We start from the raw sequence: 58,890 nt of genomic DNA on the forward strand, positions 1-58,890 counted from the left end.
CCCCAGCTGGGGAGGTGTTGCCAGGAGAGAGTTGGCCAGGTAAGGGGAGGGATCGCCCGGCTCACACAATAGTGGGCGGAACTTACCTGGGAGTTCTCAGTTGACTTCAGAGCTTCTTCCACCCTGCCCTCCCTCAGTTAAGCCTTCTTTTGCAGGTTAACCTCTTCTTCACAGGTACACGGGCGCTGCTACCTTATGGTTGCTGTTGAAGGGCCGGAAATGATTTTTCCTGCATTGGCAGGTTTTGCCTTCCCCGTAGCAAAACGTCACAATTTAGGCAGTTTCAGGCCTTGGGCGGAATCCTTTAGTCTATGTTCCCTAAATGGGGGGGGGAGGCCTGAAGTGGTGACCCATCCCCCCCCTGCAGCGGTGATCCCAGGGTTCCCCATTAAAGGGGTTGTTTTGAGGGGAGGCATTGGCCATACGCCATTAGGTTGTCATTGGCAAAACGTGGGGCGGGCTCTCTGCTTGAACAGACGTTCTCCAGAGCCAGCCCAATCTCCACACATTCTGGATAACCCTGATGTTCGCCAGATCCCTGGCCGGGAACTGGGAGGGAGAAACGCCCAATGCCTAAGCCAAGGTCTCCCTACATCTGAAGTTTTAATAAAGTTGTAGCCAGATTTTAATCCCATAACACGTTGTCTTGAGTCATTATTCCACTCTGAAATATACTCGGAGTCGAGAGTGGATTTCATGCTCTTTATTCAGCTCATAGTGGTGAGAAGGAATGAATGTTCCCCCAAAATATCTGCTTTATATACATTATTTACACAATGGGCTTCACGTGATTGGCTAATTACAGAATTCTGTAGGCCAGTCAGGTTGTGGATTCACTTCCACCTGCAGCTGGATTGGGTGGCTCCTGCGGACCAATCATACTGCTGCATTGTTCTAGGACCAATCAGACTGCTGCATTCTGAATCCTATTGTTCTAGGACCAATCAGACTGCTGCATTTTGGACCCTATTCAACTCCATACATAACACCCCTCCCCTCTAAGTTCCAGTCCTGCCCAGGAGGTCGCATTCATAGTCCTCAAGGTACGCCAGCCGCCTATGTGTGCGTTGCGGCCTGGGGTGTTCACTGGTCTGGGGTCCCGATTCTGGCTCGTGTTCCGAGGATGCTGGCTGTGATGGGGCCGTTTGGTCTGGCTCAACCAGCTCACTCAGTCGTGGCTCTGGTTCTGGTGTCCTTTCAGCCTTGCAGGTCATCTCTGTACTTACTGATTCTGCCTCCCCTGCTGGCCCCGCCTGCTCTATGGGCCTCACTGCCCCACTGTTCCCTTGGGACTCCTCTGACCTGTCCTCCTCCTGGTTTCCCCCCAGGAATCATCGGCGTATCTGGTCGCAGTGGCAGCGCCAGCATTGCCCCCCATCCGTTAGCACCGTGTACGACATGGGGCCAGGGACCCTGCTAACTGTGGCGGGTACCTATGCCAGGCCTGCCCCAAAATTCTTTGCGTACACTGGGTCCTGGGCTACAAAAGTCCAGGGGTTCCTACCTCTCCCCCCCCCACTACCTCATCCTGAGCTCTGTTGGGGTGAAGGCGGTCCAATCTGATTGCGAGGCGCCGGCCCATTAGTAGGTTGGAGGATGGATGGCGGCTAACAGATTGAGGTTGAATCCTGACAAGACAGAAGTACTGTTTTGGGGGAACAGGAGGCGGGCAGGTGTGGAGGATTCCCTGGTCCTGAATGGGGTAACTGTGTCCCTGAAGGACCAGGTGCACAGCCTGGGAGTCATTTTGGACTCACAGCTGTCCATGGAGGCACAGATCAAATCTGTGTCCAGGGCAGCTGTTTACCAGCTCCATCTGGTACGTAGGCTGAGACCCTATGTGCCTGCAGACTGCCTCGCCAGAGTGGTGCATGCTCTGGTTATCTCCCGCTTGGACTACTGCAATGCGCTCTACGTGGGGCTACCTTTGAAGGTGACCTGGAAACTACAAGTAATCCAGAATGCGGCAGCTAGACTGGTGACTGGCAGCGGCCGCCGAGACCATATAACACCGGTCTTGAAGGACCTACATTGGCTCCCAGTACGTTTCCGAGCACAATTCAAAGTGTTGGTGCTGACCTTTAAAGCCCTAAATGGCCTCGGTCCAGTATATCTGAAGGAGCGTCTCCACCCCCATCATTCTACCCGGACACTGAGGTCCAGCACCGAGGGCCTTCTGGCGGTTCCCTCACTGCAAGAAGCCAAGTTACAGGGAACCAGGCAGAGGGCCTTCTCAGTAGTGGCACCCTCCCTGTGGAACGCCCTCCCACCAGATGTCAAAGAGAACAATAACTACCAGACTTTTAGTAGACATCTGAAGGCAGCCCTGTTTAGGGAAGCTTTTAATGTTTGATGTATTACAGTATTTTAAAAAATTTTTGGAAGCCGTCCAGAGTGGCTGGGGAGGCCCGGCCAGATGGGCGGGGTATAAATAATAATAATAATAATAATAGTTCAGCGGGGCTCCAGCCAGTCGTTGAGCTGGGGGTGCTGTGCTAGAAGGATTGTGATCCCCTTGCGTCATGCGGCAGAGGGTGTCCTTGGTGGTCCGCTCCATGCGCTCTGCTTGGCCATGTCATGGAATGGCACCGAGCAGATGTGGTGGATGGCGTCTGTGCTGTGAAGGTCTGGAATTCTCCTGACGTAAATGCGGTTCCGTTGTCTGAGACGAGAGTGTCAGAGAGCCCATGGGTTGCAAACAGTCTGCATAGTACCCGGATGGCTGCGGATGTGGAAGTGGACAGTACCAGTGTGACTTCCAGCCATTTGGTGTAGGAATCCACCACTATGAAGAATGTTTTCCCCGGAAAGGAGCCAGTGAAGTCCACGTGCAGGCGTGACCATGGTGCTTGGGCGGACTCCCAGGACTGGACTGGAGCCCTTGGGGGATCTGGACAGGATTCTTGGCAGGCCTGGCAGTGTTTGACCCAGGCCTCTATCTCTCCGCAGATCCCCAGCCACCACACATAACTCCTGGCAAGGGCCTTCATTCTCACTACCCCTGGGTGTGTCTCGTGTAGGGCTGTGAGGACCCTTTTGCGGAGGGGCTGGGGAACAACGACCCTGCTTCCCCATAACAGGCACCCCTTGTGGGCCGACAGTTCATGTTTGCGGGTTGTGTAGCACGTGAATTCTGGCCCAGGGCTGCTGCTGGGCCTACCCCTCCACACCCAGTCCAGGACCCAGGAGATGACCCTATCTTTCTTGGAATGGTCCGCAACTTCTTGTGCCTGAATGGGGCGGTCAGGAAGCAGCTCCAGGCTCATAACCTCTTGTGCGGGCGCTGGGTCAGGGCCTGTTTCCGGTTAGTGGTAGCCTGCTGTGGGCGTCCGCGTGGCCCATCGCCTTCCCAGGGCGGTGAATCAGTGCATACTGGTAGCTGGCAAGGAAAATTGACCACCTGAGGATGCAAGGAGACAGCACTTGGGGGGTCTGCAACGGCTTGTGATCAGTCACCACGGTAAAGGGCTGCCCATACAAGAAATCATTGAATTTTTTTACTCCCCTCATGATTGCCAGACCCTCCTTGTCGATTTGCGAGCAGTTCCTCTCGGTTGCGTTGCGTGTCTGGGAAAAGTATGCCACCGGCACCTCTCTTCCATCCGGGAGTTGGTGTCCCAGGACAGCACCAATGCCATAGGGCGAGGCGTCGCATGCTGGCACCACCGGCAGTCTCTCGTCGAAGTGTGCCAAGACTGAGTTTGAGACGTCCCCATTGTGGGGACCTTACGTTTCTGGAAGTCTCAGAGGGTAAATGGGACCGGCCTGAGTTTGAGCCCCACTAGGGCACAGTTTCCTTAAGGTCCTTGCCGAGATTATGGATAGAGTTGAACCCGTGTCCAGCTCCATGCGGCACGGGGCCCCCTCTATCTGTACCTCTACATAAATTTTCTCTATGTTGGGGTGGGGCAACTGGTATACCTGGCAGTCCGTGATCTCCGTCGAGTTGCCTTGGTGCTTTGGGCCCTGGGACCTGGGGCTCTTGGATCGGTCATCTGACGCCCGGCGTTGGGTGGGCTGAGCCCGACACACCCGGGCGATGTGTCCCGATTTTCTGCACTGCCTGCACTCTGCGTTGCGGAAACGGCAGGTCCTCCTCTCGTGACTCTCCCCGCAGCTTGCGCAGTTCCCTGCTTCTCATCAAGGCAGCTGCGGTCTGTGCACTGCTTGAGTGCGCCACTGAACTCGGTGCACCTCCTCCCTGTCAGATCCTGAGTCGTTGGCGAGGTCTTCATGGTGGACCCTCGGTTGGGACGGCAGGCTCGGCCGTGCCTCTTGCGTCGACCTCTTGGCAGCTTCCATTGCCAGGGCCTCCTCCAGAGCGACCTGGAAAGTTAGGTCCTTCTTGGCATAGAGGCGTCGTTGCAGCTTCTCATCCTTCAGGACACCGATGAGACGGTCACGAAGCATGATCTCCAACTCTGAGAAGTTACAGAACCGGGCAGCTTGGTGGAGAGAGGTCACAAACCCAGTTATGGTTTCCCCAGGGGCTTACCGCTTTGCGTAGAAGGCATTTTGACGAGCCACCACAGAGGGCTGCGGCAAGAAGTGCCCCTTCAGCCGTTCCATTATTGTTTTGTAAGGAACAGTAGCGATGTCTTCAGGCGCAAGGAGAGCCTGGGCGATTTCAAATATAATAATAATGATAATAATAAATTTTATTTATATCCTGCCCTCCCCAGCCGAAGCCGGGCTCAGGGCGACTAACAACAATAAAATAGTGCAACATTCTAAAAACATTTCATTGTAAAAATTAATTAAAATCAAATTGATGGCAACCATTAGGCTAAAGTTCTGTAAAGGCTGCGCCCTGACCAAAGGCCTAGTGGAACAGCTCTGTCTTGCAGGCCCTGCGGAAAGATGTCAAGTCCTGCAGGGCCCTAGTCTCTTGTGACAGAGCGTTCCACCAGATTGGAGCCACAGCCGAAAAAGCCCTGGCTCTAGTTGAGGCCAGCTTAACCTCTCTGTGGCCTGGGACCTTCAGGATGTTTTTATTTGAAGACCGTAAGTTCCTCTGTGGGACATACCAGGAGAGGCGGTCCCATAGGTACGAGGGTCCTAAGCCGTATAGGGCTTTAAAGGTTAAAACCAGCACCTTAAACCTGATCCTGTACTCCACCGGGAGCCAGTGCAGCTGGTATAGAACCGGGTGAATGTGATCTTGCAGCGAAGACCCCATAAGGAGTCTCACCGCAGCATTCTGCACCCACTGCAGTTTTTGGGTCAGTCTCAAGGGCAGCCCCACGTAGAGCGAGTTACAATAATCCAGTCTGGAGGTGACCGTCGCGTGGAACACAGTGGCTAGATCAGGGCAAGAGAGGTAAGGAGCCAACTGCTTAGCTTGGCGGAGATGAAAAAATGCCGCCTTTGTTATAGCTGTAATCTGCGCCTCCATGGAGAGGGAGGTATCGAAGATTACACCCAAACTCTTAACAGACGATGCTGGCACTAATTGCACCCCCGCAAGAGATGGGAGTTGCCCCCTCAATCCCATATCGTCCCGTCCCAGCTAGAGGACCTCTGTCTTCAAAGGATTTAACTTCAACCGGCTCCCACGTAACCATCCAGCCACAGCTTCCAAACATCTGATCAGTGTGTCTGGGGCCAAGTCAGGATGGCCATCCATCAAAAGATAGAGTTGGGTGTCATCAGCATACTGATGGCAGCCCAGCCCAAAACTCCGGACAAGTTGGGCGAGGGGGCGCATAAAGATGTTAAAAAGCATCAGGGAGAGTATCGCAGCCTGAGACACTCCACACACCAAGGAGTGGCGCAATGACAATTCACCCCCTCAAGCGCCACCCTCTGTCCCCAACCAGAGAGAAATGAGTGCAGCCATTGAAGGACTGTGCCCTGGATCCCCATGTCGGCAAGGCGGTGGTCCAGGAGTTCGTGATTGACCATGTCGAAGGTTGCTGACAGGTCTAGAAGAATCAGCAGCCCCGACCTGCCTCGATCCAGCTGCCTTCGGAGATCATCTGTTAGGGCGACCAGAGCCGTCTCGGTCCCATGACCAGCGCAGAAGCCAGACTGGAATGGATCCAGAGCTGATGTTTCATCCAGAAATCCACCAAGCTGTTCAGTAACCGCTCTCTCAATCACCTTACCCAGGAATGGAAGATTCGAAATCGGGCGGTAATTGGATAGATCTAAGGGATCTAATGATGTTTTCTTTAAGAGCAGGTGCACTACTGCCTTCTTCAGTCCCCCTGGGAATGTCCTGGTGCCAAGGGACAAATTGATGATATCCCCCAGGGGGGCCCGCACCTCTAATCAGCCAGGCACGGGTCGAGAGGACAGGTGGTGGGCTTTCCAGATCGGAGGAGTCTGTCCACATCAGCTGGGGATATCCGGTCAAATTGGTCCAATACTGGACCCGAGGACAGTTGAGGGGCCTCCAGTTCCTTTATTGTATCCAAATTGGCAGGGAGGTCATGGCGGAGCAACAGGACCTTCTCCGCAAAAAAGCTCGCAAATGCTGTGTGTCAAATTGTTATTTAAATTTGGCTGTCCCTCGAGGGACGTTAAAGACCTAATTATACTAAATAATTGCGAGAGCCAGCGGATGCAATGGAGGCCAAGAAGTAAGACTTCTTAGCGGCCTTCACTGCCATCTCGTAGGTTTTCATAAAAACCCTATAAGATGTTCTTGAGGCTCCGTCATGGGCACCCCGCCATACTCGCTCTAGCCGTCTGAGGTCCCGCTTCATTTTCCGAAGCTCCTCGGTAAACCAGGGAGCCCGGTTTCTGTGGGGTCGCAGAGGGTGCTTAGGTGCGATCTCATCAATGGCTGCCAGGAGCTGGATATTCCAGACCTCAACAAGCTCAGTCAATGAGTCGCTGGGGGAGCAAGGTCCCACAAGGCTTGGTGGAATCTATCAGGGTCCATCAGCCTCTGCGGGCGAGCCCAAATCGGCTTGCCACCTAAGCAGGGTGGGGGTGGAAAGTCAATCCTGGCTTTCAGAGCATAGTGACCAGACCATGGCACCTTCATCGAAGGAGACATGATCACATCTATACCGACGCCAAAGATCAAATCCAGCGTGTGGCCTGCTTGATGTGTGGGGCCCGAAACAAACTGGGAGAGCCGTAGTGTCACCATGGAAGACACCAGGACCAGAGCCTGCGAGGAGGGAGTGGCATCAGCATGGATGTTGAAGTCCCCCAATACCAATAGGTTAGGAACTCCAAGGGTGGCTGCTGGTGCACTAGGTGGCCGGTACACCAGCCAGACAGCCAAGCTCACCTCGGAGCCCCACACTAAGCCAACACATTCATTGCCGGGGATCGATGGCGATGGTAGAGCCCTGAAAGAACAATCTTCCCAGATTAATAATGCCACCCCTCCCCCCCCCCGGCCCACAGTCCGTGACTGGTGGAGGACGGAGAAACCCGGGGGCGCCATCTCTTGTAAGGTAACAGTTTCCCCTTCACGCACCCAGGTCTCCGTCACACAAGCCAGGTCGACCCCCTGCGAGGTAAAGAAATCTCGTAGGGTGGCGGTTTTGTTGCCTATAGATCTGGCATTGCACAACACCAGTGACGGAGGTGGGTAATCCTTGCTCACCCTACCCTCATCCCTCGGGATGGGGCGCAGATTGGAAGGGGTACAAGCATATCTGTATCTCAACCCCCTTCACCTATGACATCTGCCCCCACCGCCATACCTCCCTCGCCCCTCCACGGTAGCAATCCCAAGCCTCATACTAGCCTCCATTTACAAAATAGAAAAGCAAAACAAACCAAAAACAATTATACCAAAACAAAACCAATTCCCACCCCACTTAACATCCATCCCACCCCAAACCAAAATAAAACAAAATAAAATAAAAATATATGAATAAAAACCACCGTTCACAGTGGTACAACAAAGTAAAAAGTAAAAACACTTTTAAAACACTATAAAACATATAAAAACATTTTTGACATTTGCTGCAGCAGCACCAGTGTCCTTAAAGCTGTGGTGATGGTGAGTGTGGGCCCCGCCGCCTAGACCTGGTGGAATTGGCCTGCAGGAGGGAGCGGCCTTCCCCAGCACTCACGGTGGCGGCAGCAGCAGCCACTGGAATGCCTCCTCTCCGCAGACGCTGAAGAATATTGCCCTCTTCTTGGTGTCGTTGGTGACCCCTTTGGCTTCTAGGAGGAAGGTGAAATGGGAGGCGCATGCTTCCCAGTCTCCTGATGCTGGGTTGAACAGCGAGAAGCTGCTGTCGGTTGCCATTCTGAGTTCCTTGGGTCCCGGAGCTGAAGCCTGGATACACAGTGCGAGGCAGCGGTGCGGCAGGTGGCGTGGCTGCGGTGCTGTGTGTGGCGGTCAGCTCAGTGGGATCCCACCTTCGTCGCCAGTGAAATATACTCGGAGTTGAGAGTGGATTTCATGCTATTTATTCAGCTTATTGTGGTGAGGAGGAATGAATGTTCCCCCAAAATATTTGCTTTATATACATTATTTACACAATGGGCTGCACGTGATTGGCTAATTCCGGGATTCTCCTGTAGGCCAATCAGGTTGTGGACTCACTTCCGCCTGGAGCTGGATTGGGAACTGCGGACCAATCATACTGCTGCATTGCTCTAGGACCAATCAGACTGCTGCATTTTGGATCCTACTCAACTCCGTACATAACACATGCGGGTGTCGCCTAGGGTCAGGGGTCTCCGCCTGTCTGCGCAAAAGTTTTTTTTGCAGTAGGAGCTGCTAACACAGCCATCTACTTCACCCCCAGAGGCACACTCAATTGTCCCTCGAGACTGACAGATGGCAGCAACTGTAACATCTCCTGTAAAGTAAATGGGGCATTGAATCATGAAAGAACAACAGCAAAATTGAGCAACAAACACACTTTCTCAGGCTGCATTCCTGACTCCACTTTGTGCTGATAACACTTATGAGAAAACAGAAGTGTTGAATAACTCTCTCTCTCTCTCTCTCTCTCTCTCTCTCTCTCTCTCTCTCTCTCTGGCTGCAATCCTGAACTAAGTGTAAAGGTAAAGGGACCCCTGACCATTAGGTCCAGTCGCAGACGACTCTGGGGTTGCGGCACTCATCTCACTTTATTGGCCGAGGGAGCCGGCATACAGAACAGCTTCCGGGTCATGTGGCCAGCATGACTAAACCACTTCTGGCAAACCAGAGCAGTGCACAGAAACGCCGTTTACCTTCCCACCAGAGCGGTATCTATTTATCTCCTTGCACTTTGACGTGCTTTTGAACTGCTAGGTTGGCAGGAGCAGGGACTGAGCAATGGGAGCTCACCCCGTCGCGGGGATTCAAACCACCAACCTTCTGATCGGCAAGCCCTAGGCTCTGTGGTTTAATCCACAGCGCCACCTGCATCCTTACAATCCTGACCTATTCCTCACTAAGAATAGCAACACCTCTTTCCTCCTCCAAAATAAAAAAACACACTGAGGGTGGCCAAACAGGCAGGAGACACCTTAACGCCAAACCAGGCACAAGCAGGCGGGTAACAGGCAAACTGCAGCTGCCATTTGTGCTCTTGTCATGTCTCCCCTACTGTTTGTTTTTTAAAAAATAAAATAAAATCAATAAAAGGAGACAATATGGAGGATGGGACGCAAACAGCACAGACAGAGGCTAGGCCAGGCAGGAGCAGGTAACAGGTGAGTCGTGGCAGTCATTTTTGCAAACCATTTTTACCCTCCTCCAATAAATGTTTTTTTAAAAAACAAAATTGAGGGAGAATGTACCAGCCAGGCCTGGGCTTCATGGGACAGGTTAGAGGCCTGCTATCTTCACTCCTGACTGCTGTCTGAAGAATAAACAGACTTGGGGGGGGGGGTTGAACCTCCAAAGGTTGTGATGCTCCTGGAAAGAAACAAATATTTTGTAGGTTTGAGGGGGTCAGTTTGGATGAGCCCATTCCAATTCTTTGCATGTGATGAGGTTGAAATCTGACAAAAGGAAATTGCTGAACTAGTCATACTTGGAAGACAAAATATCTTAAGTGTCCTCATCAACATCCTCAAAGAATAATCAAGGTTACCAGGGTTGGCCTATTTCAAAAACTGAAATCCAGACACAACTTGGTTTTGTTTTGCCAAAGTTGTTGAGCTTTTTGCGTCATTCAAAGGAAACTGAACCCTGGGAAAGTGCCTAGTATTCCTTACCACACAGAGGCTGGGGTAGCCTGTAACAATACACACACGTCCTTGAACAGGATAATCTATGTAGGTTGTAGAATCTGGCATTTCAGGGCACATGCAAAAATCATTGTTAGCAGGGCTTTTTTCCCCGTGGGAATTTGCCAGAACTCAGTTACTCTCAGGTGGGTTCTGGAGCCTCTCAGGTGGACCCCGTCGCCATTCTAAGAAAAAGAATGGTGAGTGCCTGTAACTCTTATTCTAAAAATTAAAAAGCACTGGTTTTTTAGTATGACTATTAAATTTATCCTGCAGCTTGGCTTGCAAATCTATCCTTGCTTTGGCTCATCAAGAGGCATTTCAGCAAGCCCTGTTGCCATCAGGGTTGAAGCCAGCTGTTCCCTTAGTCACTTCCAAGGCCAGTGGTTGCCACCCTGTTGTCTCTTGCAGGCTGGAGGATGACGTGGGCAGAGCTCAAGGTCCAACAGAAGGACCTGTTTGGCAGTGGCCTTCAGTTGATGAGATCTGTGAACGGATAAAAGCGGTGTCTTTCCACCCACCTTGTAAATAACAGGTGAGCGAGGGGATTAAGACAGGAAAGAAGGGGCTTATCCCCCCTCCCATAGCCCAAATGAAAACTGAACGTACACATACACCACTTGCAAAGCAGCTTTGTGGCAAGCGGTGGGGAAAACAGAAGTCATGCTTAGCAAGCACAGGAGAGCTTTCTAAGTGTAGTGGTTACATACGCTTCAGGTTACATACGCTTCAGGTTACAGACTCCGCTAACCCAGAAATAGTACCTCAGGTTAAGAACTTTGCTTCAGGATGAGAACAGAAATCGTGCGGCTGTGGTGCGGCGGCAGCGGGAGGCCCCTTTAGCTAGAGTGGTGCTTCAGGTTAAGAACAGTGTCAGGTTAAGAACGGGCCTCCGGAACGAATTAAGTTCTTAACCCGAGGTACCACTGTAATGGCAACGCCACCCACCTGAGAAGTGGTGGAGCTGAGTTTCAGCAAGTTCCGGTTGAAACCCCCCCCCCTCCCTGCTTCCAACACCTCTTTTTAAGAAAAGAATTATAATGCCACGTATTCCCTCCAAGCATAGCTTTTGCATGGTCCAAGGCTGCATCTCTTTATACCATCAGAACTATTAAGCCAATGGATCAAGAAAAGGCGCTGTGACACTCCTTGAAGAAAATCATCTTTTGACATCATAACAGATCTGATAACAGCATTAACAGATGTGGTATTTTCCATTAAGGAGGCTGTAATTGTAGGCTTATCAACTGAAATCAAATCCAGAAAACACGGGGGTGGTTCAGAGATATGGTGTTCTTCCTGCTGTGGAGAGATATTTGACCTCGAAGCATCAGGTTTGCAGCTTCGGGTGCTTATTATTTTTATTGTTTTGAAACCAAATATGGACATGCAGGCGGAAGCTAGGATCGAAAGGTCTTTTGTCAGTTTACTTACTTACTTACTTATTCAAACCTTTATTAGGCATTATACAAATAAAACGATAAAAGAGAAAGTAACATATAAAAGCCTTATATATCTCAAGGCTTTGTCAGTTTACATTGATGTTACTAGCTGTAGCCAATCTTGATGACACCCAGACTGCATTATTTGGTAGTGTGTTAAAGTTCCTTTTAAATAAGAACTAGTTCTAATTCAACATGTCTAAAGAGAAACTAATTCCAGTTCACATTTGTCCCTTTGCAGAATAAATTAGTTCAGTTCACAGTTCAGGTTCATCCAAATGATCCTCAGCCATTCCCCCCCCCCCCCCAAGGCTGCCGTGCTGAAGTATAAAATATACTTAAGAAAGCTAAGAAAACATCAACACACACATAGCAGGATGTGAAATGCTTATATTTTTTTTTTTAAAGCTTAAAGACCCAAAGAGTCTAAGGAGTAAACAACCACAACGCACAGAGAATGAACTTGATGAGGAACTCGAGATTGTTCAAAGTTCCGTTCCCAAAATGAACTTAATCCGCCTTCAGTCATACCTCGGGTTATATATGCTTCGAGCTGAGCGCGTTCGAGTTGCGCTCCTCGGCAACCCGGAAGTAACGGAGCGCGTTACTTCCAGCTTTCGCCGCTTGCGCATGCGCAGACGCTCAAAATGACGTCACTCGCATGCGCAGAAGCGGTGAAAAGCGACGTGTGCGTGCGCAGATGTGCCGTCGCTAGTTACGCTTGCTTCTAGATGCGAATGGGGCTCTGGAACGGATCTCGTTCGTATCTAGAGGTACCACTGTACTCAGAAATTCTGTTAACAATTTTTGGGTGTAGCTCAAATAATTAATTAAACTAAGCTATTTCGCTACCTTTTGAAGAACATACCAGAACTGCTTCAGAATATGGCAGCTGCATATGTTACCTAGGACCAATATTACAGCATCTCCACTAGCACCTATTCTGCTTTCAAGAACAATCTGGAGTGCTGGTTTTCATCTATAAAGCCCTAGACAGTGTGATACAATGGTTAGAGTGTTGGACTAGGAGTAGCGAGGCCCATGTTAAAATCCCCATTCAGCCGTAAAGCTTGCTGGATGACCATTGGAACCAGTCCCTGTCTCTTAGCCTCAGCTACCTTAAGAGCAGTGGTGGAGGAAGGGGGGGAGCGGGGAGTGTGGTCTGCCCCGGGTGTCATCACTCTGTGTGTGTGTGTGTGTGTGTGTGTGTGTGACAAAATGAGTTTTTTTAGTATCGGAGAGGCTCGCCCTGCTCCCATGGGCAGATTGCCCCGCCCCCAGCTGCAGGACACGCCCCCACACCCGGCACCCGAGCGGCTAGCTACACTGCTGCTTAAGAGCTGGTGCTATCTCAGCTGACCAGTTCGGCTGTGAGTCTGGAACACCTGATTCCTAGCTTGCAAGCCTTTTCCACCTGGCCTGGGAGGGTGGGGCCCTCACAGATTCAAGCTACATAAGCTAAGGCTGCTGATCACAGACTACTGGGCTGGGGTATTGTTGTGGAGGGGTGTTGTTGCTGTTATCAGCAGCGGAGCAAGCCGATCGGGCGCCTGGGGCGGCGTGCATGCCTGCGTACAGGGGCGGGGCCAGCCAGGGCAGGATGCTCTGCGGGGCCTCTGAGGAGTCTGTCTGCCTCCTCCCACTTAGCCGCCCTACAGCTGAAGGGGAGGTGATAGAGCCAGTGTGGTGTAGTGGTTAAGAGCAGTAGACTCGTAATCTGGTGAACCGGGTTCGCTTCTCCGTTCCTCCACATGCAGCTGCTGGGTGACCTTGGGCTAGTCACACTTCTCTGAAGTCTCTCAACCCCACTCACCTCACAGAGTGTTTGTTGTGGGGGAGGAAGGGAAAGGAGAATGTTAGCCGCTTTGAGACTCCTTCAGATAGTGATAAAACGGGATATCAAATCCAAATTCTTCAGGCGGACTGTTTGGGGCAGTGCGGAGCCTGCGTGCGCCCAAGCCACTGCGTCTCTCCCAGGAGAGATGCGTGGCTTGGGCGCACTGCAGGCCACCTGGCATTTTGTCACCCCCCCTCAGTGGTGACACCTGGGACGGACTGCCCCCACCGCACCCCCTTCCTCTGACCCTGTTATTGGTATTCAAATTTTTTGCATATTTATTTTAGATGTTATGATTTATGTGGAAATTGTTTTAATTTGGTTGTGTGCTTGTTAATGTTTCATTTATTGTTGCACACCAGCCAAATCTCTGAGCTGTGTGAGACTCCAGGGGTTCATGTTTCGTTTTGGAAATGAGGCAAAGCAGAGACCGTGGTGTCTTTAGAATATACGGTGTATTTACACACATATATGCAATCTGAGCCTACAAGGGAGGGGTTCACGGTATTATCACCCCAGAGGATCTTGTATCTCCCATAGTTACAGCCTTTGATTCAAGCAGAAATCTAACATTGCACTGACTCCTTCCAGCTTGCTGCTTTACTTTGAGGTCTCAACCCGGGCTTTTTCTGCCGAGGGAGGGGCCCCCACCCATTTGCCATCTTGCACTAAGCCCCTTAAATCCCCCATCACCTCACAAGGAAGCTGGTTTGGGTATTTCACAGAATTAGAAGGCCTGATTAGCTTTTGACATTTGCTGGATCCAGGGTTTAGCAGTGACACAACACACAAACTGTGCCACCCAAACTCTTAGCACTATTGTTTATGCCTACTTATGTTTGTAATTATGTATTTTTTTCATGCTGAAAGCTGCCTTGAGCATAGTTTTAAATATGGAAAGGCAGAATACAAATAAAATTGTGAACGTGAGGCTTTTTTAAAGCAGGAATTCAGCTCCTGCACCTCTCAGGTGGGTACCTTTGCCATTACAAGAGAACAAAGGAAGCATTCAAGGTGAGTTCCAGGACCTCTTTTTCTAGGAAAAATAGCAGCAGATGTATGTATTCTCCTTCAGTCATACCCTGTTTGTGAGCTTCTTCAGAGATATCTCCTTGACCTGTGCAGGAACAGAACACTAGATTAACTGGACTGGATTAACTGGACTCTTGATCAAGCACAGCTCTTGTTGTAGAACTGTACATAATGATCTGATCAAGGACTACAGTCAAGACTACGCTGTCTCTTCGGGGCATGCAGCTGTCATGACAAAGGCTTTGGAGTACACCAAGGTACATGTAGTGATATTTTAATTCTTCCTTAAAGGTAAGTAGCTGTGTTGGTCTGCCGTAATGCCTCCTGCTAATGCTTCAAGGTTGAAAGCAGCCAAACAAGCTATGCAAGATGTCGGGGGGGGGTCTCCTGGGTTTGAAGAGGAATTGAAGTGCATCATTATCAGGGTTTTTTTTTGGGGGGGGGGTTCCTGGCTTGATGTTTTTGTGGAGCTGTAGAGGCCATGATGCTGACTCACCACAGCCATGTGCGTGTGCCGCAGCGTGTTTCGTAATCCCAGGATGAGGAGATTCCACCCTCCCAGAAGTTGCTAGACTCCATCTCCCATCGTCCTTGACCATAGGCCATGCTAGCTTGGGGCTGATGTCCAACAACTTCAGGGGCCTGGGAAAAGGTTAACCATTCTTGCTGTAATCACATCATTAGAGGCAGAACTTAGGAGCCATAGGATAGCCCTGAAGCTTATCATTGCTGCAGGGTTGTGTTTTTCTTGGTTCCTTACCAGATTTCCCTCAAGCAAGGGACCTATTCTTGGCTAAATTGGGGGCCAGCTGATGGGCCAGAAAACATGAGAGATTTGACAGAAATGTATTGAGGTCCCTCTCTTAAATTGAAATGGAACCAATAAAATTGTGTGTGTTGTTGTTGTTGTTGTTTTTAATGAAATGGAAGTGTTAGATGTCTATTGGCATCTGAAAGAGTGCATGCCTTTGACATTTTAGGGAGATTCCCCCCATTGCCTGACATTCTCCTTAGCAAGAGCATGACTCAGAAGTCCTAATGGAATTGCCTGTCTGTTTAGTAGGACTGAGAAGACTCTGGCTTAAAGGCCCATTTAGCCATGAGACTCACTGGGTGGTTTGGAGCCAGTCTCTCCCTACCCCACTAAATCTCTGCCTAACCCAGAGATTTTGAACTCAAGCTACCTTCAAACCCAGCTAGCGTAACCTGTCATGGGTGTGGGAGTTTTAGTCCAGCAACAGTGTGAGGGGTGTCCATAGGCCTAGCCTTTCCTGTCTTACAGAGTGGTTGTAATGAAGATAAAACTGGGAAAGTGGCGGGGGAGAGAAAGAAACATGTACACTGCCTTGAGCATACCCTCCAACCTTTCTCCAATTAAAATGGTGTAGTAGTTAAGAGCGATAGACTCGTAATTTGGGGAACCAGGTTCGCGTCTCCGCTCCTCCACATGCAGCTGCTGGGTGTCCTTGGGCTAGTCACACTTCTCTGAAGTCTCTCAGCCCCACGTTCGCAACCCTCAGCATTTGCAACCCACAGCAGCGCGTCTGCACACACGTGGGTTGTGATTTGGTGCTTTTGCACATGCGCAAAGCGCTATTTAGCGCTTCTGCGCATGCGTGACCGCCAAAACCTGGAAGTAACCTATTCCGGTACTTCCAGGTTTCGGCGGTCCGTAACCTGAAAAAAAACGCAACCTGAAGCGTCTGTAACCCAAGGTATGACTGTACTGGGCTGCCTTCAGATGGCTCAGGGATCAGATAACTCCACCCTCTCCAACATTTCTCCAATGAAAATAGGGACGTCCAAAGGAAAAACGGGACATTCTGGGACCAAATCAGAAACTGGAACGGCTTCTGTAAATTCGGGACTGTCCCTGGAAAATAGGGACACTTGGAGGGTCTGATCTTGAGTTCCTCATAGGAAAAGCAGGATAGAAGTGGAAAGGAAATATATTTTTGCTTTATACCGTATTTTTCGCCCTATAGGATGCACTTTTCCCCCTCCAAAAATGAAGGGGAAATCTGGGTGCGTCCTATGGGGCGAATGCAGGCTTTCGCTGAAGCTTGGAGAGCGAGAGGGGTCGGTGCGCACCGACCCCTCTCACTCTCCAGGCTTCAGGAAGACATCCGTAGCCTAGGCAGCCCTGCGGGAGTTCCCGCAGGGCTGTCTAGGCTGCGGATAGTAGCTTGTTTCCCGCAGCGCCGGGCGCGCTGAAACCAGAGCGCCCGGCGCTTCGGGAACACATCCGCAGCCTAGGCAGCCCTGTGGGAGGTCCCGCAGGGATGTCTAGGCTGCGGATAGCAGCCTGCTTTCCAGAGCGTCGGGCGCTCTGCTTTCAGGGCACCCGGCGCTTCGGGAACACTTCCGCAGCCCAGGCAGCCCTGTGGGAGGTCCCGCAGGGATGTCTAGGCTGCGGATAGCAGCCTGCTTCCCGGAGCGTCGGGCTCCCTAAAAGCAGAGCGCCCGGCGCTTCGGGAACACATCCGCAGCGTGGGGAGCCCTGCAGGAGTTCCCCGCAGGGCTCCCCACGCTACGAATAGTAGCCTGCCGCCCGGCGGGCACGGTGCCCTGAAGCAGAGCGCCCCGCGTGCCGGACAGACATCCGCAGCGTGGGGAGCCCTGCAGGAGTTCCCCGCAGGGCTCCCCATGCTGCGCATAGTAGCCTGCCGCCTGGCGGGCGGGGCACCCTGAATCAGAGCGCCCCTCGCGCTGGGCAGACATTGGTCAGCCCCACAAGCTCGGGGGACAGCAGGGAGGCGCAGCGCCGCCATCCCGCTGTTCCTCGACCTGGTTCGGTTTCTCCGACCTGCTTTTTTGGGGGGAAATAAAGGAAAAAAAATTTCCTTTATTTCCCCCCCAAAAAACTAGGTGCGTCCTATGGGACGGAGCGTCCTATGGGACGAAAAATACGGTATTTTTGGAAATTCATCTGTCTGCTTCCTATGCATTAGAACACTGCTTAAAATATTGTTACAAAAGTTGGTCGTCTCCTGCTCTCTCTGCCAAGCGGTAGCAAGTGTCTATGCATTCCAGGCACTCATGCAGGGGAACTGAGATAATGGCGGAGACTGCTGCAGCTTTAAGAAATATGGTTTATTCACCTATTTACACCTTCAGTCTTCATGGAGAGAGTCGAGAGCTTGCAGCATGGTCATTTCAAGAGGGGCTTGTACCCCGCAGCAGTGCAGTCAAAGGCATTTCTCCCAGCCAGCCTTCAGCCAGCCTGCCCAAGATGGATCCCAGTCTTTTCTTCTCCCTTCCTCTTCCCAGAACACCTTGCTAAAAAACTCTCTTTTCCTGACACCTCAAACACCCCCCCCCAACATGGCAACCCCAGTCTGCCAAGATTCCTCTCAGATAGATCATCAACACCTTTTGTCATGTTAACAACTCTATCCCAGGTGAGGCCCTGGCTTGGAAAGGAAGCTTAGCCTGCATTTTCCTAGTGCCCTGCAATCTTCCCTTCAAAATTCCAAATAATCAAAATCCTACCATTTATTAATATAATATAACAATATTATGTGGCCCCGACCTGGCCACAATGATCCATACGACAGTCATCTCCAGGCTTGACTACTGTAATTTGCTCTACGCGGGGCTGCCCTTGAAGCTGTCCCAGAAACTCCAGAGGGTGCAGAATGCTGCAACGAGGCTCCTCATGGGGTCTCTGCCATGGGAGCATATTCACCCAGTGCTTTTCCAGCTGCACTGGCTCCCGGTGGAGTACAGGGTCAGATTTAAGGTGCTGCTTTTGACCTTTAAAGCCCTTCACGGCCAGGGCCCTCGTACCTACGGGACCACCTCTCCCGGTATGCCCCACGGAGAGCCTCAATGTCCATAAATAGCAACACCCTAGTGGTCCCGGGCCCTAAGGAAGTTAGATTGGCCTCAACCAGAGCCAGGGCCTTTTCAACTCTGGCTCCGGCCTGGTGGAACGCTCTGCCTCATGAGACCAGGGCCCTGCAGGATCTGATTTCTTTCCGCAGGGCCTGTAAGACAGAGTTGTTCCGCCTGGCCTTTGGCTTGGAGCCAATTTGATTCCCTCCCTCTCTTTCTTTTTTCCTTTCCTTCTCCTCCTGTGATGAGGCTACATTTTAATATTTTAATGTTTCAATATTTTAATGTTGTATTTTAATTTTGTTTTTAAGTTGTAATCATTCAACTTGTTTTATTATTGCTTGTAAGCCGCTCTGAGCCCGGCCTTGGCTGGGGAGGGCGGGGTATAAATAAAAAATTATTATTATTATTATTATTATTATTATTATTATTATTATTATTATCGTTCTGCCGGTCAAAAAGCAGGTTTTCATCTATGCTTTGGATACAATTGGATGCCATTTTGTAATTTTCAAAACGGTGCCGCTTTAAACCACTGATTGCAAAACTGCCCTGATTCTGTTTGTTTCTTATAATTCCCAAGCAGTGCTGGGCACAAGCTTGCTTGTACTATATAAACGACTGTTTGCTTTGGCAGTTTAGTTAAGTTGTTATCATTATGGCTGCCTATCAGTCAACTTATGTTGTTTACCAAACTAAATTATATTCTTTAAAAAAGAAAGAAAGATAACAACAACAAAATTCACAACCTATACACTTTCTGGGCATTGTCCTGTCTCCCTGGTGTCTGCTGTGCCAGCTGTGTATTAATAGTGGTTGGCTGAGTCAGTGGAGCATGAGACTCTTAATCTCATGGTTGTGGGTTCAAGCCCCACGTTGGGCAAAATATTCCTGCACTGCAAAGTGTTGGACTAGATGATCCTTGTGGTCCCTTCCAAGTCTACGATTCTATGATGCTAGGTTGATCACCATAGCTTTGTGACATCATTTAGGCTGAGAGTTACTTGTGTGGCAAGTTCCTGCCGCCCCCCAGTGGATATAATGACACATGACACAATTATTAAGCTTAATGGGCTAAATAAGGCCACAGGTGATGAGCAGTATTGGCTTAGGCATTGGTCCTAACCGACTATACCCAACTTCAGCCCGTCCGCTTGAAGTCCAGGAAGGGTTAACCACCAGTAGGGGGAGTCCTGCTGATGCACATCAACTAGGAACTCCCCCGGAGTCACCGATTGGGGGTGTGCCTTAGGTCCTCACCTCCCCAGGCTTCGGACAGGGCCACGCCCCCCCCCCGAATCCTTTGTCGGACTACCCTTCAATAGGCAGGGCAGGCGATGGCGCTTCCTCCCCTCTTCCATCTACAGAAGAATACCAATGCCTAACCGCCAATACCAAGAAAGTTGTGACGATTTGCTACGAGGTAGGCGAAAACCAAGTGGCTGGTGCCAATTTGCCAAGGGAAAAAATTCCTACCAGGCCCCTCAACGGCGACCAACCAAGGTCCATAGCAAGGTCAAGGAGGGGAGGGTGGGAAAAACCGGAACAGCTGGCAGGCGGCAAAGAGGGAGATCCCCAGCCGAATCCTGCCTTAAATAGGGCAGGCCACTCCCCCAGAGCCAGCCGATTGGCTGGCCAGGGGGTGACGCGGCTGGGAATCCCCCAATCGCGCGGGGGCCCACAACTCCACCTCCTCTGTAGGGCGGAAGTGGCTTTCCCCAAGGCCTTCCCATTGACATTTATGAGCTACGTTAGGGGAAACCAGGGAAAAATTATTGTAGAATCATACATGCAATCTGAACCTGCAGTGGAGGGTCTTACTTTTCCCATAACCACAGCCTTGGGTTAAAACAGAAATCAAACATTGTGTCCTGCCTCTCAGCTTGCTGCTTTACTTCTAGGTCTCAACCCTGACGGCAGCAGGAGGCCCCATTAGCTAAAGTGGTGCTTCAGGTTGAGAACAGTTTCAGGTTAAGAACGGACCTCCAGAACAAATTAAGTACGTAACCAGAGGTACCACTGTATAAGTAATCTCAAAGTCATTTACTTCACCCTTTCAAATTCTCCATAAATCAGTATTAAAAATACTCTAGTTTATATGGGGTGGGGTGGGGAAGAGAAAGAAAGAGAGAGAGAGAGAGAGAGAGAGAGAGAGAGAGAGAGAGAGATGAAAGAGATGAGAGGGGTGGAAAGAGGAGAGAGAGTTAATAGGAGCAATTTGAGTACAATAATTCTAATACAACATGCCGCTTCATTGTTTAGCATTGTTTTTCCAATAGTCAATAAAAAAGCCATGCTTCTATTTAAATAAATTCTTAGTTATTTCCATCTCTTGCTCCTTTCTCGTGACCTAGTAAGTTTTGTGGGAGATGTTCAAACTCAGTTCGATTTTTCTCTGCTTTCTTTTTCTCCAAATGGGACAAAACTGCACAACTCCCAGATTGAACTCCACCACAGACTGCCACTGGAGGGAGCTCTAGACATTTGAATGAGACATTTGAAGCATGGAATATAAGCACAAGGCTGGTAGAAAGCTGAAGATGGATTAGATCAAAAGGATGCAGCTCTGGAGGACCTTTCCCAACCCCCCAACCCCCCCCCCACACCAACACACTTGTCTTCACTCAAAACAATGCTGACTTGCTGCATCCATCACATAAAAGTTAGTCTAATTGAATTCAGTGGGACTTCTGAGTCAGAAGGGATGGAATTCCACTGCAAAGCCAGTTCCAGGTTCTGGAATGTCCTGAGCCAAGTCACCCACCATGGGCTCCTCCTTCAGTCTACCTCAACCTTCTCCAGCTTGGTGACCTCCAAGTGTTTGTTGCTGGACTACAACTCCCATCAACCTCCCTGGCCATTGGCGATTCTGGCTGGGAGTCGTGCCAATTGGAGTCCAACAAGACCTGCAGCGCACCAGCTTGGGGAGAAACTGGTCTACAGTACCTGGTTGGCCTATCTGGTTGAAACCAGTGCAGTTTTGAAAGGTTCAGCCCACCATCTTGATTCAAAAAGGTGTCCAGTTGTATCCAAACAAATACAAATTCTGTGTTCAGCATCTTAAAGGTAAAGGGACCCCTGACCATCAGGTCCAGTTGTGGCCGACTCTGGGGTTGCGGCGCTTATCTCGCTTTACTGGCCAAGGGAGCTGGCGTACAGCTTCCGGGTCATGTGGCCAGCATGACTAAGCCGCTTCTGGCGAACCAGAGCAGCGCACGAAAATGCCGTTTACCTTCCCGCCGGAGCAGTACCTATTTATCTACTTGCACTTTGACGTGCTTTTGAACTGCTAGGTTGGCAGGAGCTGGGTCCAAGCAGTGGAAGCTCACCCCGTCGAGGGGATTTGAACCGCCAACCTTCTGATCGGCAAGTCCTAGGCTCTGTGGTTTAACCCATAGCACCACCCATGTCCCGTTCAGCAACTTAAGAGCTGTCCAATAAGGATTTGCTGAATTAACAATTTGAATTGGAATACAAAAAAGGGAGGTACGAGGAGGTCTGGGAAACAAGTTAATGGAAAAGAAGTAATCGAAATTTTGTGTGTTTTTAATTATTCTTATTTTTTGTATTTTTGTTATTTTTTCTTTTTTCTTTTTGATTTTTTTTCCTTATTGTATTAATATTGAAAACTTTAATAAATATCTTATAAAAAAAGAGAGAGCTGTCCAAATGCATGGAGACTTTTCTCTAAATATATAGCAGATTAGGGAGATAGAGCTTGATTTTATTATATCAGAACAAAAATGGAATGGCATATGGTGTGCAGTAAATAAATTATCATTAAACTTATCTGTTCATTAAGCACAATATAAATTATTGTTGTGGGGTTAATCAAACACCAGCTACACTAAATGACAGTTGCACAATTTAGAAGTTACAAATGCTAAGCTGATCTAGAAAAAATGTTATGATACCCACATTTTTGGCATTGAAATCTAGGGTGCTCTGTTCAGTGGGTTGCCACACATGCCAGCTGGCTGCTAATGAACTCTTCCCTCTCGTGGAGAAATACTTGCAGAACTCTCCTCTTTTTCAAAAACATATCCCAAACATTCCCTATTCAACAAACAAGCTTCCAGATACAGAAGCAGGGATTGAGCGAAAGAACTTCTGCATGCAAGGCGTTGATGGAACATGTCGTTCAGCAACATTCTTTGGAGCCAAAGGTTCCATACACCTGCTTTAATGTTATGAAGTTTGCTAGCCTTGCCTTTAGAACAGGGTGGGGAAGCTGTTGTACTCCAACTCCCATCAGCCCTACAACCAGCATGACCAATGGTCAGAGATGATGGAGATGGGACCCACCATCTGGAGAGCCACAGGTTCCACATCCCTGGACTGCAGCATTTTCATACAATTTGTCTTCCTGCTCTTCCCCCTCTATCACAATGAATTTTGAGAGATGAACTTCATAGAAGCCACCACCCTTTTACCATATGAACCTGTTGGGACCCAGAGATCATCATCCACAGTCCTTCTCTGCATGCTACCTCTGAGGTCCAGACAGCCTGACATAAACGAGTAGCAGCTTTATGCTATGTTCTCCCCAGGAAGGCCCAGCTAGTATCAATCTTGTCATCATTTTGGTGCCAAGCAAAGATGTTTTAGTTTTCCCAAGTATTTGATTAGCACCAATAAAATGATACTGTACTGTTAAATTTTATTTTAATGCTTATGTGATTTTATGATTGCAATTTTTTTCTTGGCGGTAAGTTGTTTTGGAACTTTGTTTTTTAGTGGGATGCGGTAAACTAAACTAAATGGTAGTAGCATTTGTACCCAGGAGCTAGTTAAGTCTGGTTCTTTTCTTTCTTAGGGTCTTAGCCAATTCCTGTAACACACCAGCCTCAACACAGTCCCAATGATGGTAAAGAAAGTTGGGATTGCTGGTCTAGGGCCATTTTTCTCACTTAGGCTCTGAGAGGATCCGGGTTTGAATCCTGGCCACACCCCGGTGAAAGAAAGATGCCAGTGTCCTGGGAAAGGAGCCCAGAGCCTAGATCATATGCATTGAATAAAGGTTACAGGTTGAAGCCTGGATACCTCCAGTTGAAAGGACAAGGCAGCCAGTGATGGGAAAGACCCTTCTCTGCTGGGCACCCTGGAGAGCCGCTACCCATCCGAGCAGAGCAAACAATACAGTGGTACCTCTGGATGTGAACAGGATCCGTTCTGGAGCCCCGTTTGCATCCTGAAGCGAACGCAACCCACATCTGCGCAGGTCGCGATTTACCGCTTCCGCACATGACATCATTTTTAGCGTCTGTGCATGCGCGAGCAGCAAAACCCGGAAGTAACGCGTTCTGTTACTTCCGGGTCGCTGTGGAGCACAACCCGAAAACGCTCAACCCGAAGCTACTTCAACCTGAGGTATGACTGTACCAGGCTTAATGGGCATGAGGTCTGGGCCACCATAAGGCAACTTCCTCTGTTCGCCAAGAGAGTCCCTATTCCATAGAAGGATTTCTTAATTCAGAGGTGTGGAACCTCAAGGGCCACATTCCCTTCTGGGCAACCTTCTGAGGGCCACCTAAGAGTGGTGGGTGTGGCCAGAGGCAAAATTGGGTGGAGCAATGAATGGAAACTTTCTTTGTACCATAGTTTCGACACAAACTCACACTCAGGCAAGCAACAGGCATTATCAGTGTCAGAATCACAGAACAGTAGACTTGGAAGTGGCTACAAGGGGCATCTTTCACTCAACATGGGGCTCGAACCCATGACATTAGGATTAAAGATGCTCTACTGACTGAGCTATCTAGCGTCAATGGGACATTCCAGCTGGCAGAAATAATGAGAGTGCAAAGCAGGGTCCATGAGGCCTGGTGTGTGGCAGACTTCTGAGGGCCAAGGAGAGAGGCTTGGAGGGCCATATCTTGCCCTGGGCCTGAGGTTTCTGTGGGATTTCCAGTCAAATTCACAAATCCACGATTGCTAGACAGGCACGTGAGTAGCCGACACTCACAGAGTCCCTGAATCAATATAGAAGAGACTGTATGAGGTCACTTCCTTAATGCTTTGGCGGGAATTTCTAACGAAGGAGACAATCCTTTGTACTTCCTGTCTGAGCTCTCTTGCTCTTCTTTCAAGCCAGCGATGTGAGCAGACGTACATGCTCAGAGCCCAAACTCCATTTTGGGAACTAGTTTTGTATTTTGTAACCAGGAGGCATTTTTACTTGACTATTACTTAGAAGTATTAACTGGCACCGTTGACTGTAAACCTTTCTATCCTTACAAAAAGATGTCATTTATTCTTAGAAAAGGGGACAAAGAGAGGAAAGGTCAGCAGATCACATATAAATAGGGATAAAAGGTGTGATCACCTAATTCCTAGCTTCTAGTAAGCTGCAAAAACGCCTAAGAGGGTTTACTCTGCTAAAAAGGGCTCCACAGCCTGATTATTCTCATATTTCTCGCACACAGGTGGGACAGGTTAAATTTTTATTTACAGATTTAATCCTCAATCCATCTGCATCAGTTCCCCGTTCCCAGTTGTCATGGCTCAGCCCACCAGTAGCCTCCCCACAAAAAGTAGGGCAAGGAAGGGGAAAAAACACCACCTGCAAGTTCAATATAATAATAATAAGGGTTTATTGTTTTCATATTTCTTTATTATAAAGCTATATTTACATAGAACAAATCTTTACACACACACACAGAAAACCCAGTTACCAACAAAGATCTGACACAATAAGATGTCCTCAGCTGGTATAAATTAGTGTTTTTGTACAAAGAAAGTCAACAGCCACCTGAAAAAGGTTATGCAGATGTGAGCTTCCAGGCCAGGCTCCTGCTCACCGCCAACACATGCCATTTCCTTACAGCAAGACCCCTTGGCCCAAACCGCCCTCCCAGTGCAAGACAGCAGGCACACCCACCTCACCCGATCCATGCACACACGCCTTAAATGCTTAATATGTGCCAAAGCCACAAGCAAAAGTGAATTAAAGAACCCCAAATGCCTCTGGTCAACCAAATCAGCCCATAAACACAACACTTGGCACTTACATAGGTGTTCAAAGTGTTTATGTAGATATTTGCCTCATTCATCCATACAACACCCCTATAAGGCAGGCCCATGTTAATAACCCTGGCTTGCAGATATGCATACCCCTGTTCTCTCAGCCTAAGGTCACCCAGTAAGTTTATGATTGAGGTTTAAAGTCTGAACCAATTCTTTTTGACTTATAGCTCGTGGCCACTTTGCTTAGCTGGCTCCCACTAGGTCACTACTTTTGACCTGCCTCTCTTATCCTCTGGCCAAATAAAGTGGTTGCTGTACCCACATAACCGGTTACAGCGGCTGCTGCCTTGAAAAGGTCAAGTTGCCAAGTGGGTTGGCCAGATATCCTGTGTCCCGGCTCCATGTGTTGGAGACCATGTCAAACAGTGGGGAGTACACATTGTAACAAACCTGCCCAAATTGGTCAAAACTTGCTTTTGGAAAAGGCCGAAGGACAGGTTTTGGCAGAGGTTTTCCAAATCAGTCCTTACTTACAGTTACAGGATGCATGTGTCAGAGTACGTCCAAATGCCGCACCAAGTGGTAGCAGATGGATTGGTGGGATGGCAACACTCCCCTGACCTCCCATCAAGGAAGTCCCATCTACTGCCTACAAGGAGGTAGAGGGGAGGTTGGTGTGGTGTAAACGCACCAGCAGGAGCACTGGATTGGCTCAGCTTATACATTGCATGGTGCCAACCACACCATTTGCCCCTTCTTCTTTTTTTAATATATTTTTTATTAACAAACCAATCAAATCACATTAATTCCAAATTACAAAGCCAATTTTTTTAATTTTTGTTGGGGGTACCCATGCTTCGAGCTCAGAACGGGATCCAAACATCTTTCTTGCTCACACCATTTGCCCCTTCACCTCCCAGTGAGCAGCAGTGACACAACTGACGGGAGGTCAGCTGAGCACCATCTGCTCCTGGTACCAAGAAAGGTCTAGGCTTGTAATCCGGCATAGAAAAGGGTTGTCATTCTCACCCTGGGCAGGGCTCTTATACCTAAGGACTGTAGGGCAGGCAGAAATTCAGTTGGTGCAGCTTTTCCCTAGGGCAGAACTGGATCTAGGGGGAAAGTTCTAGCGGCTGCATTGCTGCATTTCTGTGGATACGTCAAAAGCACAGGAGCCTTGCCAAAGGGAGAGTGGGGAGGTGGCTGTCCTATATTAAGAGGGCTCAGTGAGGGGTCAGATGCAAAATGGGGTGGCTGAGACACCTGCATGCACATTCTTCACCTGACAAAGTGCTTCTCACAGGCCAAAGGCCTTCTGGCTCCAGCTGTGTCCTCTGCTGCAGCAGGGGCCCAGCAGCTGACTTAGGAGGACAGGAGTGCTTTTGCTACAAGCCACACCTTGGCACATTCCTCCAAACATGAGGGACATGACACAAGGTGTAGGAATCCTTGCAGGCCCATTGTTACCCGTTTCTTCATCTCCCCCACTCCCATCCTGGGTAACCTCAGCATCTTCTTCAAGACACCATTCCCTATCCTGGTGCCATCCAGGACTACAACTCCCAGCAGCCTTCAGAAAGCACCAGGTTGCGGAAGGGTACTCTAAGCCTCAGCCTCTGGTGACAGTAGCTGAGTTAAGGCAAAGAGAAGGAGGGATAGAGAAGATGAGGTGCAAGCAGCTGAAACCAGCCTGAGTAGGAGATAACACTAAGAGATAACACAAGAGGACAACAGCAACGCTGCACTCGTACATCCTTCCACTCGGTGTTGTCTAGGCCGGTGGGGTCACGTTCTACCATGGGTGGAAGCCCCATGCAAGCGGATAGTTTATCAAGCAGAGCAGACGCATGAAGGCTGGCCTTTTCTGGGCGGGACTTGATCCTGCAAACAATGACAAAGGAACACTAAGTCAGAGAGCTGATACAAAGCCTTACTTGATTTTCTTACATTAATTGTGGGGTGGAGAAGCTTTGGCTATCCACAAGTTGCTAAACTACAACTACCACCATCCCTAGCAAGCCTGGCCAATGGCCAGGAATGATGGGAGCTGTAGTTCAGCAACACCTGAAGGGCCATAGGAGGTTCCCCACTCCTGCATTTCCAAGCCAGCTTCCTTCCAAAGCTGAGACAGGTTTTCGGGTCAAGGCACCCATGTCTAACAACCCCTTCTGCCTGTTATGAAGGGGAGGAGAGGATACGTTTAGTTTTGTTAGATATAAACAGCAAGACAATGTGGGCAGTCGACTTCTACTATGTACAGTCTCTAGACCAGTGTTTCCCAAACTTGGGCCTCCAGCTGTTTTTGGACTACAGCTCCCATCATCCCTAGCTAGTAAGACTAGGGATGATGGGAACTGTAGTCCAAAAACAGCTGGAGGCCCAAGTTTGGGAAGCGCTGGTCTAGATCAATTTTCCCCATCTGGTGTCCTCCAGATGCTGTGGGCTACACCTCCCATTGTCCTCTGACCACTGGCCATGCAGGCTTGACATGGTGGGAGCCGGAGTCCAGCAACATCGGGAGAACCCCACACTGGCTGCCTCTGGTCTAAAAATAAATTTGTACAAATACATCTCTGCAAAACTTCCCTTTTTATACTTAGCTTTCCTGATGGGTTTTACTGTTTATTTTCTAGTCGACGCTGTTTTATTTGTTTTGTGGTTGTTGTTTTTACAGGCTTGTTTCTTAATAGGGTGTTTATTGTTCGCCCATTGTGCGGGTTTTAGCTGGAAGTTGCTTTAACGTAAGAGGAGCCCATCTAGTCCGGCATCCTGTTCTCACAGTAGCCAGTCTGGTGCCCATGGGAAACCTGCAAACAGGAGCTGAGCACAAGAGCATTCTCTGCTACCCAAACAACTGGTCTTTCAGAAGCAATCCTGCCTCCAGCTGCTGAGGCAGGTCACAGCCATCATGGCTAGCAGCTTTTTTCCTCCACAAAGGATAGGCTTGGCTAGAGAGCAGCTTAAACATGTTGTTCAACAAAATAAAATCTGGGCATTTATTTAGAGTCCTCTTTTTGGACGACTGCTGGGCAAGCAGCCCACTACAACCCCCACCCCAATAACCTCAGCTGCCATCAGAATAAGGCCTACAGATGGATGAATACATTTCCTTTTATTCTTCCCCATCCCATGCCTTGAGAGAGACCAAAATAGAAAGCCATTCTATCATAAGCATTGTCAGAGGACCACAACACTCTGGATGCTGGCACTGTATTGTCCCTGATCTGGGAGGGGTGGAGCTGAAGCTCAGTGGCAGAACACCTGCTTGGCATACGGAAGGTCCCTGCACCTCCAGAAAGGGTTGGGGAAGACACTCTGCTTGAAATGCTGGAGAGCCACAGGCAGGCAGTGAAGACAATACTGATCTAGACAGTCTGACTTAATAAAAGGCAACTTTGGAAGTTCCTATACCTGCTCTAGAAAGGCATAGGCCCCTTGTGCGAAAGGCGGGGACGAGGGCGCCGGTACTTCCGCCAGCCATTCTGCCGATGCCCCACAGCACTCCGAACTCTCTTGGGGTGCACCAGGTTCAAGACATGTGCTTCCACAGGTTCGTTCCCATCAGATGTTTCTGACAGAGGTCCTGAGAAGGGGGGAGGGGAGGAAGCAGAAAGTTACTGAGTGAAAATGCACCCCAAAGTCTCCCAATTCCCACTCTCAAAATGTTGTATGCAAAAACAAGCCTTTGCCAACTCCAGAGGTTGTTGGATTCCAGTTACCATTTGCCCTAGCCACCATGGCTAGTGGTCAGGGATGATGGGACTTGTAGTCTAGCAACTTCTGGAGGGCCACAGGTTCACTGTCCTGGCTTTAAAGCAGGCTTTCTCAACCTGGTGCACTCAAGATGTTTTGGGGCTGCAACCCCCATCATCTCTGTACAGTGGCCAGGCTGACTGGGGCAACAACTAGATGACCACAAGTATACCACCCCTGCTTCAAATAATATAAAGGATTACATATTTCTCAGGTATATGTGATGGCACAGCACAGACGTGTCTCTTGGATAACTGTAGGAGCATGCAGTCACACACACCTCTCTCCTCATTGTTGGGCCACAAACCTAACATTACAGTGCTACCTCGGGTTAAGTACTTAATTCGTTCCAGAAGTCCGTACTTAACCTGAAACTGTTCTTAACCTGAAGCACCACTTTAGCTAATGGGGCCTCCTGCTGCTGCTGCTGCGCCGCTGGAGCACGATTTCTGTTCTCATCCTGAAGCAAAGTTCTTAACCTGAAGCACTATTTCTGGGTTAGCAGAGTCTGTAACCTGAAGCGTATGTAATCTGAAGCGTATATAACCCTGCAATGAATCAAAAGATATTTGTAACTGTAAAAAAATCTCTCCATATGCCATCCAACGAGATCAATTCAGAGCACAGCCTGGAATCTTTTAACCTACTTTTAAGACTGGAGATGGTATTCTCCTTTTCCGCCCTGAGTGTTGAAGGCAGTTTGTATGTGAGAGAGATACTGTTGTGTTTGGAGAGTATGCCCTCATCTTGCCATCACTTCTGATAAACAGATTTCCATAGTGTGTCAAAAAAACCTCTTGGAAAAATAGCAGCAGCAGTGAGACAAAATAAATGTGCAATTGCACCAAGAACAACACTCATTGCCGCTCCCAAGTCTCAAAACAGCCAACGACAACAAGGACCAGAATCTTGTTTTGTGAAGGAATAAGAGAAAAAGGTGAGAATATCAGGACACTGCATTGTGAACTATATAACGAATTACATGCACGTACGTGAAACAGATACACCCCGGGCACAAGTCAGTGCCTGGCAGAACAAGGTAAATTACAGGAGAACTTGGCAGGTGTTTCATAGTACTTCATCCCTTGCAACTGTACTTAATCAGGCAGATGCAAGACTTACATTCTCCAAGGAGAGTGGTACCTCAGGTTACATACGCTTCAGGTTACAGACTCTGCTAACCCAGAAATAGTGCTTCAGGTTAAGAACTTTGCTTCAGGATGAGAACAGAAATCGGGCTCCGGCGGCGCAGCGGCAGCAGGAGGCCCCATTAGCTAAAGTGGTGCTTCAGGTTAAGAACAGTTTCAGGTTAAGTATGGACCTCTGGAACGAATTAAGTACTTAACCACTGTACAAGGTTCCTTGCATATCCTTAATCCATACATAAAAGATGACAGGCACTTCTCCATCAAACATACCTAACTGAAAAGCATGGTATCATCTTTTTAAGGCAGGAGTGAGAAACCTGTTGCCTGTCCACACATGTTGTTGGACTTCAGCTCCTATCAACCCTGATGGTTGGCCCTGATGGTTGATGGCAGGTGGAGTCCAATAGCTTCAGACACAGATTCACCATCCCGGGTCTAACAGTAAATTGGCCAACGTATGCTTTGTCAGTTGAAAACAGCAAGTTCAACTAAAAACAAAGTCTTATAGAAACTTAATAAATATTATCATAGCATAAGCTCTATATAGCATATGCTATTCTAGCATACAGCATAAGAGGTCTGTAACGGCTGCTGATTTGTTATCAGGCTAAATTCAAAGTATTACTATTGGCACATAATGCCCACAACAGCTTGGGATCAATTTACTTGGAAGGATCACCTCAACCCATCTGTGCCTAGTTGATCACTTAGATCTGCAGAGCCGGCACTTTTACAAGCGTCAGTTAATCTCCATTCTGTACTTGCAAAAAATCAATCTCTTAAGTGTGGCAGCACCTACACTTTGGAACTCCCCGTCCATTGATATTTAAGAACAACAACACCATTTATATGCCAGCCATCTGACTGGGTTGCCCCAGCCACTTTGGGCAGCTCCCAACAAAATATAAAAGACACAGTAAAACATCAACCATTAAATGCTTCGCTGAATAGGACTGCCTTCAGAAGTCTTCTAAAAGTCAAACAGTTGTTTATCTGTTTGACATCTGATGGGAGGGCAGCCTTCACTGAATTGTTTTCAGTGCCTGCTAAAATCTTTTACTATTCCAGGCATGTAATTCTGACAGGTGATTTTTGTCGGTACAAACGTTTTAAAATTACTGCTTCTATTTTATATTTCAATGCAACTTGTTTTTAATGTTTGTTCTTACTGGTATATTAAATGAGTATTTGAGATCGTCTTGTAAACTGCTTAGAGTTCTTTTGTGCTAGCAAGCGGTATGCATGAACACTGAGTTAACTTAAATAAATAAATAAGCTTTCACGGACTACAGCCTACCTCATCAGGTGCACCGAATGAAAGCATAAGTGAAACAGCCGTTTCAACAAAACACATCAGACTTCAGAGCTTTAAGAACTAGAAATTTGCCTTCTTTTACAGTTGGAGATTCCTGCAAAACTGAACAAGTACCATTCTGATTTCAGGCTAATGCCATGAAATCACACACTGTGCACAGTCCTGATCTAGAAATACAGTGGTACCTTGGGTTACATACGCTTCAGGTTACAGACTCCACTAACCCAGAAATAGTACCTCAGGTTAAGAACTTTGCTTCAGGATGAGAACAGAAATCGCGCAGCAGCAGCGAGGCAGCAGCAGGAGGCCCCATTAGCTAAAGTGGTCTTCAGGTTAAGAGCAGTTTCAGATTAAGAATGGACCTCCGGAACGAATTAAGTACATAACCAGAGGTACCACTGTACACGTGTTTGAAAGGGTGAGCTTAGAACTCAACCAACAACCAGATTGAAATGTTTTCACTAAACCCAGAACACTGAATTTGTAAGTGATGTATTGTCAGGTGGCCATAAAGCAGCATGCATGCCTCATAGGGCCACACGTCCTCCGTCTGCCGTAGGGTATAGGGCATGTTCCTAGGGTCCACAATGACCACTCCTTACTCTGATGTGTGGGCAGACTTGCAGGACCCGGGAAGGCGGGTGGGATTGCACCTCTGGGAACAAAGGATTGTGCTCCTCTGTGCTCCATGCTCCTTCCTCTTAAGGAGGAAGCATCAATGAAAGCGGGGGGAAGAGAGGATATTTCTGGAATCTCCCAGGGGACTCCTGATCTCATCAGGTCACACCAGTTCCTTCTTCCTACTATATACATCCATACCCCCTACTTCCCCTCCCTTCTGTTTCATCCCTGTCAACTTTCCGCCAGCCCCCAGGTCTTTCTGCTCAAAGTGGCCTACGTGGAGTCAGGGTCAAATGCAGTAAACCAGAGTTTACTGGTTCAACACAAGGGCCACATTCCCTCCCAGGCAACCTTCTGGGGGCCACAGTGTGCAGAGCAATGAATGTGTTGATTTTGACACATTCCTCTCAATGCTCCGGGGCGAACCAAAAGCACTGATCTGCTTGATATTTTGGAAAGCTACCACCAGACCTGGGCTAGATGGCATCAGTGGTATGATTTGGACTTGGTACAAAACAGCTCCTTACACAGGGCTGAAAAGTCCAAACTGTGCCAACCCCTAAAGCAACACAAGCATGAACTGGCTTAATTTTGATTTGCCAGGGCTGTGTTCATAATCACACATATAGAATATTTTATTTCTTGAGGTGTGTGAAGTTAAGAAGTCAAAACCATTTGAAATTAATGGACAATGCAGAATTAGATATATTAACAGGAAGGATTCGAAACCTGCGGGATCAGAGATTCTTAGAACAGATTATGCTAGTAGGACTGCAAGGAGTTCTGTAAGGAGGATCACAAGAAAGACTTTGAAAAGAATTACCGGTATTAGTTAAAAGTAATGGAGAAATAAGAAATGCAGAACAAGTGATAAAGAACGGAAAATCTTCAGAGGTTGTTGACGGAAGCCTAAAATATTGTATAAGATAAGAAGTTATGTTAAATGATTGTTGGAATTTGTGTGTGTGTGTGTGTGTGTGTGTGTGTGTGTGTGAGAGAGAGAGAGAGAGAGAGAGAGAGAGAGAGAGAGGGAGGGAGAGAAATCAAAACCATTGATCTGGAAGTCATGCCTCTATATCTTCTAAGAGCCTGAGAGTAAGGTGCAGTTACTCAGTGAGGCAGAAAACGCACTCTGTGCATGCTCAGGAGCATTCTTCACCAGAAACATCACACACACACACACACACACACACACACACACACACACACACACACCATGGCCTAGTTCTGCAGTCTGGCTGAAATCAAGCCTTACCAGGCAGATCACATTTTCTCATTCATAAAATGTGCAAATGGGATTTTCAGAATAAAAATTTGCTTGTGCCACGCTGAACTTTTCATTAATAGGAATGCATTTGAAAACCGACAACTAGCAGTGCTTGGTTTATAACACAGAGCACAACTACTTTATAATATGATCATGGGATATGCAGAAAGTATGAAACAATGCAACTACATAAAAACATGAATCTATTCCCAAAATATAATTACAAATGAGCCTCTTACATATCATGTACATTAAGTAAGTATACAAACTCGTGTGAACTTGCTTTTAGGCCTAATTTGAGACAAAATAACTCTCATTTCCTCATCGATGCAAATTAGCCTTACTCTATTCTGATGTTTCATATTTGTCAGAATTGAAAATCCCATTTCACAGCAATTAAGTTATCAGCATCACTTGATGCTCTTTTGGGGGGGGGGGATTCATTCTGCATATAAAATTTTGTTTTGACTCTATACTGTACTACACTGAAATGTTTAAATGTTTCCTTGATTGTCCTTCAATCTTCCAGCCACACTTGACATCCTCTCCTGCCACATCAGTGTTCAAAACAGTAACCATTAATTACTCATTTATTCAAAATCCAGTTAAAACTATTTTGTTTAATTAATTCAACAAAGCTGATGAACTTGATTAAGTGACACCAGCTTTTCAATGTCTGATAGTCAGTTACACCTCCAATTTTTCCCTCCCATTGCCTCTTAGCAGCCCCCTAGGTAATCCCTTCCCCCGGGGGCAATACCGCCCGGTTTGAGAAGCACTGCACTAGATTTTACTTAGAGTAAAGGTAAAGGGACCCCTGACCATTAGGTCCAGTCGCAGACGACTCTGGGGTTGCAGCGCTCATCTCGCTTTATTAGCCAAGGGAGCCGGCGTACAGCTTCCGGGTCTTGTGGCCAGCATGACTAAGCCACTTCTGGTGAACCAGAGCAGCGCACAGAAACGCCATTTACCTTCCCGCCGGAGCGGTACCTATTTATCTACTTGCACTTTGACGTGCTTTCGAACTGCTAGGTTGGCAGGAGCAGGGACCGAGCAACAGTAGCTCACCCCGTCGCAGGGATTTGAACCACCGACCTTCTGATTGGCAAGTCCTAGGCTCTGTGATTTAACCCACAGCGCCACCTGTGTCCCTTACTTAGAGTAGACCCATTCAAATTAACAGGCTTAAATTAATCATGTTCACTAATTTCAATGGGTCTACTCCAAGCATGATTAGCAATGAATTCAAGCACCCAACACATTCCAAGATTATGGTCTGGCTTCCTCCTGCTATTTAAGGTAAATTGCCCAGTAGTCATGGCAATCGGCCCAGGCCTCAAAGCCCATTTCCTGAATTATCTCAAACAGGAGCCATTCAGTAGTAAAACTATTTCCTTCAGCCCCACAACCTGCTACTTCTTACTGCCGGCTCATAATGTGCTATGGCCACATTCACACCATTTTCTTAAAACAAACAAACAAACATGATACCACTTTAAGCTGTAATGGCTTCCCCTAAATAATTATGGGAGCTGTAGTATGTTAAGGTGCCAGGAACTGTCAGGAGCTGCCTCCTGCAGCTACAATTTCCAGAGCTGTGTGGGAAGAGGGATTGGCTGTTAAATCACTCAGAAATGCAGCTCTGCCTCTGTGAAAGAGCTCAGGCACATCTGGCCCAGGCAGCATAGCCAACAGCCAGAGATGAGGGGAATATGGGAGTCCAACATCTGGAGGGTGTGAAGTCACAAAGACCCCATCTGCACTATAGATTTAAAGCACTATTATATCACTTTAAAAACAATCATGACTGGAGGGTTGCGGGGAGAAGAATCCTGTGAACTGTAGTTTGTTAAAGATGCAGAATGTTTTCCCCATCCCACAGAATTTGAATTCCCAGAGTTCTCTGAGACAAGGGATTGATTGTTGAACCAGGAGAAGGGCTATAGCTCAGTGGTAGAGAATCTGCTTTGTTTTCTGAAAGTCTCAGGTTCAATTCCCAACATCTCTGCATAGGGCTGGGACCCTCCTGAAACCCTGGTAAAAGGCAGCTTCCTAAGTTGCTAAGCACTCTCAGCACCCTTAACAATCTACATTTCCAGTAGTAGTAGTTATAGTAATAATAATAATAATAATAATAATAATAATAATAATATTTATATCCAGCCACTCTGGGCGGCTTCCTGCATGTATGAAAACATCATAAAACATGAAACATCGAAAACCTCCTGATACAGGGCTTCCTTCAGATGTCTTCTACAAGTTGTGTAGTTCTCCCCCCCCCCCCCATTTTAAAAATGTTTTATTCATTTTATGGACAATCTTTACAACAGAAGACTTCACATCCAAAGTAAAACAGTATATAACAAAACCTTGAGTCTCATGTTTTCATTTATACTGATTCTTCTCAGGTTCCCTTATTTTCATATTCCTTAATATTTGTCTCCTTCTTTTGGTTCCTTATTTTTAATCTCTTAGAACCCATATATATATTTAACAATTTTTCAATTAATGCCCTCACCTCCCTCCCCCTAAACCCGTTGCTTCCCTTCACCCATGTGCGATCCTCTTTACCTACTGTTGCATTAACAGCTGTTTATATTTGTTGTTCTATATTTGTTATAATATCATCCTATATCCTTGCGCCCTTTAAGCTATTGCCTATTTATTTTAAGTTCTGAAACCAACTCTTTTCATGTAAACTTTACACGTTCCCACTCTTTGTAATTTTTTTGGTTGGGACAGCCTCTAATTGATGCTGTTACCTTTACCATCTCCACAAATTCACAAATTTTAGCTCGCCATTCTAGTAGTTCTGGTATTTTGTCTGTTTTCCAATTTTTTGCCATTAATATTCTAGCTGCTGCTGTTGCATAAAGGAATACATTCCTTTTATCCTTGGGGATGTCACTAGATATTAAGCCCAGCAGGAATGCTTCTGGCTTTTTAGAGAACTCCTAAATATCTTTGAGCTCTTCATGTACCACAATCCAGAACTGTTTAAACACCTACACCCCCACCACATATGATACAGTGTCCCCACCTCTGTTTTACATCTCCAACAGAGATTTGAGTGTTTTTTGTACATCTTTGATAAATTTACTGGGGTGAGGTACCTGCAATAAAACATCTTCATTATATTCTCCTTAATCAGATAGCAAGCTGTAAAGTTTATATCTGTTTTCCATAATCTAAGTTGTGTAGTTCTTTATCTCCTTGACATCTGACTGGAGGGTGTTCCACAAAGAGGGTGCCACTGCTGAGAAGACCCTTAGTAATACTCGAAGAAAGCCATCACTATTTTCAAAGTGCTGCAAGAGTGCTTCAGATGTATAGCACAGAGGCAGGGATGTAATTTAATCCAGCAACATCTAACATTGGCTGATGGAGACTGAGGATGCAAAATGAACAGATTGTCTGGAAGCGACTATGGCTTTCTTCCGATAACTCCAGCACCCATGCTACTAGAAGATTTAGGTGCAGTAGCTGAGTCCTGTCTGGTTTTTGGCCAAGATGCCCTTTGCTGGCTGTGCCACAGTGGAGATGGCACTTTTCTGAAGCTTCTTGGGGATGTTGTCTTGACTTCCCTTTCCAGACCGTGTGGCCTTCACAGGATGGTGTTTGTTACTGCTATGAAAAGAGCTTTGTCTGAGCTGTTATTTTTGGGTGGGGGTGGGAGGGAGGAAGAGCATTGGATTCCTGTCAACAAAGGCCCATCGGCCAGACCTGCATGGCGGCAAGCATCTGCCTGACACGCACCAGAACTAGACATGTTGCTACTGGAAGCGGCATCAGAGGCTCTTTTCTTTAAATTAGGACCCATGGCAATGGTCCAAGTTGAGTTCAGTGATGGGGAAAAATGTCAACGGCGCTGCCTAGATGATATTGTCTTGCTGTGCCTTGGACAGATATGCCACTTTATTTGTTTATTTAATGACGAATTACATAATATTTGGCTATATGAAAGGACATTTAATTTCCTTCTTAAAAATTATTGTTTTTATAATTATACCTTTTATAATAAACAAATACCTTCCATATCTCCTCAAAATCACTTCTCGTGCATATTCCCTGTCTTACCTTAATAGCACTTGTTAATTTATCATTAATAGCTATATCCCACACCTCTTTTTACCATTCTTCCATTTTATATTCACCTTGCCCCACGGCGTTTCATTCTCGTGCAGAAATGCCTCCCAGAGACAAGCTAGCATGAGAGATGGTCTAAACTTGCTGAGCAACATGCCCAGAGCTGGCCCAAGGGATGCAAGCACTTTATTGTGGACATGGTGATGCATGCATGGAAGTTTATAGTGTAGCATCCACACAACACAGCCCGCACTGTAGTGCCATCCTATACCCCTTTACCATTTCATATGGATTTACCATTTCCACAGAAAATCCAGTAAGAAGAAAAGCAATGCAGAAAACTGTCCCGATTAAAAGGGGGTGAAGAGAAATATGGGGTGGCATTTTGCAGAGGGTGGCTTCATGCAGATGCCGTGATAAAGATGTATGTGTGAACAGCACCAATTCCACAATAAACTACTGTGTGAAAGCCACCCCAGTTAACATTCAGCATCTTATAAACTTCAGCTCTCCTACACACTAGTGACAAACAGAAAGACCTACCACCTTTGATGATATTAACCAATCCTCTTTTCTGTCGGCTGCATTGCAACACCCTGTGTTATGTGAAGACACATGTCCACTTTCAGGGTTACTAACAAGGTTCAATGAGAACCTTCCAGAGGATAATAAAAGCAGGGTTTTTTAGGTGGAGGTGTGTGTGTGTGTGTGTGTGTGTGTGTGTGTGTGTGTGTTTGTAGAAACTGTGGCAGTTGCTATTTAAAGCAAAATAAGGATACATCAAAATCAAATACAGTTGAAGTAAAATTAAATTAAAAACCCAGTGACTCATTTAGCACTGCATATCATTTTACCCTAAATCTCACAGTTTTGTTACAAATTTTCAGAGCTATAGTGATTGCAAGAAGACTGCGAGATGACCAAAGCTGTAAGCAATTTGCCAGCACCCTGTTTCCCATTTTTTGCACCGCTGGGTGGATAAGATTCTCTCTGTCCTGTTTCTATTTTCCCTCTTTTCAGTGGGGATCTGACTCCTTACCAATCTGTAAAGCACCGAGCATAATGATGGCAATTGGCATCATCTTCAGACTAGGATAGAAGTCTACATTTCAAACAACTGGCAAGAGATCCTGGTTTTATGGCAGTTGCTACTTGTTAAGAATTGGCACCTCTGTGTAAAGACAGGAAAACAGGTATCCAATATCATATGCACAATGCAACATCCAGGTGCTCCAGGTTAATTAACCCATGCTCTGGTTCTATTTTCACCTGCGTTAGTAATCTTCACTGTGTATACCTGTCTTCAAATGCCATCTTTTCAGCTCTTTAACTTTATTGACAATGTGTCACAAAGTGGTTTAAGTGCATTAGTCTAACACAGATTTACCCTTCTATTCTGCACATACCTTTAACATGTCCTTCTGCTATAATTCAAATGACAGGGGCCTGCTGAGCAGTTCTGGGAAAACACACACACATGAACAATGGTTCTGCTGTGGATTAGGCAAGTGAATTATGGTGCTGGAGGAGACTCTTGAGAGTCCCATGGACTGCAAGAAGATCAAACCTCTCCATTCTTAAGGAAATAAGCCCTGAGTGCTCACTGGAAGGAAAGATCGTGAAGCTGAGGCTCCAATACTTTGGCCTCCTCATGAGAAGAGAAGACTCCCTGGAAAAGACCCTGATGTTGGGAAAGATGGAGGGCACAAGGAGTAGGGGACTGCAAAAGCTCTCCCCAAAGTACTTGCCCATTTGTGGATTTAATTGAGGGGAATGAACCTTTTCACCATCAGCATGCAGTAAGTAATGCAGGAAATGTCTTTCACATACACCTGTGCTTGGAGGAAGCACCAGCTTCACTTTCTAAGAAAGGGCCATAGCTCTGTGGTAGTGCACATGCTCTGCGTGCAGAAGGTTTCAAGTTCCATCCCTGGCAATCTCCAGACATGACTGAGAAAGCTCTCTGAAAACACTGAGAGCCACATCCAGTAGTGTAGACAATACTGAGCTAAAGCATCTTCCTGTGTTCCCAACAGGGTAAAAACATTCCCCTTTATCTAATAAGGTAGGGTGAGGAACCTGTGGCCCTCCAGGTGTTGCTGGACTTCAACTCCCATCAGCCCCCAGCCAGCATAGTTACTGTTGAGAGAGGATTGGAGCTGCAATCTAACAACATCTGTAAGGGCCACAGGTACCCAACCCCTGCAACAAGTCCTGTTTATTTGTAAATGCTTTAACAGGAGCCCTTAAATCTCCCTGCGCACTTGACGGTCAGGTCCTGGAAGACCTTTGCTTTCTCCTGCTCTCATCAGGACTCACATTCAAATGCTACAGCAGTGTGACTTTTATGAAAGGTATGGCATAGGCACACAAAACACACCTCAAGGGGAAGCACTTGATAGACTGATGTTTGCACAAGCGAGGGAACTTATCTGAACAGCTGAACTGTTAAGATTTTGGGGGGGGGGTGCTGCACGGAATGCCCACAGCAGGTCTGTCCTCCCCGCCACTAATTAAGACATCTATTTTTCTTTTTCAAGCAGCACAATAACAAGTTCACCTTCCACCCTCATTTATCCTCAGTTTATTCTCCATCCCACATACTCCCCTCCCAACATGCTTTGCTCCTTCCTGCAGCCCATCCTGGGCAGCTGTTCACGAACAGCTGTTGCTTGGGCACTTCCCATTCAAATGTTGCTACTAAGAGCCACTTCTTCACACACCGCAGAAATGCATTCCATGCAGATCGTAAAGTGAAAGGAAGGCATAAGTCGCTAATTCTAAGCATTTGTACTTGGAAGTCAATCCTGCAGTTTTTGATGGAGCAGGAACTCAGTGTACAAGTCAGACCCAAGCTCAAATTTCAACTCTGCCATTCATTCCCTAGGTGTCCTTGCGAAAGCCACCATCTCCATGTCTCATATCTGCAGTATAAGGATAACAATATCAACCCTCCTTTCATGGTTAACATTGTAATGATTACTGATATCAAAGCATCTTAAACAGCCCAATTACAGGGGTTGTTATTTTGTACTAATGAGCAGCTATGGTACATACCAGGTTTTTCAACTATGACATGTGAGCTGGTTTAGATGGTCCTATCTCACCTTAATAAGTTAACATATATGCAAGTCTTGTAGCTTTCCTCCTTGATGTGAGCTGGTTAAAGCTGGAAGTGTCCAAATAACCATGGTTTCCCAGTTCCTCAGGACTAGGAAACTATAATATCCTGGGGCGCTTCCAGATTGATGCTATTTTGGAGTGGGATTGAATCACATGCTGGCAAATTCAGGTTGCACATTTAAAGTTGCATTTGGTGCTCTTGTGCAATAAAACCACTTCCTACAAAAAAGCAGTTTTTCTTTACAATAAAGAAAGTAAGGGGAAGTGCTTTGGAAAGTGTTTGGATAATAATTGCTTGATGCAACATCATCTAACCGCCCTGTAGACAAATCAGAATGAATGTGCAAGATACATTCGGTGTCATCTAACCTCCCTGCAAACTTTGTGCAAACAAATCAGGATGAATGTTCAATAAACAGGTTTCCTGAAAGGACCACCTTTTTGGAACAAGCTAGGATCACAAAACATGCTTTGAAGTTTGTTTACGATCCTGGCTTGTTTCCCAAGCTGGTAACCATAGTTTCCAAGTTCAGACAAAATAGGAAACTGTGATTCTTGGTAGACTTATGCTGTAACTGACTTGTGCTGAGAAGGAAAGGGTGATGTACCTATCACAAAGCTTGTTCACGGGCACCATTGTCCAAACTGAATCAATGTAAAAAAAAATCACATTCGCCATCACATTACATGTTAAGCATGTATTTATGAGGCACATTTGAAATCTGACACACATACATATTCAGAGGGCTAAGATGCCAAATGCTTGAATGTCAGGCTCAGTGGAGAGGAGGGAGCAAAGCAACCTTGTATTCTCCAAGATGGTCAAATGCTTGTGAGATCAACCTATTTCAGCTCCCTTCCCTACCCCACCCCTCTGGCTGTCTTCCAAACCCTCATCCTCTGGCTCTGCATCCCTTTGGGACACTACCTCAGTCCCTGGTGCCTTACAAAATGCCCATGACCTACCTTGCCACCATGGGGCACAAACTGGAGGAAAAGACAACAGAAAGATCATGAGAGGAAATGCCAACAGGGAGGGTAGAGAAGAGACAAGCGCAGTGGCTCAAACCTATTTAGAAGCCACACCTTTTGCTTCCCATCAGTTTCCAGATATGGGGAAGCTGACTACAGATTTATAGTAGAGGTACAGATTTACAGCACAGTGCTCTTTGCCCGTGCTCAGAGGCACTCCTTCTCCACAGGGTCCAAGGTGGAATGCCAGCACTGGAAACGGGTCCCAGGACTAAACCCTGCCTCAAATTAACCTTGGCAGTAGCTATTAACCACAAAAGAATTGGAGTACACACAGAGGGACATTATCAGCACCTGGCAAGAGGGACCAGCTTAAACAGCCGGAAAGAGCAGGCTGGTGCCAGCCTCCTTCCTCCCATCCCAACCTGCCCACGAAGTGGTACTCGAATGCACCACCCTGGGCAAGCTGGTCCTGGCTGTGCCAAGAGGGGGACGTGCTGAGATCTCACATTGGCTACAGTCCTTTGGCATCTTCTGACAAGGAGTGGAGGGTCAGGTGGTGCTCCAGTCAGCTGTTGCTATTTAAGCCCCTAAGGGCAGCCCAAAGCTGCCCTCTTTACTCCCTGCTGCTACAGGTACCCTGGTGCACCATCAAGGTCTCCTCAACTTGAAAGCCTCTGCAGCCCCTTTCCCCTCAAATTGAAAAGCATTCCCCAGGGTAAGAGTTGTCCTATTTTCCCTGCCTCTTGCCCCATTGCCCACATGTGGCTCTTCATTAGAAGGGCAGCCAGGAATTCAACAGATGAAGCTTTCCCCAGCAGGGAGTGCAAAGCGTTCCCCTTTGGGACGTCTGCTAGTGGAGCCGCTGCTAAACAGGCAGACATTCAGCAGGTAAAAGTATTCCCCAGAAGTGGGTGCATAGCCTTCAGCAGCTGAACCTGCGCCGATTCAAGTGGCTGCTAACAGGCAGGCATTCAACAGATAGAAGTCAGCTGGCAGAAGGTGAGCCGCCTTCATCTGTTGAACATCTGCCAGCAGAGCGGAGGCTAACAGGCACGATCCCTCCAACTTGCACGGGACTCGTTTTGGGACCCTCCCCGCCCCCAAAGCAAGCGGGTTCTGGACAGCTGCAGGGTGGCAGGGAGAGGGTGAAACCCCCACTTCCACCAGACCCTACAGGCAGTCCCACGCTGGTTTGTGATGTGCTCGCGTGCAGAGAAGCATGCCTGCCGCGCGCGGGGAGCCGGGGGGAGCGCAGGATTCCCCGATCTTGCTGCAACAGGCGCTGCCTGCCAGGGGCGCAGCAGAGAGCAGAGGAGGACCGGCGCTGCTGCCCGCCCGCCCGCCATCTCGCTGTCCGTGCCAGGCCGTCTCTTTCTGGCTCTCTCGTAACCGGAGAAGGGGGCGAGAGGGCGGCGCGCCGCCTGGCACGTCCCCTCCTGGCCGAGCGGGCGCCCCGACGGCGAGCAGAGGGCGAGAGGTCGGGCAGCAGTTTGGTCAGGAGCGCGTCCTTCGCGAGGGAGAAGAGGCGACCCGGTCGGCGCTGATCCCTCCTTCCCACCCCGCCGATTAGCGTGCGTGCCCGGCAACAAGTGCGGCGCTCTGAGCCCCGATCCCGCCCGCCCTCGAGGGTCAAGCGAAGCAGCCACCCACCTCCGGAGCCGGGGCTGAGAGCCAGCCAGAGAAGGAGCAGCGCCAGCAGCCAACGCCGCACGCCCATCGCGACGCCGAGGGCCGAGCCACGCCAGCCGGCTGCAACAGTCACGCAGCGAGCAGCAGCAGCAGCAGCGATCGCGCCCGCTCCCGCCGCGGCCCGCCTGCATTTGTAGGCGGGCGTCGGGGGAGACCCAGACCGTCCGCCTTGGCTCGCAGCCCGCCCGGTCATGTGGCTGCCTCCACACGCCCCCCCCCCGCGCGCCTGCCGCCACCTCCGCGCTCTCCTCGTGCAGCCGCCCTCCCCCTCACCCCACCCCACGCCCCACACAGCAGCTTTGCCTCCTGCGGTGGGCGAAGGACGCCCCCGCTAGGAAGAGCGGCATCCACCACCACCCCGCCCATCTGCGGGATTTACTCCGCCCCTGACAGAGCCGTTCAGGACACCCCCAAGAGATCACATCCCCTCCTCCATACACACAACTAGTACCGCAGTTCCCAGCCTCTCCCCTCCCCCCCAACCTGGCTCTCAGGTACCGGAACCCCCTTCCGCCCCTCCTCTTCAAACACTCCAAGGTACCCCTTCCAAGGCCTACCCCCAGGACTGTCTATGGGTAAAGGTAAAGGGACCCCTGACCATTAGGTCCAGCCTTGGCCGACTCTGGGGTTGCAGCGCTCATCTTGCTTTATTGGCCGAGGGAGCCGGCGTACAGCTTCCGGGTCATGTGGCCAGCATGACTAAGCTGCTTCTGGAGCACGGAAACACTGTTTACCTTCCCGCCAGAGCGGTACCTATTTATCTACTTGCACTTTGACGTGCTTTCAAACTGCTAGGTGGGCAGGAGCAGGGACCGAGCAACGGGAGCTCACCCCATCGCGGGGATTCGAACCGCCAACCTTCTGATCGGCAAGTCCTAGGCTCTGTGGTTTAACCCAAATCCCCCTTAAACTTAAAGCGCATCCACATGGCCCTGGAAGGGTTGTCCTGATCGGAATTTGGCCCTCGGACCATAAAAGGTTGCCCATGGTTGGTCTTTCCCAGGCGTGGGGAGCCTCTAGCCCTCCAGATGTTACTGAAGCACCATTCCACTCATCCTTGGCCATTGGGCCATGTTTGCCACGGGCTGATGGGAACTGCAGTTCATCAATATTAGGGCAAAGAGGTCCCTACTCCTGGTGCATTCCCCAGGCATTTTGCTGCCCAAGGCAAATGACAAGATGGCTTCACCCTGCTCAGTCCTCATTCAAAAGCCGACCAGACTCAAGAGTGTCATTTCTGTACTGTTGGTGACCTGTGTCAGCATCCCAGACCTGTGACAGCATCCCTTAGCCTCACCAGAAGTCTATAGCCTAGTTTGGCTGGTGCAAGGACACACAGCCCTGCTCTCTACCTGGACAGCACTGCTAGTCCTCCAGCAGCTGTTGCCTGAAAGCAGCTGCCTCATTCTGTACAATGTTAGGGCTGGACCTGCTTCCTACCCCTGAGAACTGTCATCACCTTTAATTTAATTTTCCTCCTCCATCAACTATATTTTATCCATATGAAAAAACCACTCAATGCACAATCTAAATGCGCCATAATATAAATGTCAATATACTTGCCATAATATATAATATATAACACATACTGATTTCTTTATTGTAAATGACTTGGTTTGAATCAAGTGCTCCGTATATACATTAGAAATATTAAAAGCAATTTGACTCCACATAATAACTCCATTTACTTGGTAATATATATATTTTTTCCCCCAGGCCTTTGGCTAAGTAAGCAATCTGTGGCCTTTATGAGTTTTTGGGAGGGTGTTATTGTTTTGTTTGTTACTGTGTTACGTATTTTTGTGCTTTAAAATTGTAAACCACGGTACAGAAATTAATAATCATACTAATAAAATAAATAAAATTATTTGGGAGGTGAAACTTCTACCGCCACCAACCAGCTCCCAAACCTATGTGTGAATGAGCCAACATCCCAGGTAATAAATGAGCATGGATAGAATGTCTGCACCAGTTTGTTGCTGGATCAAACACTTTTCAGTGGAGAGGCAGTTCACATCCTCAAGGGATGGTATGCCTGGGCTTGGGATGAATTGCCCCCCTGAGACTATAGGAAAGGTAGCAACTTGCTCTCTTTTGCTCCAGAAGAACTAATGGGTGGAAACGGCTGGGAAGTTGGATTTTGAGCTAAAGACTGGAGGGAGCTTCCTAGCTAAAGGAGCTGTGGAACAGGCTGCCTCAGGAGCTGGTGACTTTCTTTTGCTGGAGATACTTGTGCAGAGGCTGAGCAGCTGTCTGTCAGGGATGCTGCAGTTGCATCCTGTATTGCAGATCCTACATTGAGGAAAGGGTTGGACTAGATGAGGTGCCTTTCAAGTCTATGATTTGAGTCCATTCACCCCTTTTGGGCCACAATTCCTCTTTGAGCGAGCATCATCATGGCATGCTCCCTTATTTCCCTTCTTCTCTATTCATTTCCCCAAATGTCTCACAGGAGTGTTTAGCATCCCTTTATCAGTAATCACTATTCTCTCCGTATCTTTTGTTTTTGGAAGCCAGCCACTGAGTTTAGCCTCATTGCTTGTCACTCTTTGGTACCCACGGATCACTCCACTTAGAAGATTGCATTGAACCAAGTGGTGGACACATATACACATCAGAAGGGGAGATGCTGTTGGGCTCCCAATTCCTATCAGCTCCCTCCCCCAGCATTCCCAGTGGTCAGGGATGGTGAGAGTTATAGTCCAGAGACATCTGAATTCCCTTATTGTCTTAAGTCCAAAAGTTCATCTAGTCCAGCACTCTGCCTCCAACAGTAGACAGCTAAGGGCTCAAAACAGGAATGTTGGCAAGCTGAGCGTGTAGGAGACATAAGAAGATCAAAGGTCCACCTAGTTTAGCATCCTGCTTCCGCTGTAGCCAATCGGCTGCACTAAAAGAGCAAAATAACTCAGTATAGAGAAAAGTTATGAGGAAATGCAAAACAATTGTCACTTTAAAGGAGTTTGCTTTAAGTTGCTACACACGCCACAGTGAAAGAAAAGATAATGGGAGCTGCTTCTCCCCAAAATCATCCTTGCAAGGCCCATCCCCTTTAGTTGGGAGGAGATCTTATGTGCTCATCCTATCCTTGAATCTCTGGAGCATTTCTGCTTCTCCAGGCTTTTGCAATTTGTGTCTTGGCAGCTGTTAACTACATGACAATTAGGCCTTTTCTGAGAAATCCTCCCAGATTCAGTGCAGTCAAAGTGTGCAGCCGCTGAAGTAAAAGGCATTTTGAAATAGTTTTTTTTTTTAAAAAGGTTTGCTATCCTTCCCCCACCCCTCCACACTTGCAAACCCCTAAATTCTCTTTCACCATCACCAAACATGTAATACGTGCAATGCAACCACATGTTTTTGCAGCGTGGTTTAGAATGACCTTTCCGTAGGTGGTTTACCACTCATGTGAAGTTTCTCTTACATTAAAACAGGACAGGGAGGTTTTTTTTTTCTGTTGAGGGCTGCATTCCCTTGGGAGTAATCTGTCAAGACCTGAATGCCAGCTGCGTGGGAGGCCAAAACCAGTGATGGACAGGGCTGAAGCCAGTGGTAGCCAGGGTCAGATCCGAAAGTGAGTGAGGCACTCCTTTGTGCCCTCTTCCTCCCCCCCCTTGCTTTCTCGGTCCAAAACCAGTGATGGCCTAGGGACAGACCCAAAACTGAGTGCAGCATGGCTTTGCTCACTCTCTCCAACCACTTCTTCTTTCTGTGTCACTCCATTTTCTCTCTCTGTGCCACCCCTTCTCTCTCTCTGCAGCACACCTCTCTCAGCACAGTCTCTCAGCATGAGAGATGTGGCTTCAAGCCCCATGGTGGGCAAAAGATCACCGCATTGCAGGGGGGTTGGACTAGATGATTCTCATGGTCCCCTTCCAACTCTGCAATTCTGTGGTTCTAGGATTCTGCCATTCCTTTTCTTCTCTCTCTCTCTGCCACTCCCTTCCACCCCTGTTCCCTCTTCTTGCTACCTGCATGAACCTGGACAACTGAGCTATAATTTGCCCATGCCTGTATTGAAAAGAGGAAAAGAAGAAGAGCACTCTACCCAAAGAGGGTCTTCATGTTTTGTTTATATGAATGTACAGCCCAGCAGTGATAAAAGGGGCCATGTACACATGCATATACCTGTTCCTTGGTGATATTTTCTGACACAGATCTTCAAGAGAACCACAGTATAGTACACATGGCAGTGCACATCCCAGAAAAATGAGCAAATCATAAGGTTGCTGGTGGAGTAACAGTTCTACTGGCCCCAGCCAAGCAGCTCCCCTTCCTACCCTCACTCCCCGAAATCTAGCCTTTGTTGAAAGATTCTTTATCTAAATGCTCTCAGAATTTGAGGGCAGACAGAAACAAAAGCATGTTGAATCGTCCCCTTCAGGCTTAGACTGAAGAGAGCAAGGGGGCCTCAAATGATCTCTCTTCTGAAATTTGCTACTCCCTGTCAAGCTTCCATCCAAACAGCTGTGGTCAAAGGGGATCTGGGCGGAGGTGGAATAGCTGGCAGAGGAGATTGCAAGCAGAGAGACCACCAGGCCTTCGCAGGGTGTTGCTGGGTCAGACTGAGGGAAAGCCAAGTGTGCACCCACCCACCCACTCAGTCTCACTCTCTCATATAGAGAAAGGTCAGGCCTCAACCTCACATCACTTAAGGGGTGAGTATGGGTGACTGTGTTAGGGTTGACATATTTTGAAGAGCAAAAAAGAGGACACATTTGCCGACTTCTACATTTAACTATGACGACTCTCGTTTTACATACCCTTGAAAAAGAGGACGTGTTCTGGAAAAAGAAGACATACGGCAGCCCTCAGCTTCCTCCCCATTTCTTATTGTCCTAGTCTTGAACTCAGTTCTCTACACTTCTTCTTTGGCGATCACTTGTAATAATAATAATAATAATAATAATAATAATAATAATAATAATAATTTTTTATTTATACCCCGCCCTCCCCAGCCAAGGCCGGGCTCAGAGCGGCTTACAAGCAATAATAAAAACAAGATGAATGATTACAACTTAAAAACAAAAATAAAATACAACATTAAAATAATGGAAGATTAAAATATTAAAATGTAGCCTCATCGCAGGAGGAGAAGGAAAAGAAAAAAGAAAGAGAGGGAGGGAGGGAGGGAATCAAATTGGCTCCAAGCCAAAGGCCAGGCGGAACAACTCTGTCTTACAGGCCCTGCGGAAAGAAATCAGATCCTGCAGGGCCCTGGTCTCATGAGGCAGAGAGTTCCACCAGGCCGGAGCCAGAGTTGAAAAGGCCCTGGCTCTGGTTGAGGCTAATCTAACTTCCTTAGGGCCAGGACCTCTAGGGTGTTGCTATTTATGGACCTTAAGGTTCTCCGTGGGGCATACCGGGAGAGGCGGTCCCGTAGCTATGAGGGTCCTAGGCCGTGAAGGGCTTTAAAGGTCAAAAGCAGCACCTTAAATCTGACCCTGTACTCCACCGGGAGCCAGTGCAGCTTGAAAAGCACTGGGTGAATATGCTGCCATGGCAGAGACCCCGTGAGGAGCCTCGCTGCAGCATTCTGTACCCGCTGGAGTTTCTGGGACAGCTTCAAGGGCAGCCCCGCGTAGAGCGAATTACAGTAGTCAAGCCTGGAGATGACCGTCGCATGGATCACTGTGGCCAGGTCGGGGCGGGAAAGGTAAGGGACCAACTGCTTGATGCGGCGAAGGTGTAGCCGAGTAAAATTGTCTTCCATAAACACAGTTTTAACAATGAGTCCGTAAGTGACTGTGGAGGGCAATTCTGGATCCACACATCCTTCCACAGTGGGGACATTGGTTTCCGGGCAGGAGTTGATCACGGTGTGGATTTGCCAAGCGTGCCTTCCTCTTAGCACATTTCTACCCTGTGTCCTGAGTTCGAGTGTCTTCAAAGCCCATGACACCTTTGGTAAAGGCTGTTCTCCAACTGGAGCACTCACAGGCAAGTGTTTCCCAGTTGTCAGTGTTTATACTACATTTTTTTAGATTTGCCTTGAGACAGTTTTTAAACCTCTTTTGTTTACCACCAGCATTATGCTACACTTACACATCAGATTGCAATTTTTTTATTAAAAAAAGCAGTCCTCAATAAAACTTATCAGCAATTTAGTGTGAACTCCTGATTATCTATCATCTATCTATCTATCATCTATCTATCTATCATCTATCTATCTATCTATCTATCTATCTATCTATCTATCTATCTATCATCTATCTATCTATCATCTATTATCGCTATGTTAAGGCCACTGTCATGCTGCTGTTTGCATGGCCACCAACAGGTGGCTACACCAGTTCCACTGTGAGGAACAGTGGGCAACTAAGCTGTTCAGCATTATAGGTGCCTGCAGCAAGGTTTAACAGAGGAGGAAGGCACTTATCTCCCACAAACAAAGCACAGGTAACCCAAGAACAAACCTTGATTGCAGCTCATAGTTTGTCACAGCTTAGCCCTGGGAAATGGAGATTCACCCATCCCTAGCGAGAACTGTACGTACTGCTACCACCTTCATCCATAGGTAGCCAGCAGCCAAAAGACATTCATTTTTGCTTCCACCGAGGATTGCATCAAACTAATCATCTTACCAACAAGGGGAGTTGTGAGGAGATGGAGCAGGGGGCTCTTTTGCACTAGTCCTCAGATCTCCTGCCCTTTTACCTTTTTTAAAACACTGCTTACAGGGGAGTGGAAAAGAAAGAAGCTTGATGAACTGTAGCCATCCAGATTCTATAGCAGCCTCTCTCTCCCTGAAATTGCCACTACAGCAGCATTTGAGGGACCATCTTACCCTGAGAGGGTGGGGAGGGGAGAAGAAGCAGAAGCAGTGGCGTCGCAATGGGGGGGGCGGTGCACCCCGGGTGCCATGTCTGGGGGGGGTGACAAGACGGCTCCCTGCGGGGGCTTGCGGCAGCGCGAGCAGCCATCGTGTAGCCGCATGTGGAGGATCCTGCGTTCGTGGCTGCAGCCACGAGAAGAGGATCCCAGTGCCAGCAGCAAACCGCTATGTACAGCGCATGTGCAGCTTTGCATGTATGTGCCGTACGTAATGATGTTGCACATGCGCTGTACATAGTGGTTTGCTGCCAGTGCTGCTTGAGCGTCAGACGGATGGCGGTGGGATCCCTCCGTTGCCACTACGGCCGTGAACGGAGGATGCTCCGTTTGCGGCTGCAGCTGTGAGCAGAGGACCCCGGCACTGTCCGTACGGCGCTGGAGCGCTGGCAAACCGCTATGTACAGCGCATGTATGTATGCTGTACATAGCGACACTGCACATGCGCCGTACATAACGGTTTGCCGCCCCGGGTGTCACGACCCCTTCGTTCGCCCCTGAGCAGAAGTGCTGTCTTTTCCATTCTCTTACAGCTTTCTTTTTAAAAATAAAATTAAAATGATGCTTATTGTTGTAAAGACCTTATGTGAACCACTTTCTGAAGTCTTCCTCAAAAGTGATGTATAAATACATAAAATAATGGTTGGTTTCCTTGCTTTCCATCCTACCAACTCCAATGGCCACCAGCCACAACTGCATACAGCTGGAGGTTTCTGAAACTGTAATTTTTTGGGGTTCACCACCTTCTCAGTTTCTAGAAGATCTGCCTCTGGGGGATCGCTTTGTCTCTACTGAATGTATATGCACGATCATAAGCAACATTAAAGCAGTAGCGTTTGGCAAGCCAGCTCAGACACCACAGCTGCTGAGCTCATTTGAACTGTTGATAACCTATTGTAAGATAATTATTTTTCTAGCGCTGTATTATCTAAGCAAAAAGGACACATGCTGTCCTGGCTTTTAAATCGGTGGAAGCAAGGCTATTGCGCAGTAAACAATTGCAGCGTAATGGAAGTGTGGTGGACATTTCAGCATTTTTTAAAGCTTCCATGATCTTCCCCACTATTAAATACTCACCCTTGCAAAAAAAGCCACCAAAAGCCCTACTCAAGTCTACTCAGAAGCAAGTTATACTAACTCCAATGGCTCTTACTCCCATATAAACAAGGTTAGGATTACCACCTTAGTAGCTCAGATATGGGGATAGTGATTCTGATCTGCGTTACACGATTGTTTTAAAGATCGCAGCAAGAGAGCATCTGTAAAATGCTTGGCCCACTTGAAAAGCTCACTCCTTTGGGAGGAAGGGCGGGATATAAATTGAATAATGATGATGATGTTAAATATTTATATAGCGATTACATTTCCTGGATGTGTAATGCTTACATGAGCTAGAATGAACATACGGTTCAAAATGGGGACACTTCCTATCCTGCACGAATAGATGGATGCATGGAAAACCCTAAGATAAGCTCTTAGGGTGATGTGTGAGAAGAGTAATACTTGAAATCTGTACAGTGCTTTCAAGTGTTTAAGGCTTTTCTAAGATGTAAACCTCACCACAACCTTGTTGTAAAGTAGGAATAGGTAAAACCTTCCAGATTTTCCTGGACTCCAAACCCCATCAGCCCCAGCTAGCACAGGACGATGTGAACTGGAGTCCAATAGCATCAGGAGTGCCATAGGTTTCTTACCTCTGTTGTAAGGTTAATTCGCTATTATTGCCCCCATATTTGCAGAATGAGGCTAAGAGAGGCCTTAGGCCACCAGGTGAGTTTATGGCAAAGGAGAGATGCCTATCAAGGACTTCCTGGTTCTCAGCTCCATCTCTTAATGCTACACCACAGCAAATATTCTACGCCAGAACCACCTCCAGCTTTGTTAGCCAACAGTCACAATCTTTTAAAGAGCTGCAACCCAACCAACGAAACATTTTCAGCCTTACGAGTTTGGGCCAATCAGCTGATTAATCTGCCAATTAGATTTGTGCACATCTACATGTTGGTAGAAACCATAATGCCAAAGCAGTAAAGATACTTCCTTTGTTCTTAGATAATACATTAACATGTTGCAGCAAGCATCACCTTAGAAGAGTATTTCCCTCCTGGGTACGGAAGAACAGAGAATGCCTCTTTTATTATGGGGCTTGTGGTATGAACTTTATAACTCCTTGTTTTTAAAATGGAGTAATAATACGTTGGGTGCCTGTGTCCCTCATTTTTTTTTTCCTTGTCCAATTAATCGAGAACAAATTTAGTCAACTAAAGGTATTTTAAAATCAGTTAATCTAACATTTATTTTTTAAATTTTGTAGTCCTAATTATAATGTCAAAATGTCAGATTGACAGGTGTTCTATCCTGTTCTACACTCAAGGTAGGAATTCCTTGTGGGCTGGCAATCTTTGGGCTTTTCTAGGCAAATGTTCATTATGGGATGGGCGTTCCTCATGACTGCATTCCGCCCCCCCCACACACAATTAGTTGTATTCAACAGAGTACAGCCACTGAAATCAATGTGCCTAAGTTGTCATGTGCATTAACTCTGGGTCCACTCTAGGTTTATTGTCTGATGCCACGCAATACCCTTCCGATGCTAAGAAAATCCAATGACCTATTTGTGATATCTGAACAACTCTGCAAAAGAAACGGGAAACCTATTGCCCTTCAGATGTTGCTGGACTCCAAGTCCCATCAGCCCCAGCCAGTCTGGGATGATGTGAGTTATAATCCAGCAACATCTGGAGGAGCACAGATTTCCTACCCTTGGTTTATATGAAACCCCTATCTGGAGATCTCTTTTTCCTCTGAATTCCCTGTAGTTCAGGATATAGGAACATAGGAAACTGCCTTATACCAAGTCAATGACCAATCTTGCTCAACATTATCTACACTGACTGGCAGTGGCTCTTCTGGGTATAGTTTTCTCCCAGCCCTACCTAGAGATGCTATGGATTGAAGCTGGGAACTTTTGCATGCAAAGGAGATGCTCAACCACTGAGCCCTTTCCCAACAGCTATCTCCAAGGCTTGAGTCACTTGTGTCTTGATTGAAAGCCCTTATTGACATCTATCTTGGATTTTATTTTTCGCTGATGTTTAAAGTTTGCAAGGGCATTGTTTTTGTGCTCCAGACACCTGACAGAAACATAAAGAGGAAAAACGTTAGAGCAGTGGAAGCATTTTTGCAGCCTTAGCTGGCATGGGTTGCCAAGTTCCTCCTGCGACAGAAACATCTGCATCGCAAGCAGAGCCAACACAACAAAAGATGTAGGGCAGGGGATGGAGAGATTAAAGGGAGGGAGGGAGGGAGAGACATTGAAGTGCCTCAAGGTGTCTGCAAATGGCCTGGAGTCTGGGGGATAAACAGGAACCAGCCAAGGAAGTGCTCTTAAGAGGAAGGATGCCGTGACAGAGTTGGTCTCAAGACAGCTCATGCTCTTGGAATGTCAGTATTGACCTGGATGGAAAGTGGGGGAAGGGATGGGGGAGCATTTCCCCAAGCGCATCTGCCACAAAGCCGCTTCTGCCCATTGCAATTTTGGTGGCTCATGAACCACTCACTCTGTGTCTTATTCATCAAGAATGTCTCTGGTATCTTTAAAACATCACTACTCCTGACCATAGGAAGCTGCCTTATATTGAGTCAGACCATTGCTCCATCCAGCTCAGTAGTGTCCACAATGATTGGCAGTGGCTCTCCAGGATTTCAGACAGTGGGAGTCTCTCCCAGTCCAACTTGGAGATACTTGGAAATAAACCTGGGACTTTATGCAGGCAAAGCACAAGCTCCACCACTGAGCCTTCCCCTAAATGTACCCATGGCTAAGTTTCTCCAGCAATTATTTTTCTTTGTTCTTGGGAACAGGGCCCCTTTGAGAAGTGCCAGCACTTGCTCACTATTCCACTTTGATTCCAATGGAAGATAAGGCTTGCAGTGGGAGCTAATTCAGGCAATGACATATGCATGTTTTGTTTGTTTATACACCACTTTTTGACCCGAAGGCTCCCAAAGTAGCAAACAGCATGTTAAAACAACAAAATATGGAATAGATCACAATACAAAATCCCTAAGTCAACCAGCAAGCAACACATTTAGCAGCTAGTTTCACAAAGTCTGTTGCATTTTGCCACGTACTCCGTAGACACAGTCGTGGTCCAACAACCTATCCCAGGGGAGCCACCAAAGCACTACTACTTAGCTAAGTCCTTTCCCCTCAGTTGGGGTTCATGTCCTAGAGAGCACTTCATCCAGAAGTGGTGCGGCAACTGGCTGGGGTAATTTATTATTATTTAATCAAAGGAAAACCTGTCCAGCTCCCTATAGGCCTCTATGGGGGTTGGTTTCACAGCACTTGCTACAAGGAAGAAGCCAAGGTTCAGTGGCAGAGCACATGATTTGCATGCAGAAAACCCCAAATTCAATCCCTGGCATCTCCAGTTAAATAAGGAACAGGTAGCAGATGCTGGTGAAGATCCCCTAGACCCCTGATTGTCAAGAAGTCAGACCTGGAATTATGGTCCATGCCTACATGGTACTAGTAAGTCTTCTCTACATCAATGATGTCTGTTTTTCAGAAGGGTGATGGTTAGATTCACTTGTGCTATCCTGGAAGGCAAAGTACTTGGTGCCAATGTGTCAAAATAAAGTGGGGAGGGGGAGCGGTAAGAGAAATGGCTCTGGGTTTTTTTGGCTACAACTTCCATCAGCCCCAGCTAACACAGCTTGGACTACTGCAATGTGCTCTACATGGGGCTACCTTTGAAGGTGACCTGGAAACTACAATGAATGCAGAATGCGGTAGCCAGACTGTTGACTGAGAGTGGCCGCCGGGACCATATAACACCGGTCCTGAAAGACCTACATTGGCTCCCAGTACGTTTCCGAGCACAATTCAAAGTGTTGGTGCTGACCTTTAAAGCCCTAAACAGCCTCGGCCCAGTATACCTGAAGGAGCATCTCCATCCCCATCGTTCAGCTGAGGTCCAGCACCGAGGGCTTTCTGGCGGTTCCCTCCCTGCAAGAAGTGAAGTTACAGGGAACCAGGCAGAGGGCCTTCTCAGTAGTGTCACCCGCCCTGTGGAACGCCCTCTCATCAGATGTGAAGGAAATAAACAACTATCTGACTTTTAGAAGACATCTGAAGGCAGCCCTGTTCAGGGAATTTTTTAATGTTTGATCTTTTATCGTGTTTTTAGCATTCTATTGGAAGCTGCCCAGAGTGGCTGGGGAAACTCAGCCAGTTGGGCGGGGTATAAGTATTATTATTATTATTATTATTATTATTATTATTATTATTATTATAGCTGTAGTCAAAATACCTGGCAAGCACCAGGTTGGCAAAGGCTGTTTTGTCATCTCTGTGATTTAGGGTGACCGTTCTCACCCACGTTGCTAAGGGCCAAATTTAATCTGCAGTAACTGTGTAGATGTGTTTTTTAAAAAACAAACAAGTGCAACAGCACAATCTGGATTGGGACCTGGCAGGGGAGGGGAGATTTACCCCTTTGCCCCCACCAAGGTCCAGATCTGGATCAGGGAGCCTCATGCTTGCTGTTGGATATGTGTGTAACTCCATGCTGAGGCTTATAAGACCAAACCAGAATGCATAAAAATCAGACTGATCCTGAAACATCACTTAAAAGCCCACATTTCCACAAGGCTATAATGCTGACAAAACTCCACTTTCTCTGTGTGCCAAGTGAATGATGGAATCATTTATTTGTGATAAGAGGCAGCTGTCACCAGTGCAACCACAGTTGTGTGACAGCTTTATCTACACTTATATTTTTCTGTGCTCTTTGTAGGCACAGGTCTGCACTTAAAAGCTCTGTGTCCAAGCGGGTGTCGTTCCCTGCTCCCTGCTCCCCTCCTGCTCAGAGCTTTCCCCATGAAAACCTACTCTTTAGTGTTAAATCAAGGCAAATATCAGTTTAGGTTTTCTGCGAATTGCAGTTTGCTCTGATTCAGCTTGAAAGAGTGGGGGGGGGTTTTGCAAGGAAAGCTCTGGAGCAAAAGGGGGGCACTCAGACATGAAACCTTAAAGTGTGGGCTACAGGGGAAAGGTAAGTATGGATAAGCCCTGAATAAGCACTCAATCAAAACATGTCAACAGTTTAGTCACCAGAAACAGCTGAGCAGGAAAAAAAGAGTGTGTCCTTTTTTTCTTGTTCTGTATTGTATGCAAAGGTGCAGGAGCCAAGATGACAACTATCTGTGCCAAGAGACATTTTCAAAGACCATGTGTGTGGCAGGGTTGTATAGAAGCACAAGAAACACAAAATGAGGAACACAGAATTCTGCTCCCAGAAAATCTTTCTTTTTTTTAAAAAAAGGAACAAAGTCTCTAGCACAGGGGTCAGCAAACCTTTTCAGCAGGGGGCCAGTCCACTGTCCCTCAGACCTTGTGGGTGGCCGGACTATATTTTGAAAAAAAAAAATGAACAAATTCCTATGCCCCACAAATAACCCAGAGATGCATTTTCAATAAAAGCACACATTCTACTCATGTAAAAACATGCTGATTCCTGGACTGTCCATGGGCTGGATTGAGAAGGCGATTGGGCCACATCCAGCGACTGGGCCTTAGTTTGCCTACCCATGCACTTAAGGCTAAGAAGAACTACTTGAAAGAATGTGGACAGCGCATGCTAAAATATCAAAAACCAGAAGAGTAGCTGAAGGTTTTCAGTGGTTGGTGGCATGGGGGTTTCAATGCCTTGCATAGTTCATTGCCCCTCCCCTTGATTTGCATAATTAGAAAAATTTATTGCAAAAAGGTAAGTATTGTGGGACGCGGGTGGCGCTGTTGGTAAAAGCCTCAGCCCCTAGGGCTTGCTGATCGAAAGGTCGGCGGTTCGAATCCCTGCAGCAGGGTGCGCTCCCGTTGTTCGGTCCCAGCGCCTGCCAACCTAGCAGTTCGAAAGCACTCCCGGGTGCAAGTAGATAAATAGGGACCGCTTACTAGCGGGAAGGTAAACGGCGTTTCCGTGTGCGGCTCTGGCTCGCCAGAGCAGTGATGTCACGCTGGCCACGTGACCCGGAAGTGTCTCCGGACAGCGCTGGCCCCCGGCCTCTTGAGTGAGATGGGCGCACAACCCTAGAGTCTGGCAAGACTGGCCCATACGGGCAGGGGTACCTTTACCTTTACCTTTTAAAACAAAAAATTTTTTTCCTTCCAGTAGCACCTTAAAGACCAACTAAGTGGTTACAGATAGGTAGCCGTGTTGGTCTGCCATAGTCAAAACAAAAAATTTTTTTCCTTCCAGTAGCACCTTAAAGACCAACTAAGTAGTTACAGATAGGTAGCCATGTTGGTCTGCCATAGTCAAAACAAAAAAAATTTTTCCTTCCAGTAGCACCTTAAAGACCAACTAAGGTGCTACTGGATGGAAAAAAAAAAATTGTTTTGACTATGGCAGACCAACACGGCTACCTATCTGTAACTTTACCTTTTAAGTATTGTGGAATACATTAAGTTAATTTTAAAGTACACAGAATTTTGCTGGATATTTTAAATCTGCACAGGCTGCAGCATCTGGTTTGATCAGTGCCAAATTTTGATGGTCACTGGGCAGAAATTCAATATTATACAGCATGGTGTATAGGCAGCCTTGGCCACCCCTTCCTTTTCAGTTATCCTAGGACTGGAAAGTACTTTGGATGTCATTTGATCCAACCCCTTGCTTCAATGCCGAATATGTGATACAGGATGCAAGGAGAGCATCTTTGACAGACAGCCTCCTAGCCCCCCTGCTTAAATACCCCCAATGAAGAAGAGCTCACCACTTCACAAAGAAGTTTATTCCAACTGGTGGGCAGGAGGCTCCTTACCTATGACTCTGTGGTAACAGAACTGGGGAGAGATGCCCAAGGTTGTCTGTACACTGTCCTATATGCCGCATTTTTCGCTCTATAAGACACACTTTTCCCCTCCTAAAAAGTAAAGGGAAATGTGTGTGCGTCTTATGGAGCGAATGCAGGTGGGAGGCTCTGCTCAGCACTCCCTTTAAAGGGCCGTGTGGAGCGTGTTTGTGTGGCACTTGCAGGCTTTTCCCCAAGGAGGGAGAAGGGCAACCCATGACGGGCTGCTCTTCTCCCTCCTCGGGGAAAAGCCCCTAAGAGCTGCGCACACGCTCCACAGCTCTTGGGGGAGCCTTCCTCCCGCTGTCTGGTGATTGCCGGCTTATGGGATAGCTGCACACAGCCTCTCCCGGGCAGCGGGATGAAGGCTCCCCCTGCCCAGAAGAGGCTGCGCACGGCTATCCCATAAGCCAGGACAGCAAGAGGCTATTCCAGAAGCCAGATCCCTCTTGCTGGTCTGGCTTCTGGGATTCAGAATATTTTTTTTCTTGTTTTCCTCCTCCAAAAACTAGGTGTGTCTTGTGGTCTGGTGCGTCTTATAGAGCAAAAAATACGGTATGTTCTGCCCCCGAGGCCGTCCAGATTCAGAGGATGCAGAATGTCCCTGCAGAAAATCTCTATCTTCTGCCCACAATGTTTGTGCCACCCATCCATTCCCTTCAGTCACTTCACAGACTCACTTTGTGCACCAGTCTCAAGCTCCTGGGGCAGAGTCACATGACTGGGACCCCCCAACACCACGCCGTAGCCACTTAAAAGCTTTCTGTGCCGCGACGATAATCACATAAGGAGCCAGTCTTCAGTAGCCTTCAATTACAGTGGTCAAACTCACTGTTATCACTGCCACCCCACAGGCGCTAGGAAATCTAGGAGACTGGAGACCACCAAACCAGCCAAGCCTTTCCCAAAATTGCTCACTGCATCTCTCGGATTTGTGTTGATTGTTGTCCATCAGCTAAAAGGGTTTT

The 58,890-nt window shown here is 47.6% G+C and overlaps 1 long non-coding RNA gene across 1 annotated transcript; it reads right to left on the reverse strand.

Moving 5' to 3' along the window:
- Positions 1–24,869: 24,869 nt before the first annotated feature.
- Positions 24,870–27,136, reverse strand: LOC128406285 (uncharacterized). Its single transcript, XR_008328453.1, has 2 exons — positions 26,171–27,136; positions 24,870–26,016 (listed from the first exon to the last, which is right to left on the reverse strand). It is a non-coding gene; the product is annotated as an uncharacterized LOC128406285 (long non-coding RNA).
- Between the last annotated feature and the right edge of the window lie 31,754 nt (positions 27,137–58,890).

This window comes from Podarcis raffonei, chromosome Z (genome assembly GCF_027172205.1).
Source record: "Podarcis raffonei isolate rPodRaf1 chromosome Z, rPodRaf1.pri, whole genome shotgun sequence".
NCBI lineage: Eukaryota > Metazoa > Chordata > Lepidosauria > Squamata > Lacertidae > Podarcis > Podarcis raffonei.